Genomic DNA, 72,089 nt, shown 5'->3' on the forward strand with positions numbered 1-72,089 from the left:
GGCTCATCCGAGCCGTACGAGCACAACACGCCCCCGCATGTGCACTACATATATGGCTCGGCCAGTGCAATGTGCGCCGGGCGCTCCCATTACCTTCTCGAGGAACATAGAGAACAATTGATGGGGCTAGTGATGCTTATGTGTTGGTATATCTGGAAGGCAAGAAATTATCAATGCATATATTATCAATGGACTATTTCTATGTTGAGTTTGAAGGTGATGCTCAGGTCTCTTATTCAATTGTTTTCAGCTTAACGGTGGAGCACTAATTGAGATTCAGTTCGTTGTGGAAGATATTAGGGTAATAAATTTCAGTTGTGTAGTTTTTCTTACTATTGGAGAGAAATGAACAAAGTAACCATGCGTTAACAGTGAGCTCCATGGCAGAGAAGGGTCACCATCCCTTCTTCTTTGATATATATATATATATATATATATATATATATATATAGGTCATTAGAGCACCCACATTGAGCTCGCGCAACCCATTTTTGCGATTGCGATCCCAAGCTGCTATTTCCACGATCCAAGCAGGCCCAGAGCACTGTGTAATGGGAAAAAAGCGTAGTTTGCTGTAGCATTTCTTTTATCTTGCAAACACGATCAATCAATAGTGTTCGATGGAGCAATTCTTTTCAATACTTTGGCTTAAGTAGCACTTCTGAAAGAAACATTATTTCGCTCTAAAGTAGTAACTTCATTTAAATATGCAATTGTGTTTCTTGTTATCTCAATTCATGTTAGTCATGTTCTTTCTCATCTCTGGTCTTTAATCCCCACTTTCACACAGTTTTTTTTTCTTTTTTTTTTTTTTTTACTGTTTGCTGGGTTTCCCATCCCGTACTTCGCACTGCAATGCACTTTGTGCGTGGTTCCATGTAAACATTCACTAGTGTCTTGCATCAACCGCCTCTCTTTAACCTCATTACAGTAAAGCACAAACACCCAATACCACCAGTGACGGGATCCTCTCTAGCGGGTATCGCTCTCTCTCTCGTTTCCCGTGAATCTAAATATTAAGTTTAAAAAGAAAAATAATAATAAAATGGGGTATAATAATAATCTAATTGTTATCATTTCTTTTCTCTCATCTAAGTTTTCAAACAAAAATATTATTATTTATTGAAACGAAGCCAAAGTGAATTATTAAGTGACGTGACTTTTTCTCAACCCTTAGTTCTAATTTCACGAAAACAGGAGAGAGATCCTAATAGAGAGGATCTAAGTCCCTCCACCCCACCAGGCAATTTCCCAAAGAGCCAAACACTAGCAATACTATGAAACAATTATCCATCAACAACGTACCAGCATCGTCAACCTGCATGCACCACTTCACCATCATAGAGTAGAGCCATCATCGCCGTTTTCTTAGCACATGTCGGAAAATTTAGGGTTGCAAGGACATTCTCTTTTGTTCATCTTCCAAACAGTGGGCAAACTGCGTGGATACCTAAAAGATTTTCATTTCCAACAACCTTTAAAAATTGCTTTAGGACCATATACTTCAAGAGAAGCAACCATTAAATGCAAAACTTCCTGAGATTGCAGAAAATTGCATGGTAGAACCCTGCATCATTATTTTCTTGTAACTAAGTCATATTCTTACTTTAGCCAGAAACATTTATTAAATGAAATGTTATCCTTGTGATTTAAATTTTAGAACTATGTAAATGAAGTAAACAAGAGTCACCAGTACAATGAAAGAAAATACAATGAACAAAAATAGATGAGACAAGGTGTGTTGGATCTAACTCAAAACTTCTACAACAAACTAATTTGACATTCAAACATCTGCTTAGAGATATTGAAAAATACCAAAAAAAAAAAAGGAACTACATGTTCTCAAAACTAGGTGGGTACAACCCCTGCATTATGGGGTGATAAGCGCAAGAGAAGCAGTACAAAGGCTACAACCAGCAGTATAAACTGTATAATAAGCATCGATGTAACATTACATATCCTCTTCTCCAGATTGAGAACCTCATCGTTCTCTATGATATCTTCACGACAACCTTGCAACTTCTCAGCTTGTCTCTTTAGCAGTGCACCCATGCTTTCTGCATCTTCGAGCGTGTTCAACATTTGGGCTTGCTCTAAAGCTAGAGATTTTTGTTGTTCATACAGTGTGATTTGATCCACTGCCGCAACTCTCAACTTCTGGATTGTTCTTGATATTGCTATATACTCAACCTCAGCTTCAATCTTTTGCTTAAAAAGACCCTCAATCTCGGCCTCCATCTCATGATAGTTCTTCTGCTGCAAATCTATGTTGCTTTCCGTCTTTTCCTTTTGGGTCTTGTTACTCTCTAAAGTGGCTTCAAGTTCAATAACCTTGGCTTCCTTCTCCTTGAGCATGGCCCTCGACTCTTCAAGCTTGCTTTCCAAAAGACTTGCATTCTGTTTTAAGCTAATTACCTGCTTTTCCAAGCAAAGAGTACTTTGTCCAATCTCTTCACAGTGCAACTGATCTGACGAGCTTGCTTCAAGGATATTTGGATCGACAGCAGCAAACTCTGAAGAAACAATACTATTATCTTCCTTTCCAATCTCCATTAGTTTCTGAATTTCTGCAAGAATAACAGCTCCATTAATTGGATCTGTTAATAAACACTTCACAAAAAGACTGCCAATGTCAGGGGTTCATTAATAACACATTTTGCAAAAGCAGACGCACAAAAAAACTTCAACAGAAGCAAATATATATATATATATATTGTAAATCTAGATGTTAAATGTTAGATCTATGTGTAAATGCGTTTTTTATTTATTTGACACAATATGGTTTAAGTAGGAAAAATTAGGAATCAAGTCACATGGCTAGAAAATAATTTTATAATATGCTAACATTTTGAACTATTTCTTCGTTCTTTTTTTCTTTTTACGTTTTCCAAAATCTGTCTATATCCAAAAGATGAATAGTATATTAAACTAACAACTATATTAATAAATATATTATATGTTCAACTACTTCCAAATTAAACCGCATTTTCTTTGACAAATTTTTCAAGAAAAGTTTGTTTCGTGATATATAGACTAGAGACAGTGTTATATATACCAGATGGTGTATTGTTTTATTCAATGGTTTATCCTCTCTCTCTCCAACTTCTCTATGATTTTCTATTTTTTGAGATCTTTAAGCCATGATCTAATGTACTGCAAAATATTGTCTAATCCACCACATGCCACACGGTGTCTAGGAGCCTCTAAGTCAATCACCCATATTGCAACTTAACCATATTTACCCTATATCATGAGGCAAAGAAGCAATGTCCATCATCACATCATAGATTTAGTATTTATCTATTCAGGAAGAAAGAAATATTAGTCTTTATCCAATATTTGGCTATGCTTCTCATGAAGTTTACCTATATCTTAAAATTCTACTGGTGCTTTTGAGAAGTCGCTTAATGCAACTTTCATTGCCCTTATCCCTAAGAAGGGAGGTGCTTCTGACATTAAAGACTTTCGTCCTATCAGCTTAGTAGGTTGTATCTACAAGCTTCTAGCTAAGGTCCTTGCTCTTAGGTTAAGGGGAGTGATGGATGGGATTATTTCAGATTTCCAGAATGCTTTTGTTGGAGGACGACAAATTCTTGATTCAGTTCTTATTGCAGGTGAATGTGTGGATTCCAGATTGAGAAGTGGAGTTCTTGGAGTTTTGTGCAAACTTGACATTGAGAAAACGTATGATCATGTGAATTGGAATTTCCTGCTTTATTTGCTTCAGAGAATGGGGTTTGGAAGTAAATGGAGGAAATGGATTGAGACATGCCTTTCGTCAGTCAAATTCTCTATTCTTGTGAACGGGTCTCTTGCTGGTTGTCATCTTTCCTCTTTCTTATTGTTATTGAGGGATTAAGCAGACTTATGCGAAGAGAAGAGGATCTTGATCTTATCAAGGGCTTTATGGTGGGAAGAGATCCAGTTCATCAGATGGAGGTCTCTCATTTACTTTTTGCAGACGACACCCTAGTTTTTTGTGATGCTAATGTGTCTCAGCTTAGATATTTGAGGTGCATTTTGGCTTGCTTTCAGGCTGTCTCTGGTTTGAAAGTTAATGTGGCTAAAAGTGTGCTTGTGCCGGTTGGAGATGTTTAGGATATTTCTTCTTTAGCGGAAGTCCTTGGGTGTAGGGTGAGTTCTTTTCCAATTCAGTATTTGGGCTTGCCTTTAGGGGTTTCCACTAGAACAATGGGGTGTTGGGACCTTGTGATTGATAGGTATGCAAAGAGATTAACGGGATGGAAAAAGCAACACTTGTCTAAGGGAGGGAAAGTTACGCTTATAAAGAGCACTTTATCGAGCCTTCCTACTTATTTTTTATCTATGTTCCAAATTCCATACTTTGTTGCTGATAAGATCGAAAAAATTCAAAGGGATTACCTTTGGGGTGGAAGAGGTGATGAATTTAAGTATTACCTTGTCAATTGGGAACAAGTTTGCAAGCCAATGAAGTTTGGTGGTCTTGGTATCAAAAGACTGGTCCTTTTAACCAAGCTCTTCTGGGTAAATCGCTGTGGAGGTATGGAAGGGAAAGGCATCGCCCGTGGTGACGGCTAGTTTCATGTCGATATGGGGAAGAGAGTGGTGGTTGGTCTACTCGTCCGGTTTCTCTAGTGGGAGGAGTTGGGGCGTGGAAATTCATAAGGAAGGGACGGGATGCTTTTTCTACTCATATCAGATTCAAAGTTTGTGATGGCAGATGTGTACGCTTTTGGGAGGATCTTTGGTGTGGAGACCAGCCTTTATCTCGTTTATTTCCCAGGTTATACAGTATTGCAGTTGATAGACTTGCCTACGTAGCCAACTGTTATCAACTTGATAGTAGAGGGATTACGTGGGACGTGCAATTTCGACTCTCTTTTCAGGATTGGGAGGTAGACGAGGTATGTGTTTTCATGGATTTGTTGTATCGACAGGAGGCAATTGGCAGAGGTAGTAATGTTTTTTTTTTTTTTTTGATAAGTGGCAGAGGTAGTAATGTTATGACATGGATTCCCTCTTCCCATGGTCGCTTTGAAGTTCGTTCCTTATTCTTATGTCTTTCTGATTTCGATATTGTTGATTTTCCATGGAAGACTATTTGGCGTTCTATGGCTCCAACTAGAGTGGCATTCTTTGTTTGGACCGCTGTTTGGGGTAAGATCCTTACGATTGATAATCTAAGGAAAAGGGACAGTTGTCTTGTTAATTGGTGTTGTTTGTGCAAACAAGATGGTGAGTCAGTTGCTCACATTCTAATACATTGTCCTATAGCGATGGATTGTTGGAATTTTATCTTTTGTCTGTTTGATATGCATTGGGTTATACCTCGTTATCCTAAGGATTTGATTTTTATATGGAGAGGATGCCGTGTGAGTAGCGCTGTTCGAGATTATTGGAAAGTGGTGCCACATTGTGTTTGGTGGTGCATTTGGTAGGAGAGGAATACTAGAATGTTCGAAGGGAAAGAATCGTCCACGGCGAGTCTGAAACTTCACATCATATGCTCTCTTTTCAGTTATGTGAAGAGGAAGTCCTGTTCTTCTTCCGAAGATTTAATTATTTTTTTGGCTTCTTTGGATCTTAATCCCTAGTTTCACTTTTGTATAAGGGATGCGTTCCCCTCTTGAACGCCTTTTTTATTTCAATTATTACATATCAAAAAAAAAAGTTTACCTATATCTTAAAAAGTCAGTGAATCTGGTTGGTTCAACTGGCTGAACCACTTTCAATGGAATCCTATTGAATTTTTAAAAGAATTGATTTCTCAGGCAAACCAGTCCAAGAAATTACGGACTCAAAAAGGAAAATTAGTATTAATATGGGCCTCCTTAACTTAATCCTTATGGATTTTCAGTGGACAACCATTTATATTTTTCTTAAGGGTCTTCAGTCTACCCATAACAAACATAATTCTGTACGGGGACGGAGGCAGCTAATGCCCACAGAGGGCAGCTTACAATAGCACAAAATACCATATATATCTTTTGTAAACAAACCCCCAACCCCCAACCCCCACACCTCCCCCCCCCCAAGTTTTGCTATTAGCCTTTGTATATATAGGTGCATATTCAAGCCAAGAGTTGTATTTTTTAAAGTTAATACTTATCACAGAGGTGCTTTGAAGAAATGGAGAAGAAGCTAACAACTGAGATGGCCACTACAGCAACATTCACATAAAACTGATCCAACTCAGTAGAACCCATATCTGTCTATCTATTGAGAGATTCAACACTGCATCAGGAAAGTTACTTGAGCAATTCCAAGCAGGCAACACAACTGATCAATGTCATTGTATGTGCTTAAAAGATTAATTTAAATAATTTTTAACAGTTTTTGAAGAAATAGAAGTCGTCATCTCCATCATGAAGAGACACATCACAAGGGGTCCAAGTTCTTCAATAATTGTCTTATGTGATTGGTTCAAATGACCACAGCAATAAAGTGTTCTTTCTGCTGTGTTCTAACTACACTTGGGTTGTGCCTGAAGTCCATCTTTTACACAGGCGATCCAAACCCAGAAAAAAAGGGAGTTATGATAGGTGGCTGAGAGTCACATAAAACCTTTTGTGAGACCCTTGTTAACATGAATCCCAGATCATATAAAATGGCTAAACAAGATTCATGTAACTAACCCCAAATAGTCGTGACAGGACTTCTCACCATCTATTCTTAGTAAACCTGGACATTTTAGCCAGCCCTTACCCAAGCCTCAAGTAAAATAGTATCCTTGCTATCTATTTTCAAAGAAAGAAGAGAAGGATAACAGATGCCTCTTTGTGGCTCACAGAATAGAAAGAAACGATCTGTAAATTCTCCCTCATAAATATTGGTTGTCATTTAGAACGTAAAATTTCCTCCTCCACATTTTTGTTTTCCACATAGGCAATGTAATATGGTTGCAAATCTAAATAGAAAGCCAATATAGATGAGGATTGGGAAGATCCTATACGATATTCCAGTAGAACGGCAGTGGAAATGAGTTCACCATTTCACCCATTTCTATCTTGATAACTGATATGCAAGATTAATGTAACCAAACTAACCTTAAATAAATCCCAACCCCAACATACACACACTCAATAGAAGAAGAACAAGTATTATGTTACCAGCCTTAAAAAATATCCACCTTGGCATTGTCAGGAGTGGTTCCAACTATTTTCATAACAGCCTGCTAGATGGGATGCATTAAAAAACTATGATTCCTTGCTGGTAATAAGGATGCTCCAAACATATGTGCCATTAAAATTTTCTCCTTCCATCCATGAAAGCAAACATTACTCCAACTGACTCAACTTACAAAGGAAATCAACCAGTCTTCTCTCTTCTTTAAGCATTTGTTTGCTAACACCAAATACATACAATTAATAATAAATTCCCATATTTCATTTCATTTGTTCTCCAGAATCAATTGTTCTAACATATCAAGAGACCTACAAGGATAAACTTTTCATAGATGAATAAAGAAGAGACTAATTATGGTCTTACTCTATGAAGCATATATACTTCTACAAGGAGGATGCATCTACTTCCTAAATGTATCCATAAGTGAAAATAAATATTTTTCCAATTACCTGGGAAAAAATTCCACTTACTTTATATTTTAACCCATCTTTTTTCGAATTTTATTAAAAATCATCTTTAATTCCACATATCCACTGTGTGTCAACATATTCACCATGTGTCCATGGTGTGTCTATCATGTGTCTAAAAGAAAAAAAATATTTAGACACGTTTTTTTGGTGTGTCCGATGTGTGTCCGTGTCCGACACAAACTTCGTACATTTTAGGTGTGTCCACACTTTCTAGCTTTGTGTGTACTTTGAGACATATGTTTAACAAGTCTACAACAATAACAACAACAAAAAGCCTTTTTCCAACTACTTGGGCAGACTACACAAATCCTATGTTTAACAAGTTTTGAATGCTAAAAAATTTTAACTTTTCCAAATAAAGTATCATATTGCAATTTTTAGGAAAGACTTAGAATTTCATCAAAAAAGAAGTATTGACTAATAATGAGAACATATCATGAGTTCAGGACTGATTTAGTAAAAAATTATGTCCATGCAGAACAACACTTAACTTGTTTGTCATAATTCTTTTATAAGGAAATGTTAATATTTGCTTATAAAAGAATTATGACAGACAATAAGTATAACATGACAAAATAATTAATATTTCAAATTTTATACATAGATACATAAAATATTTTAATTTTAAATCTAAATTACTAGTAATATACATGTATATTTCAATGTTTTCACTGTATTTGTGTATCCTAGTTTTTAAGAATTTGTCAATATTGTAGTATTTGATCTATCCCATATTTGTGTCCATGCTTCATAGATCTTCCCAGAGCAAAATTCAAAAAATCCCTTGAACTATTACGCTTTTTCAAATAACCCCCTTTGATTATTTATTTGGTAAAAGAACCCTTAAAGTTTCTTAAGGAATTGCAATTACCCCTACAGTTTGTCCACCGTTAAAAAAGAAACGGAAATACATTCACGTGCTATGCACTTAACATATATGTAATACTTGATGACCATTATACCATCTTTTATTAGCCAAAATTTCAATCGATCTATTATATTACCCAAAATAAGGGCTTTGGATTCAATTTTTAGATTGACCCACTCATTTAATCTTTTCTAGAAACTCATTTCAACTTTTCTTACTCATTTCCTAATGTATATAAATATGTGTGTGTGTGTGTGTGTAATCGTATATAAGATATAAACTGGCTTGAGCTAGGTTCATACTATCCCCATGTGTGAGCTTATAGGGATGATATATTTTGATGAACCAACTAGACAGTTGTTCAAGAGCTAGAGTAATGCCATGCCCAGAATCTTTTCAACGGAAGTGACCAGAGGAGTAATCCGCTGCTGAGAAGGCCAATAGCGGGGCTTTTGATCGGTCAAATAGGAATGATGGTAAGGAGATGCGAACGGAATCAGTGCGCAAGCGCTCATTCTTTCTTTATGGGGCCCACCATTTTTCTTTTTGTGTGAAATCTCACCTTCTGGAAATCTCAAAAAAAAGGGAAGTGGGAGTATAGGTTTTCTTGAAGACCTCTTCTCCCTTCTCCATTATTCTAATCATTGAATTAGGTAGGAAAATAAAGAGAAATGGATCTTAGAGATGAACCACAACTACCAGCTCTCACCAATCATCACTACCACCGACCAAATCCCCAACCATTTAGGGTTCATCTAATACAATCACCAATAAAGCAACACTTCCCTTGTTCACACCACCCCTTTACAACCATCCATCTTTCATAAAAGATGCCTCACTGCGATAATGATGGCCCTTTCCTCCATTATCAGACATATTTAACTCATTATCATCATCTTTGCCTTTGTCCCATATGAATGGGGTCGGCCACATAAATTTTCTTTTCCCATTCTTTCCTATAATAAACCATGTCTCTTGCAGTATTTAGTTTTTTTAAATCATTTTTAATTACTTCATCACATGTAAGTTTTGGCCGTCCTCATTGTCGCTTACCTTCTAGGCACACAGCCCTTCCTTTCCTAACCGGTGCATCTTCCCCTCTATGTGTATATGAACATTATCCATCACAATTAAAACGCAATCCAATTCCCCCAATTTTGTGAATGGTGAATGTTCTCTAGAGAAGATGGAGGTGTGCGTTTTCCAGCTATGAATTGGCTTTAAGATGTGGCTTACAAGGATGGTTTCAATTCATGGAGATAACAATGATATTTTTGTGTTGGTAGCTAGTTCAAAGCATCCCCCTTCCCCCCCAAACCCCCCAACAAAAGTAATTTGCTTTGCAATTTACAAACTAAATAATTAGTCTTCCTCAAATATTTTGACTTCCTAAATTGCAAGTATGGTATTCACTCTTCAAAGCGTCTTGTCATCCATGGTGGTTGACTTGTGAACTGCCTTCTTTTTCTTCTCATGCTACCCTTTCCACTGGTGTAAATTGCACTGTCCATATATATTAGCTTCTCAACGTTAATTGTGGCGTGATAGGTAGGGCTGTAAATGAGCCAAACTGAGCCGAGCTTGTGGATGTTCAAGCTCGGCTCGGCTTATTTGGATAAGAGTTTGAGCTCGGCTCGAGCTCGATCGAGCCGAGCTCGATCGAGCCTAGCTTAGGCAAGATTGAGGCTCAATCGAGCTCGGCTCGATAGTTTTTGGGCAAATTCGAGCTCGGCTCGTGAGCTCGTTAACGGCTTCAATATTCATCAGCGATTTCATGTTTATATATATACACACACATCCACACAAATTACTAGATCATTTAACTGAGGAACAATTCACCATTGCACTCCATGGATGTCAGATCTGAAACCTTTTCATCTTCTTTACACTATCAAACAAAAATGAAGATTCCACCACTGAAATCACAAGAGAGGAGAGAGCAAGAACCTTGGACTATCAAGTTGCCAACCGGAGGTCCGGTGGATGGCGAGAACTGAAGCATTCCGGTGCGAGTTAGATTGGGTGGTGTTGCTACAGCGGCAGATGTCTGTTTGCTCTTACTCTTTAGCATGAAACGAATGAAAGAGGGATGGTATTAGGTTTAGGTTTAAATAAAAATGGGCTTGGGTCTGGGAAAAGTATTGGGCTTCATATTCTTTAAAGGGTTATGTTATACCGTAATTGTGTTGGATGGAATTCAAAGAATGTGAAAATGGTTATATAGTCAAGTGAGCCTTCTTAGTTTTAATGAGTAAGTGGGCCCTTACACGGATTCAAAAAATTATATATATATGTGTGTGTGTGTGTGTGTGTGTGTGTATATATATGTGTGTATATATATATATATATATATATATATATGTATATATTTCGAGAACTAAACAAGCCTTTAAACGAGCTTGTTCACGAACACGTTCACGAACAAATGAACCGAACAGAGAGGTTTTTGAGATTGGCTCGTTTAATAAACGAGCCTAAAATTTTTGTTTGAGTTTGGTTCGTTTATTAAACAAACGAACACGAATCGAGCCTTTAGTGAGCTGAGCTTGAGCTATTTGTCAAACGCTTGGTTCATTTACAACCTTAGTGATAGGAAGAGAGATAATGGAGAGAAAAGGCGACCAGCCTGTGAGAGTGAACAAATGCGAAGACAGGTTTCTCATTTATTGAATTGGAAGGGGATAGATTTTTTATTTTATATTTTTTTCCTAACCATGGACAAGGGGATGAGTAGGACATGAAAGTGCTACTTATATAAAACTACATCGTTTAGTGAATGAGCAAATTAGTAATTTGTCATCGCAAGTAATGGTGAACAAACGGCATGGACTGATTTGCAATTTTTGATAGTTTAGGGGATTTTTACAATGCCAGAGGGTTTTGCAAGAATGAAATAGTTGAAGGAATTTTTTTGCAGTTTACCCATCTTACCAAAGCATCCATAGTTTCGAAAAACTTAATAGTTATGTGTGACACTGTGATCTAAAGTTCTAAACTAAAACTGCCTAGTTATAAAATGATGATTTTAGAACTTCCAAATTTTTGACTTACTCATCCTGAATGATGGAGATTTTCCCTACACCCATGGTTTATGAACATCCTAAACTTTAACATTTCAGAAAGAAGAAGAATATTGTGTGATCTTTTTGCAAAAAATTCTGACTGTCATAACTAAAGAGACTGTAAAATCCAGAGAAGCACCAAAACCTAAGGAAAACGTATGTATATTATTAGGTGTCGTGTGATTGCAAAAACAATATTAATGTTATGATCGCATATAAGAGAAAAATATGTTATGGAAATAATTCTAAAAGTCGACAATAAAGGAGGGTACACCCACCTTTTTCTAGTGCTCCCTGTGCAGACTGGAGAGTGAGGAGAGACTCAAGCAGTGGATCCTGATCCATCGAGGATCTATTATTCTCACTTTTTTCTTCCTTAACATCCCAAGACAAGTCAGCAGCTAAATCATTTTGAGAGAGAACTTCAAATTCTTGCACACTTTCTTTGCCATAACCACTTTGAAGCTCCTTGCTGAACTGTTGTTCACCAGAATCACCACCATGAGCTTCATCACTGTTTTCACCATTGTAATTCATTGACCTTCCAATTTGTCTTCCATTACTAGTCACAGAATTAGCGCCCTGCATAAAGACAAAGTTGGAGCTTCTCGAGTCAGATTCCATGCTGGAATGAGAGTTTTCCTTCTTAATTTTGACCCCTTCTCCTCTAGGCTTCTTACTGGTTTCAGTGCGACCCTTTACCTGCTGAACCCGTTGAACTGAATTACCAATATTCTTCCCTCTCAGACTCCTCATCCGGTTATTATCGCGTGCAAAACCCACTACAGCAGGGATTTCGGACCTCAACTTTGGGGCACTAGCTGCCGTGGAAGATTTACTACTCCGGTCCTCACTGTTCTCAGAATCGGTCCCAGCAGCAAAAGTGGGTCCGACTTCCAATCCAGTATCCAAATTTCGGCCAAGCATTGAAAAACCATCAACTGTGGTGCCAGGACTTTTGACCACAGCATTCGTGGATGAAACAGATCCCTCGCTCTTTTGCTTCGTCTCAACGGAGAAATTCTTAGGTTTTGTTGAATTCATTACTGCACTTGACAAACCCCGCTTCAGGATTTTATTGGTATCAATATCAGGACTCCCATCCTTACTGAATTCCCTCTTGATCCGCCTCCATTTCTTCAATCCATACCCTTTCCTCGTCGCAGGGGAGGATGACTCCACCGCAACGCCAGGAGACCCAACAGTCAATGGAGGTGAATTCACCGACTCCGAAGCTTCAACATCGTTCGGTTTCATATCACCCAAAAATTCATCACCAACATGTTCATGATAATCACCACCACCACATGACCCATTATTTTCAACCTTGACTTCCTCAACATTCTCCAATCTCTCAGGGTTTATCAACTCATTATCTTCCACAGATTCATGTACCGAACACTCACTTTCCAAATCCATCACTAAATCTACGAATTGTATAGCAAAACAATTGAAGTTTTATGAAGCCACCCAAAATTCAGATCAAGATCGAGAACAACCAACCATCATTCCAGCTCATGGTGGCCAAATTCAGCAAAAATTAGACAGTATCGTCAATCATGCCAGTGGGTATATTCGAATTGAATTCATTTGGAATTAAATTCGAATCAATAATTTATTTTTCAAAATCTGAACAAGATTACAATTGGAAAGCGACGGAAACAGATTCGAAGCACGATAATCAATTAAAGGCAAATTGGACATGAATTGAAAGGAATTGAATGATCAGCGTACCTTTTTCTCCATATATGATGAATTTGGGGGTTGGGGGGAAATGGATACGAATCGAAAGAGGTGGAAACCCTAAATTCAACTTTGGTTTTGGAGTTTTATAGCGATGAAATTATTGAGAAATTTAAAATAATAATAATTATTATAAATAAATTGGGATGAGTTGGAAACATGGAAAACACAGATGGCCACATGGAGGTGGTGGCCCACAGCTTTTGGTACCACATGACATTATACACTCAGGGGTCGGCATTGTCATCATTCAAGCAAGTGAAATTACCAAATTATCAGTTGGTTGTTTGTATCATGGATTAGTTGATTTTGTTTGTTTCAATGTAAAATATTTTTTTTTTAATTTTTTTATTATTTTATCGATATTTGATAAAAGTTTACGTTAAGATTTATTTGACAAAAATTTACATTGAGATTGAAGTCGAGTCCATTAGACAGAACATGTAAAATAATTTATCAAAAATTGATGAATAAGTTATTTTTGTTAAATTTTAATATATTTTTGTTTGTAAATATTTTACAACAATTAAATACCAAAAAATAAAAAAATATTTTACATCCAAACAAATGAACCCTAGATCTACAAATATGCTAATGAATGGGTGATTGTAAATAAACTTGGTTAAGATTTGTAAATACAATCTATTTATTAAGTTGGTTTTAGACTTATAACGAATGGGATAAATTTTTGAGATTTCATTTTATTGTGGAGATGAAACAGGTACTTAAAAAATAAATAAATAAATAAAAATAAAAAGGGACTTATAACTGAATTTCTCTTTTTAATATTTATTTTAATTTTAAACTGACAACACAAAACAAATACATTGAGCTTGAATCAGCTGAGTCATTATTAGACACTTTTGTTCGGACTTGTGTGGGACTCAAGTCCAATTTTACATGTGTGGACTCAAGTCAAATTTTACCTCCTAATGATTTGATTTAATAAAATTCATCTCGTTGCAATTGTAGACCCAATATTTGTGCATAATTACATAAAAGGCCCCATATGTAAAAATGCAACCTCGACCCTACTAGTATTCATTCTTAACTCAAAAAAATCTTTTAAACCTTAATCCTACAATTTTTTTATTTTAATTTTTTGTTAAATTAAGTAGAACATTAGTTTAAAAAAAAAAAAAAAAAGGTTTAGAAAGTATATTTCTTAAAATGTTTCAGTGGATGTGTGTATTGGGTTGGATTTACGACCCACAAGTCGGGCCTTGTGTTAGCCCAAGTTCATACCCGCCCAATAATGAGTACAGTATGAGTTGGATTGGCCCACATAAACTCCCACGGTGTCTTGGCCCACTGGCTCGGGTAGGCGACAGGCCCGATCACGTGTCGCACCATTTGTTTTTACACTAATACCAAATCAACAACCTAACAAAAATTAGTCTCCTGAATTAATCGGGGCAAAGTCGTAGACGCCCAACTTAAAATTTAATGAAGTTAAATGTGGTTCTTTAACTTGAACAGATTTTTTTATGGTGTAAATTTAACATAAATTCGTAAAAAGATTTATACCCAACCGAACAGTTTTCCTACTGTGAAGTCCACACCCCAAAAAAAAAAAAAAGTCAAATAAGTTAAATGCTAATGGGAGAAATTATCTTACAAGATCTTGAAGTCGACTTTTAAGACTTTGGAATAGTAGTTTGGATCTTTAATGGTTTGCTTTTTCCACGTCATCATCCCTGGTTTTCAACTTTTTAACGTACCTCAGTTGTCATGACTCGTGACTCATGAACTTGGCCAATGGCATCCCACTCAACTCTCAACTCCCAACTCCTCACGCCGTCATGCCATATATATATATATAATATACGTCTATACATATATGATATATGCATATATGCTTTGCATTTTTAATTTTCTTCCTAAACCATGGAAAGTACTTCTTTCCTAGTTTTTTTTTTTTTTTGGTTAAATGGGAAGCTTACTTCTTTCCTAGTTCCTACAAAGAGAGACAATAAACCGCAATATGCATTTTTAAATTTAATGGGGCTAAAGGAAAAATGAAATGAAAAGAAAAAAAGAAAATACGTGTCCAAATAAGCTATTTAATTTCCTGAATTTTTTTTTTTTTTTTTGGTTTTTGAGAACATCAAATACTCAACTACCCAATAAAGGGAAGGTTAGTAAATTACCAAAAAGGGTAAAAAAAAATAATAAAGGGTACATTGAATTAAGGGTGTTAAAAGTGTACTACTACAAACATTTTCTTTAACTAAGAAAAAGTCAAAGTATTTTCCATGAGGGAGAGGGAGAGGGAGAGGGAGAGGAGTGAGTAACCTAGTCCTAAGGGGCAATTATGGAATTATCACAAACTCAGGGGGATCATTGGTATTTGAAGACTTTAGGTAGGAGGAAGAATGGAAAATCAGAAAAGATTCCACTTTTCATTATTTTAATGTTTGGGTCTAAGTATTTGAAACTGAAAGGGCAGGCATTAGCATAGCATAATGGTGGTGGATGACATTGAAAGACAAAGAGTGGCCCACATTGGAGCATTCAGTCTCTTTAAGATTTATTAGGCTTGTCCAACTTTCACCATGCAAACTCCACCATACACATTCCATCACCATTACCACAAAATATATATATATATATATATATATATATCACCAGAACATTCACTACTACAAAACAAGACCTTAAGGTCAAAAAAGAACTGCACTTTATAAAATCACCCCCAAGAAAAAGGCTTAGTGCCCATATTGCAGCCCTTAACAATATATATATATATATACACACACACACACATAGTACACACACTGTGGCACACGTATACACATCATTGGGGAAAAGATATTGCCAATCTAACGGCTATTGTGTTAATTTGTATAGTCTTGCAAGTTGCAGCCATCTCTATTTTTTTGACTCTCTCTCTCTCACACACACGCACACACACATTATGTAACGGCTATATTACATGTTCTGGCAAAAAAGCGTGTTCCATGCTTTAAAACCCTCGATTGTCTTGCCATGCATTTATCTGGGATTTAACCAAAAGAAGGGAAAAAGTAAAAGGTAGATGCAAAGAAAAAGAGAGAAATAAGCTAATAGTACAGTGATTTTTGTGTAAGTTTCGAAGTAGCTAGGTCTATGGGTTTGATACTTTGATGTTGGAGGCTCAACTAGTTAGTCACCTTTTATTACATACAATAATACAAAACCTTCACTTGGCATGCAAGAGAGAACCACCATTGGCCTCTAGAGTTGTGTGTTTATATTACTTGTTGATTCATTCACTTCTTGGGATTTCTCCATGCGGTTAATACTAGCAAGAGATGAAGTAATCAATCATGATATATATAGTTCTATTCATTAATGCAATTATGCATGGCTAAACTATAAGAACAGCTAACGCTAAAATTTAAGCCCAGTGCACGAGTATCCTGCCACTACAGAGTATGGGGATCGAGGGTTTTAGGCACATAAACTTGCATGCCTCTTCTAAACAAAAAATCACATAGGCGAAACTTGAAACCATTACTTCATTTGATCTCTTGTCTATAGAAACATCTAGGCCAATATTTCATGCAAATGAAATGTCAAGATGAACACTACAATTCATATATTAAAAGGAAAGGTTCTTCAAGGTGATTTATTAGTCATAGATTGTTTTATACATTACTATCAGGAAGCTTTAACAATGCCCACAGAGGCCTCAGAAACTGCTTAAATCTACATTTGAAGAAAAAGAAAAAAGAAAAAAAAAACTTCATCAAAAACAACTTACTTAAATTAAGTACTCTTCTAAACTTCCGCAGGGTCTCTCGATCAAGCTGCCATACCTCATGGCTTTGAGATCATCAGTTTCAAACGTCAATCTTTCTGGACAATTCCCGATTTCAGCAGAATTTTGATGTGAAACTCAGTGCTGCACGTGCCAAGTGAAAATGTCTACCTCAAGCAAAGCTTGGTGGTTATGAAAAGCTTGGAGAATGATACAACACAGATCTTAGATGGCCTGTTGAGGATGGAGAAGCTGTTAAAGAACCGGGATGCAGTACGCTTGAACCTTCTGAAGTACAATTCCACCGAACAGGACTTGCATTCGCTCTCCTGGAAGGAGGCAGCTGAAAGCTAGTGCTGCGCAACATTTGAGATCCACTATAGTGAGGAGAATCCTGTGGCTGATAACTATAGAAAGGATTCGCATGCCTTGAACTATAATCAACAGCCGCTGGAATTGAAATGCCAGCTGATGTTACCTGATTTCCCTTCATGCCTTCAGTGTTTGTTGCGTCGGAGGAGGAACCAGGTTCACTTTCAGGAGTGTCGTCAATAATTATGATCTCCTTAACAGGATTGGTGGTAGAATTAGCATTCCTGTGTAGGGGATCAGGAGTCGTTAAAACTTTTTCTGTACTATTTGTCAATGTATCTGGTCCGTTTTTGGGTCTACTTTGTTCAGTCGGCAAACTGTATCCACCCTTGTACTCATGCGGCTTCAAGGAAGCTGTAAAACAACTACCCATATTCTTGCTTGTAAACATGGGCACCGAAGCCTGAGGCAGTGCTTGTGTTGCCTTGGCATTAACATGGCTTCTGAAACAGTTCGACAACCTGACATCAAAACCTTGCCCCATTTTGTTATTTTGATTCTGGCCAAAGATAAGAGGACTTTGATGGACCATATGATCAAAGCAACGGAAGTCACCATTTTGAACATTGCCAGAAGAGACCCCAGAAAGTGTCTGAATTTGTGGATTTGGATGGTCATTCAGTTCACCTGACTGCGATTGTCTAAGTTGCGGGCACAAGTCTTCATCTTTGTTTACCACCATTAAATTTTTCCCCATCAGCCTGAGAACGGGATTTGAAGCAGATGGACTAGCAGAATCACAACCACCACGGATTGGGAACTTGAGTGTAGAATCAGCAGAAACATTCACATGGATGGGACCTTCAGGTGACCTTGTGTCAGAGAGAATTAACTTTTCAGATTCTAAACTTGGGAAATTGGTGACAGTAAACATTTCAGCCCTCGAGTTGAAACTAGGTCTTATGTTCGGATCATAACTCATCTGCTTTCCCATGGCAGGAAGTGGCACAGAAGCCATATTCCGTCGCCTTAGAAGTTGTGACTCTTGATAATTTAAAGCAACACCCTCAGAAGTTCCCTCCTTCCTTGAGCAACAACATGGTTGATCATTTTTGAAACCGAGAGGTCCCTTATCAGGGAATATCGCATTGATTTTCAATTCATCAAGAGTCATTCTTTCTGCTCCTGCACTCGCAGCAGGTTGAACTGTAGCATTATTTTCCACTACAGGATCATGGCTGGCACCTGCGAAGCCTGACCTATTTTCTTCTTGAGTGACATGAGGTCCTCCAGAAAAGTTTTCTGAAACTTCCAGATCAGATCTCACCACAGAGGAGTTAGAAATGGCTGATGTTGCAGAAATGGGAGAATCTGACAAATCTCTATCAACCATATCATGGCGATCTTCGGAGGAATGAACTCGGCTGGTAGTTAATGTTGAATTTCCTTGTAGATCTTCCGAACCTAAATGCCCAGGACTTGGCAGAAATGACCCTGGCGGTCCTGGAATAGGTATTGGGTCAACGTCAAGAAAGTAATTTCCTTGCCCAACTTTACAATCAAATTCTGTCCCCATATGAATATTTTGCTCCATCACACCATTACCAACTGCATCTGCACAAAACATCTCTTGTTCATCACCCAGACTTTGCTCGGTAGGACACATTGGTGCTTCAGCTCCACACAAAGATCCCTTAAATACTTCAAGACAATGCATCAAGTCAGATCGGGTGTAGGAAGGATTAGTCTGCTTGTGGAATTCTGGATCTGAAGATCTACTCTTATTCACAACACTCCCCTCCTCCCAACAAGTTCGATCACCTTTTTCGGCATATTCTATGTCATCGAATGTGTCTGTCAAACCACCACGAACTCTAACAGAAAAATCTACATGCTTCCCTGCATCATGAGCATAACAATGAGGTGTTGAACGTGAACTCTTCAAAGCTGCCATGGTTTCCTCACTCTTAGAGATACTCAATGCTCCTCTCTTCTTTCTGATCTTCAGAACATGGCGTCTGCCAATAGACACTTTGTCAGTCATCTCTTCTACTCTGGATTGATTTTCAGCATGATTCTGCATAGAGTCATGATGTTCATCCACTTCAGATGGCCATGTTACTAAGTCTTCATCTAACTCTTCCATCCAAGGCACCCGAGATTTTTTGAGTTCAGAACGCTTTCTACTCAAATTACAGTTGGATTCTGGTGCAGTGGATTGCCTAAGTGACAACACATTCTTCCTCGTGGTTTTTGACAATAATGCATTATGCCTCTGGGACAGTTTTGCGGAAGCATCATGATAACTATTAAAGCTTTTGACCGGGCCTGTGCTGATTTTAACTGCCTGATTGCTAGGAGAAGATACTCGTTTTTCTCTATAATTAGGCAGATCCTTGCAACTATCTGGCATGTCTTTTCTCAACTGTTTCGCATTACGCTTCGGTATTTCCGAAGAACTCTCCACATTGCCGCTGATCTGAGACCCAGATGAGAAAATTCCAACTCTCTTTCTCAGAGAAGGCTGCTCATCACATTCAGTAACTTGAGCTCCATTCGATGAACACTCCATTCTTTTGCTGCTTTCATGAGAGGAAAGTGGATTCTCAGATGATTTTAGATTTTTCAGGAAGCTACCCTCCGCATATGAATCACCTAAACATGATTGATCACTTTCAACTAGCAAGTCCTGTGTCAAATTATACTTCGAACGTTTAACACCTTCCTTTAAGCTGCTTTTCTTGGAGAGACCTGTTCGCTTAGAGCGTACCCATTTTCTTATGGTTCCCCCTTCACTCATTTTGATCTGCTTTTGAACTTTGAAAGACTGTATCAAGTGTTCCTCTTTCTTGTGAAATTCTTCCACTGCATGAGTTCTTTCTTGACAACGATATACCTGTTTACCAATAATTTAATAACAACTAAAGTCTCATACAAGTTGAATTGCAAAAAACAGGCGTTTAACTTTTAGTGCAAATGTAGTACAATAAGCATTAAGCACACTAAATTAAGTTCAAACCCAAAAAACAAAAATAGATAAATTAATAACAAGAACTAAGAAATACCAAAAATGAAGTTGATGGAGCCAATCTAAGTCTACTGGGAGCATGAAAAATAAATTTTATCCCAAGCTGTAGCATACTTAAGCCTTTCAAGGTCTCAAAACACATAAGATAAATCTATTGGCTATATTGCCAATAGATATATATATATAGTAGTGGAGAATTTTGTCAGACTTAAAAGAATAGGAACGAGTGAGAGAAAGAGCGACTATGATCACTACTAGAAGAAGGGAAACACACACACAAAAGAAGCAAGGGCAGTGTACCTCAGATCCGCGACCAGGACTGGGAGAGCAAAAAAATTTGCTCTGGGGGGCAAGTTTCAGGTATTTTTTGTGTTTCTGAGCATGACAATTCTTCTTGTTGGTTGAGAGGAATTTGCTTCTTTTACCTCCTTTCAGAAGTTTACGAGGTCTGAGATCCGCTCCTACTTTTGAAGAAGAAGGTTCACTGAACTTCGATAAAATCCGAACTTTTGTGCCATTGGCGTCAATATACACTGCACCATCATCACCAGTGTCCTCAAAATTAACAGGTGAAACTCTTTCCTTCCTTTCTTCGGCACACACCACAGTCTCTTGAGTAGGCAAGCATGAGTTCATGGCCCAGCATGTCCCATTTCTTCTATCAAGCTCTTCTAGTGTGCACCGTGGGGCTGTTTCGTAGATATCCACCATCAATTTTGTCTTCCTCGGCTTTATTCTATGCTTAACCACCTTAGAATTTGCAGTCCAACCAACAGTTGACTCCGCAGAAAGGCACTGATCAATGTGAGCATTCAAGGTGGTATTAGAAGAGGATGAGAAAGTCTTGCAAACCGGGCACACTTTCGAAGCCATTGTTTCCGAGAATGTCATACAATTCGATGTAATTTCTTCGTTTGAGCTAGGATCAGCAAGACTACCCAATTTCACTATCAATTTGCACCTCTTAATGGAAGGTTGGGTTGTGCTCTCGTTCTTGAGGGATGCCGGAGGGTCTACAGCCTCAGGATTTGCTGCTGCAGCTTCCAACAGAGTATCAGTATCCAATGCCGAGCAAGGGGTCCTATCAGTGGGAACCGAATCAATGTCAGAACGAGATTGACTGGTTGTTGTTGATGGAAATTCTTTATCTCCCTCAAATCCACTTGAATTTATATTTACACAATCTACTGCTAGCTTTTCAATACATCCAGCAATATTGGAATTGTCTGTTTCGAAGTGATCACTCGGCCTAGAAGGCTCCCCATTCGAATTGCTTATGTTTTCCCTATCAAGCAAACCAGCTTCAATCGTGCATCTCCCGACAAAACGATTTCTTACTGAATCAAGTGGCTGAAATGGGGGCAGCAAATCTTTGACTCCATGTTTTAAACATAGTTGCAGGCTTTTCTGAGAAAATGGCCAATTCGTCTGGATGTCCTTGCTCCGGGAACTAACAACATAATCTCTGAAACACAAAACATAAAATTTTCAGATGGGTTCGATCAATCATACCAAATCCTAACTCAACTTAGCTGTATATTGGACAAAACCCAAAGGACATTAAGTTGCTGATGAAGATTAGGAACATATGGGCCATGGAATCAATATCCAAAAAAAAAAAAAAAAAATCAACAATACAGAAACAACTGACACAGATGGCAAATTTGGCAACGGCTACAGAAGTAGCAAAGAGATTACATGATCTAATGAACTCAAAAAGAACCTTAGAGAGGGTTGACTGTATCAACAAGGAGACACATGAAATCAAGGAGAGGTAAACAAATTAATTAAGAGCTTTGACTAGAGATTGAAAGCCATGTGCCACAACTCACTGAGAGTTCGTTTACAAGCAAATATCAGATAAAAGGCAACATGGGTTTCAAGAAACCCTCCTTAGCTTAGCCCCATGGTGGACTGAAATCACAATCAGCAACATGTAACTGTGGATCTGACCCAAGAATGAAACAGATGAGTTGAAAGAATCACATGGGAAAGAGGGCAGTAAGAGAGCCATGACAGAACAAAGTAAAAGCAGAAGAGAGATCAGATGGATTGAAAGGTTAGTAGTATTTATTACCTTATGGAGAATTTGGGAAGTGGGTTTTGGTCATCAAGGCCTGACTTGAGCAGATCTACCTCTTGCAAGGCAACCTTATCAGAAGCCCTCTCATCACCACCACTTTTCAGTTGTGAGATTTCACAAGGACATGAAGGATCTGGTGGTGGGTTTTCAATGGATAACATCTGATGATAAGCTTCTCCCTTCTTGTGCAGTCTTGACTGTTGTCTTCACAACAGTCACAAGAACTAATACTATCTCCACAATTAAGCCTTGTCTTATGCTTTGCCTTCAGCATAACAATATAGCCCTCTCACAAACTCAAAACCCCACCACCATCAACACCAACCAGTAAGATCAAACAAACCCACTTCAGATATGACCCTTATCTTCTTCATTCATCAACCTGCAAAATATGAGAAGATAGAACATGAGTTCAAGACAGATGACCTAGAAAAACAAAGGAAGACAAGTAGATTCTAGACCCCTCTAGAACGTTATTTTATGTGGGTTGGAGTAAATTTAAAGCATGTATTACACATGTTGAATTATCACAGACAATTTGAGAAACTGGTTGAAGAAGGAAAGAACAAAATTTGCCAAAGAATTAATCCCACAAGCAAACATGAGATTGAAGATCCAAGTCCATGAAGCGTTATTTTATGTGGGTAGAACCCAGAAAAAGCACATGAAATTGGAACAGTTCAGAAGATGAAAAACCAATATGGCACTTGCATACTTCATGAAATCAAATCTATAAAAGGAAATCAGAAGATGGTATTAAACCAAGAGGAGTATTATCAAAAGATTTCCAAGATTACCAAGAACCTCACACTTGTGAAACAGAAGATCAAAATCAAACCCAGAGCAAGAGATTTGCATGGGATAAAAAGAATTTATAGAGTAGAAAGAAAACAAAGACGCCCAAAATCAAAGCTTTGGTCGCCTTAGGTGAACAGTAGAAGATGACCACAAAAAAAAAAAAAAAAAAAAAAATTAGAATCAACCCATAGACCAGATTTGTATATATATTTTGAATATATAGAAAATAAAAGTACTTTCAAAGTCGATGGGTCAAGAAATTTGAAGGAGAAGCTCGAGAAACACGGTGAAGAGATCATGAAATCACAAGAAGCTTTGACGTTCAAACTTCAGGACTACCTCAAAACAAATATACACATATACCAGATATGTATCTATATATATACACACACAAAACTCAAGAAGAAGATGATAAGAAGCAAATCTTGGATATAATCCAACTGGGTCTTGAAGAAAACCCAGGGATAAGAAGAAATTTAGAAGAAAACCCCAAAAAGAACCGATTTTGGGGAAGATAAATAGCATCAAAAAACCTGTTTGGAGCTAAAGAAAACAAAACCCAATACTATACCACAAACCTTCTTCTTTTGAAACACTTTTCTGGGGTTGTTTGAACAGAAAATGGGTAAGAAAATGAGGTCAGGAGAGAGAAAAATGGTCATAGCAAACTTGAAAACAAAGAACAAGATATAGATAGAGAGAGATCCATAGTTCAATAAAACTAGAGCACCCAGTGAGAGATGAAAAGGGGCATCAGGTTCTTCTCTCCACCAAGAAGCAGGTTTGTACCATTAACAGCACGATTCACCTCCCATCTGTGAATATGCGTGAGAAAGAAGAGGAGAGAGAAAGTGAGGAAGAGAGAGAGAAAAAAGCAAAGAAGAGAGTGTTACACTACAAAGCTGTCCTATCCTATACCTACCCTACACTCTCTCATTTTTTTCTCCATTCTTTAATCTTGATTTTTATCATGCATGTTACGAAATGTCGGGTTTAGCCCCTTGTTTCTGGGGAATTACACATAGTGGTACTCAATCCTGTGCATAACGACAAGATTGTGTTTGTCTGCAATCATAACCACCGTTGAAATTTGAAGCTATTTTGCATATTTCTGCAATTTATTGCACTCAGGATTACCAAAGAAATTTACAAGAAACTGTTGAGAAATTTTCTTTCCGGAACTAAAAATTGTTATAGTACCAAAAGATTAATCCGGGTAACGACACCACAAAAGAAAAAATGATTAATAAATTCAAACATAATGTCATCTCACTTGTACTTGTTTTATTAGTTATTATCTTTTAGTAGTTTATTATTTGATTTGATTTTTAAATTGCTAAAGGTGTGTTCGGTTGTAAGGGTTATATGAAATTATAATTTTAAAATTAAAATTGTTAAAATTTTAAAAACATAATTAAAAAATTTGAATCAAATTTTTTTCAAATTTTATTAATTTTAATTTCAAAGCGTCAATTCTATACAACTGAACACAATCCAAAACGTATTTAAAAAAATATAAATTGAAATGGAGTAATTTCTACATATTAGAGAGTTTGCAGTATACTTTAATTTTGCTTGATTCAACCCTTTTTTTTTTTTATAATTAAAAATTACAAAATTATACAAAAATTTGTTAATGTTTGACTAGAAATGTTTTACGAAAACTTAATATAAAAAAATTATTTTTAGATAACTATTTTTTATAATTTTTTTAAAATAAATTTTAAAACTATTTTTTAAAATAACAAATCAAGCAAGTTCTTTAACTTTTGTGGTTCAAAATTTCTAATCTAATATAAAAATAAAAATAAAAATAAAAACTTACACATCTTTTATAGTATTAAATTAGCTAGTAGTTAATATAATGAAATCCGGAGTAATCCTACTAAAAAATAAAAAAAAATTAATTAGCTACTAATTAATATAATGAAATCCGAATTATAAAAAATAGTTATCTAAAACAACAGATTGATTAGACCTAGTAACAATGCAAAGGAAATTATCAATGCTTTAGACTTAGTGACACCTCCACTTGTAGAAATATATTTTTTTAAAAAAATAGAGGTTTTAAGTCTGCCCAAAAACATTGTAACAATTTTATTTGTAAAAAATAAAAAATAAATAAATAAATAAAATTCACATACACCCGTACTGAGGTATCAGTAAAGTCATACATCTCATTTGTACTTATTTTATTGGACCTTGCTTTTGATTAGGTTTTTTAATATAGGACTTATATACATGTATGTAGAATTTTTATATTAGAGTAATAATAATACTATTAATTTTATATTATTTTCTAACTAAAAAAACGTACTCTAAAGAAATCTATTTAAACTACTGAACTACGTAGTAATATTTTTCGATTTCTTGATTTCTTCGTAAACAATATCTCTAATGATGGCTAATAAAAAATATATATATCTCTAATGATCCTAATAAGAATTTTCATCTCAAACTCCTTTCTCTTTTGACTGCCGAAAGTACATCAACCTGTAAAAGGTGTCTAGGAGCAATGTTTGGCGGTTGTTGTTAAAAGCTCTTGCTGAAGCTCTCATGCATGTATATTTTTTATTTTTTTTATTTTTTCTGATAAGGTACCAATACTCGCAATGTTTTTATTATTATTATTTTTTTTTTATTTTTAATCATTTTCATTTAGATGCTCACTATTCTTTTTTTTCGTGATCTTCTTAATTTTGTTTTTTCCAGATAAATAAAGGTAATTAATTTGTATTGATACTTAAGATACACATGTACAAAAAGAATGAGAGGAATGTTTTTTTTTCTATAGATGTTCAATTTTGTAGTTTTCTTACTAAAATTAAAAATAGAAAAGTTAAGTTTAATCAAACATTTTTCACTTTAAACTTGATAAAAATCATTCTTTCATAATTTTCCATTGTTATTTAGTTATATAAAAAATTATTAATCTAACAATATAAATTTTGGTAGGTTAGTTTTCATTAGAGAATTGAACTTTAATTGAATTCAAATTCCTAAGTAATTTATAGTTTTATTGTATCTTGTATTTTTGCAACTATATACTTACATTAGCAAGAACCGTTGCGTTGTTCAAATAGTTTTATAATTTAGTATTAAATTTGTTATAATCCAATTATATATATAAAAATATATATATTTTTAAATTAGCTTCATTAGAATTTTCCTTTTGAAATTACCTTAAAAATAATAATTAGAAATTCGCAGGTGCACTTCTACTAATTTTATTGAAAATACAGTCTTTATTAAACCAACAATAAAAGTAATAAACATGGGTTCCATTTTGTTGATTCCTATTGGTGGGGTGTCTCTGGCTTATTTGTGACGTTTCTTATTTTTTACAATTTTTTCATTTTCGGACATTTTTTTGATTTTTCTGAATTTGTTTATTATCACCTTGTTTTGTTTGTCGAGCATCGTTCGGTGTGCCATGTGAGCTTCGAAAGTTAGTTGGGGCATTTCTTCGAGTTCAGGACTCTTAGAAATACATTGTCAGTCGTTTCGGCATTTTACAAATTTTCAAACCGAGAGGTCCCGGACGGGACCCGCACCCAAATTTTTCGTGCATGGGAATATTTTTCGGCATCATTGCACTTCATGTATTATTATTAGATGCATGTTTGTGTGGCTATATGCTTAGATATGTATTATAGCACATCTATATGTGTATGTGAACCCCACCTGTAATACCCCGTAATTTTAAAGAATGTATTTAAATTAATTTTGTGTTAGGTTAATTAATTTTATTTATTTGTGCATACTACATTATTATATTAAGTTCATTTAATTGTGCATGTAAATTAATTGTGTATGTTAAAATAGTAAATTTATTCATTTAATTATGCATGTATTATTATTAATAATTTTATTTGTTGGTTATGCTTATATTAATCATTATTAGTTAATTAAAGTATTATATTTGTGTTATATAGTATTATGATGTTATAATGTATTCTTTTGTAATAATAATAATTATATTAGTTTAATAATAATAATAATAATAATCATATAATAATAAAAAAAATTTATTAATAATAATATTAGTAATAATAATAATAATAGTTATAATAATAATAATATTAAATCAATGTAATGATGGAAAATTAAATATTAGGATAGAATTTCATTTACTATGGTAGAATGGTGGATCAAATATCTTGATTAAGATTGCATTGTCTTAAAGCCATATAGGTAGGGATATGAGAAATGGGTGAGAAGTTAATATAAATTAGATATTTGTATTATATATATTATATAAGTTTGTATATATATATTAGTAGCCAACTTACTCTAAAGGCAACTTACTTAAGTTAGAAAGCTTAAACATTCTAGTGAGCTATTTTATAAGAGTGAAAGGAAAAGAGAAAGAGAAAGAAGCTTGGACCGGTGTAGGCAATTTTACCCGTCTACGCGCAGACCGGCGGATTTATTTTAAATCCAAAAAGGCAAGTTATTATCTACTTTTCCCCTTTGAATCCATAAATTATTCATTTAATTTATTTCGGGTTTTTTTTTTGAGACTAGAAACCATGCTAGAAGTTTCAATAAATTATTTTAGTTTATTAAAATAATGTGTTTTAATTATTAAAGTGGTTAGTTATTTATTTATTTAGCCTATGTAATTAAAATATAGCTGAAAATAATTAAATAAGACTTTAGGGATTTTTCTAGAATTTTCTAGATTTTTCCGGGCATTTTTTGCAATTTCCGGCGACCTTCCGGCGAGTTTTCCGGTCGCCGGCAATGGGGGAGACGACCGGAGTGATCCGGTGTGATGCGGCGCACCATAGGAGGGTATGCGTGCGCATCTGGACCATTAAATAGCAGCGATTGATCCGGTGCACCGCGGTCCATGTTACCGCGGTACACCCGGATCCGTGAACGTTGGATGGAGGAGATGTAGGTGGATTGATCCGGTGTGGCGCGCATGTAGGAAAGCTGATGCAGCCAACCAACCGGAGGACGCCACGTCAGCAGGAAGCCATCAACGCGCGCGTGGGAGCGCGTGCACGCGCGTGGAACGCTCCAGACGCGCGTGGGAGCGCGTGTGCGCGCGTGGCTGACGCCAGACGCGCGTTGAGGCACGTGGGAGAGTGGGAAAGCTTGGCGGCGCGTGTGGGGAGCTCTGGGAGGCGCGTGGGGGCGCGTGAAGGGCCTCTGCGGCTGCTGGAAAAGTCCAGAATACCCCTAGGGACTGTTTTGTCATTACCAGGACCTTCACTATACATTTTGGGGCCTCGGGTTGGCATTTTTGGAATTAACGGGACATTATATTATTATTTTATTTCTCGTTAATTATTATAATTGTCCGATTAATATTTCTAAATATTAATTGTATCAGTTAAAGTGCGAATCGCTAGTAAACATATGTAATTGATTTAACGACTATTAATGGTATTATTTTAGTAAACTGTAATAACCATTAATGTTAAATTAATTAGTGCTTGGTTTTATTCATATAAATAACCCATTATATATTATGGAATATTTATACTGTTAATCGTATATAAACCATGATGATTATGCTGTGTGCATTTCAGGGAATAAATGGACTGTTTATTATGTCGCATTTATATTATATGGATGTGTTGCCATATAGAACCATGTGAGCTGACTAATAAGTTTAGACTCATTTATACCTTATGCATTCGTTGCGATAGACAGATGTGTGGCTGTCGGGGTATGTGGTTTAATATTATTGGCATGTGTTGCCTAATTGACATACTCGGTATATTTCTTAATATTGTTGGCATGTGTTGCCTAATTTATATGCTCAGTATATTTATTAGTACTTTGCGAGGTGTTATCACTGTGTAGTTCGTTATAGTCTGTGTTGTCAGTACCGTGCACCATGTATAATAGCTGATTTCCCGGGTAGGGAAAGGCGACACTTAACCACCTAGTGTGAGTCTAAGTGATCACCGTCTATTCTGGTTGAGGTCATGTTATACATCGGATAGTTCCCGTAGGATGTATACAGATATAGTACTCATCCGATTCATAATGATTAATTTATTTGATTCTCTGATTTGGGTCATAGTAGAGAGGACTTGCTCGTGGGGTTGACCCACCATTGTTGTTATTTCAGGATACGGTCAGTATCCGTTTCAAGGCTGAGGTTAGCAGTGTGGGACCATCATCCGAACTCATCTACTCTTACGATCCAGTGCAGGGTAGAAGTTTTATGTAATACTTCAGTTTCAGTTTTTATTTACTTTTGACGTTGAACTCTCAGGGTTATATTTAGAGATCCCTGACGTAGGATTTCCAAGTTGTAATGAAGTACTGTATTAAATAAAGGATGGATGGATGTTGTATTATTTAATGTTTCTTTCCCGTCTAAATTCTTTTATTTCCATCATTTTGTATTCCATGCTTGTATATTGCCAATTGTTTTTGATATCCCTCGTTTTTCGTGTACAAGCCTGATCAACTTATGCGTGGAAAATGTGGGGGTGTCACAGTTGGTATCAGAGCATTCCAGGTTCGAGTGTCTTAGGGATCTGTGATTACTATACTTCCGCGTTGTGTATTCTGATAATTAGAGCCTAAGTATTAGGGTTCTTTGTATTCTTTTAGTCGGTCCATTATAATGTACTGACGTTAGATTTTTCTGAATTTAAAACAAGGATGTCTCGGCGTGGGACAAGGAATGCGAACCGTCATCGCAGTATTTCCCCAACTCAAAATGAGAATCAGGAATTTTCTCCTCAAGTTGTTGATATCATTGCACGAGCTGTGGCAGTAGGAGTAGCATCTGCTCTACGAAACCAACAACCTCCTCCGATAGTACCTGTTCCTGAACCAGTGGCACAGCCAATGTCATGGGACAAAGTTCGTCACTCGTTCATCCGGGGAAATCCACCGACATTTGCAGGGTCCACAGATGTCCTGTTAGCATATCAGTGGAAACAGGAGAGCGAGCGTCATCTTCGGATGGTAATCTGTACCGAAGTGCAGAAACAGATGCTGGCTACGTTTATGCTGATAGGCAATGCATTGCAGTGGTGGGAGTCTATTACTACTGTCGATGAGAGGACCAGATTGACGTATGCTGAATTTCAGACTCGCTTTGACGACAAGTATTTTCCTATGTCAGTAAGATCAGCGATGAAGACTGAATTTCTGGATCTGCAACAGGAAGATATGACTGTGGCTGAGTATGAACAGAAGTTCATTAATTTGTCATTATTTGCACCAGAGGAGGTCAATACGGAAGAAAAGAAGCGAGACCGCTTTGTGAAGGGGTTGATATGGCCGATTAAAGTGGTGATCTTAGGTAGTCCGGCATATACTACTTATATCCAGGTGGTTAATGCCGCCTTACAGCACTGCCAGATGAGGAGTGATTACCGGAAGTCCAAGGGAGATAAGCGGACTAACCGAGACTACCAGACAGTGGAGAAAGGAAGCAGCAGTGGTGCCAAGTCCAATGATCGGGGCAGATTTCAAGGACATCAACCTTGGAAGAAAAACAAAGGAAACCCAGATGTGCAGAGGGATGGAGTCCCTAATCAGGGTAGACAAGGTGGGATACCTCAGACCGGACAGGAACAGTGGTCGGGAAATCAACAGAGAAGGCAGGCATGTCCTTTTACGGGACGTTGTTATCACTGTAGAGAGATTGGGCATCCGGCCAAGATGTGTCCCAAAGCTAAGCAGGGACAGTATGGGCAGCCGAGACCTAATCAGCCGTTTCCTCTACCGGCCCCACCGATGCCACGTGGGCAAGTTCAAAATGTTCCGGCACTTCCAGCACCACCATTTCCTCCGGGGCAACCTCCACAGCAGTTGCATCATGGCAGAGTTTATAACTTCATGCCACATAATGCGCAGGCTCCTCAGGCTATTGAGGGTATGTTTTCTATACATGGTAGAACTGCTCGTATACTGTTTGACACTGGTGCATCACATTCTTTTGTGTCTAGATCTTTTGTTATCTTATCTGGTATGACGACTCAGTTATGTGACCAACCTCTTAATATTTATACACCATTGGGAGTTGGCGCAATTTTACGAGAGTATAGCGGTGATATCCTTATAGATATGGGCCGGCTTCGATTTCTTGCAAATTTGTTAGTGTTAGATATGCATTCGTATGATGTTATACTTGGGATGGACTGGTTATCTCAGTACCATGCTCAGGTTAACTGTTACGAAAAGTCTATTGTATTTTCCATACCAGGACAGGAGATGTATCTTCTTGTTATACCACAACCTGATAGAGGGCCTAGCACTTATTTATTCGTTCTTGAGGAGGACTCACAGGAAGCGACTGCGGTATCTCTTGACAGCATCCCGGTAGTACAGGAATTCCAGGATGTATTCCAGGAAATTCCAGGCTTGCCACCGAGTCGAGAGATAGATTTCGTTATTGATTTAGCTCCAGGCACTACGCCTATTGCTAAGGCGCCGTACCGAATGGCACCAGTGGAGATGCGAGAGTTGAAAGATCAAATTCAACAGTTGCTCAGCCAGGGATTTATTCGTAGGAGTACTTCACCATGGGGAGCACCAGTACTGTTTGTCAAGAAGAATGATGGATCTCTTCGTCTTTGTATTGATTACAGAGAACTGAACAAGGTCACTATTCGCAACAAGTACCCGTTACCCAGAATTGATGACCTGTTTGATCAGTTGAAGGGAGCTACTTACTTCTCAAAGATCGATTTGAGGTCTGGTTATCATCAGCTACGAGTCAGAGAACAAGATGTTCCAAAGACAGCATTCCTCACAAGGTACGGATCTTATGAGTTTCGTGTTATGCCTTTCGGTTTAACGAACGCTCCAGCTGTCTTTATGGACTTGATGAATAGAGTATTCAGAGAATACTTAGATCAGTTTGTCATTGTTTTCATTGATGATATTCTGGTTTACTCTAAGTCGGAGAAGGACCATGCCAGACATTTACGCACAGTATTGCAGACACTTCGAGAACATCAGTTGTTTGCGAAGTTTGAGAAGTGTGAATTTTGGCAGAAAGAGGTCAAATTTCTGGGTCATGTAGTGTCAGAAGAAGGGTTAGCAGTAGATCCAGCCAAGGTTGCGGCCGTTATGGAGTGGGGACAGCCTACCTCACCGACAGAGATTCGCAGTTTTCTGGGATTGGCGGGGTATTATCGCAGGTTCATCCAGGGATTTTCCAAAATTGCGGGTCCACTTACTCAACTGACTAAGAAGAATGTACCGTATTTAGTATTTACCGACGCTTCTCTGAAGGGTTTGGGTTGTGTGTTGATGCAAGACGAGCGACCAGTTTCTTATGGGTCTAGGAAGCTTAAGCCTCATGAGCTTAATTACCCGACTCACGATCTAGAACTCGCAGCAGTGGTTTTTGCCTTGCGTATTTGGAGACATTATCTTTTGGGGGAGACTTTTCGATTGTTTAGCGATCATAAGAGTCTACAGTATTTGTTCACACAGAGGGAACTGAATATGAGACAGCGTAGATGGTTGGAGTTCGTGAAAGACTATCATTTCTCTATTCAGTATCATCTAGGGAAGGCGAATGTTGTAGCAGACGCACTCAGTCGCCGACCCTATGTCAGCCTTTCAGCTTTGTTTGCAACAGAGTGGGATGCTTTGAAGACTGTTGATGAGTTAGCAGACGCTTTTATGGCATGTGTGGTAGTAACTCCTTCTATCATTCATCAGGTCATTCAAGCGCAACTCTCAGATCAACAGTGTATTGATCGGGTTTCGGAGTTAGCCTCCGGAGATGTTCCTTTTTACTCTATAGGGACTGATGGAGGATTGAGGTACAAGGGACGTTTAATTGTGCCTTCAGCTGATACTTTGAGAAATGTTGTGATGAGAGAGACACACACTTCTCAGTTCTCTGTACATCCAGGGGGAGACAAGATGTATCAGGACATGAAACGCCAGTTTTGGTGGGCCGGCATGAAAAGAGATATAGCTATCTTTGTCTCTAAATGTAGCACCTGTCAGATGATTAAGATTGATCATCAGAGACCGCCAGGATCGTTACAGCCACTTCCCATACCAGAATGGAAATGGGAAAGTATTTCCATGGACTTTATAGAGGGATTACCTACTTCACAGCATAATCACAACTCTATTTGGGTCATTGTTGATAGATTGACCAAGTCCGCTCACTTTCTGCCTGTTCGGTCAAACTTTACGTCAGAACAGTATGCTAAGCTGTATATTGCAGAAATGGTGAAACTTCATGGTGTACCATTGTCCATCGTATCAGATAGAGATCCGAAGTTTGTATCAGGATTTTGGAGGAGCTTTCAGCAGGCTTTGGGTACAGAACTTTATCTTAGCACTGCTTATCATCCTCAAACAGATGGACAGACTGAGCGAGTTAATCAGATTTTAGAAGACATGTTGCGGGCAAGTGTTCTTGATTTTAAGGGCAATTGGGAGGAATATTTGCCGCTTTCAGAGTTTGCTTATAACAATAGTTATCAGAAAACTATTGGTATGGCACCATTTGAGGCTTTGTACGGTAGACCGTGTAGGTCTCCTGTCTGTTGGCTTGGAGTTGGTGAGAACAGCTTTTTGGGTCCTGAATTTATTAAGGACACGTCAGAAAAGATCGCTATCATTAGGGATCGGATGCGTACAGCTCAAAGCAGACAGAAAAGTTATGCTGACCGTCGAACTCGTGCTTTGGAGTTTAAGGTTGGTGATCAGGTTTTGCTTAAGGTTTCTCCTATGAAGGGAGTAATGCGGTTTGGGTCAAAGGGTAAGTTATCACCTCGGTTTGTGGGTCCTTTTATGATTACAGATCGGATTGGGGCAGTAGCTTATCGTCTGGCTCTACCAGATAATCTTCATAGGGTACATAATGTTTTTCATGTATCTATGCTGCGAAAATTTCTACGGGAAGAAGATCGATATCAACACATTGATGTGGGTGAGATTGAGTTGCAACCCGATGCAACCTATTTGGAACAACCTTACTGTATTCTCGATCGTAGGAATCAGATACTGCGCACGAAGACTATTCCATTAGTACGTGTACAGTGGAGTCATCATAATGCTACAGAGTCTACTTGGGAACGGGAAGATATTATCCGTGCCAAGTATCCAGAACTTTTTAATACAGGTATGTAGTGAATTTCGGGGACGAAATTCCTTTATTAGGGGGGGAGAATGTAATACCCCGTAATTTTAAAGAATGTATTTAAATTAATTTTGTGTTAGGTTAATTAATTTTATTTATTTGTGCATACTACATTATTATATTAAGTTCATTTAATTGTGCATGTAAATTAATTGTGTATGTTAAAATAGTAAATTTATTCATTTAATTATGCATGTATTATTATTAATAATTTTATTTGTTGGTTATGCTTATATTAATCATTATTAGTTAATTAAAGTATTATATTTGTGTTATATAGTATTATGATGTTATAATGTATTCTTTTGTAATAATAATAATTATATTAGTTTAATAATAATAATAATAATAATCATATAATAATAAAAAAAATTTATTAATAATAATATTAGTAATAATAATAATAATAGTTATAATAATAATAATATTAAATCAATGTAATGATGGAAAATTAAATATTAGGATAGAATTTCATTTACTATGGTAGAATGGTGGATCAAATATCTTGATTAAGATTGCATTGTCTTATAGCCATATAGGTAGGGATATGAGAAATGGGTGAGAAGTTAATATAAATTAGATATTTGTATTATATATATTATATAAGTTTGTATATATATATTAGTAGTCAACTTACTCTAAAGGCAACTTACTTAAGTTAGAAAGCTTAAACATTCTAGTGAGCTATTTTATAAGAGTGAAAGGAAAAGAGAAAGAGAAAGAAGCTTGGACCGGTGTAGGCAATTTTACCCGTCTACGCGCAGACCGGCGGATTTATTTTAAATCCAAAAAGGCAAGTTATTATCTACTTTTCCCCTTTGAATCCATAAATTATTCATTTAATTTATTTCGGGTTTTTTTTTTGAGACTAGAAACCATGCTAGAAGTTTCAATAAATTATTTTAGTTTATTAAAATAATGTGTTTTAATTATTAAAGTGGTTAGTTATTTATTTATTTAGCCTATGTAATTAAAATATAGCTGAAAATAATTAAATAAGACTTTAGGGATTTTTCTAGAATTTTCTAGATTTTTCCAGGCATTTTCTGCAATTTCCGGCGACCTTCCGGCGAGTTTTCCGGTCGCCGGCAATGGGGGAGACGACCGGAGTGATCCGGTGTGATGCGGCGCACCATAGGAGGGTATGCGCGCGCATCTGGACCATTAAATAGCAGCGATTGATCCGGTGCACCGCGGTCCATGTTACCGCGGTACACCCGGATCCGTGAACGTTGGATGGAGGAGATGTAGGTGGATTGATCCGGTGTGGCGCGCATGTAGGAAAGCTGATGCAGCCAACCAACCGGAGGACGCCACGTCAGCAGGAAGCCATCAACGCGCGCGTGGGAGCGCGTGTGCGCGCGTGGCTGACGCCAGACGCGCGTGGAGGCGCGTGGGAGAGTGGGAAAGCTTGGCGGCGCGTGTGGGGAGCTCTGGGAGGCGCGTGGGGGCGCGTGAAGGGCCTCTGCGGCTGCTGGAAAAGTCCAGAATACCCGAGGGACTGTTTTGTCATTACCAGGACCTTCACTATACATTTTGGGGCCTCGGGTTGGCATTTTTGGAATTAACGGGACATTATATTATTATTTTATTTCTCGTTAATTATTATAATTGTCCGATTAATATTTCTAAATATTAATTGTATCAGTTAAAGTGCGAATCGCTAGTAAACATATGTAATTGATTTAACGACTATTAATGGTATTATTTTAGTAAACTGTAATAACCATTAATGTTAAATTAATTAGTGCTTGGTTTTATTCATATAAATAACCCATTATATATTATGGAATATTTATACTGTTAATCGTATATAAACCATGATGATTATGCTGTGTGCATTTCAGGGAATAAATGGACTGTTTATTATGTCGCATTTATATTATATGGATGTGTTGCCATATAGAACCATGTGAGCTGACTAATAAGTTTAGACTCATTTATACCTTATGCATTCGTTGCGATAGACAGATGTGTGGCTGTCAGGGTATGTGGTTTAATATTATTGGCATGTGTTGCCTAATTGACATACTCGGTATATTTCTTAATATTGTTGGCATGTGTTGCCTAATTTATATGCTCAGTATATTTATTAGTACTTTGCGAGGTGTTATCACTGTGTAGTTCGTTATAGTCTGTGTTGTCAGTACCGTGCACCATGTATAATAGCTGATTTCCCGGGTAGGGAAAGGCGACACTTAACCACCTAGTGTGAGTCTAAGTGATCACCGTCTATTCTGGTTGAGGTCATGTTATACATCGGATAGTTCCCGTAGGATGTATACAGATATAGTACTCATCCGATGCATAATGATTAATTTATTTGATTCTCTGATTTGGGTCATAGTAGAGAGGACTTGCTCGTGGGGTTGACCCACCATTGTTGTTATTTCAGGATACGGTCAGTATCCGTTTCAAGGCTGAGGTTAGCAGTGTGGGACCATCATCCGAACTCATCTACTCTTACGATCCAGTGCAGGGTAGAAGTTTTATGTAATACTTCAGTTTCAGTTTTTATTTACTTTTGACGTTGAACTCTCAGGGTTATATTTAGGGATCCCTGACGTAGGATTTCCAAGTTGTAATGAAGTACTGTATTAAATAAAGGATGGATGGATGTTGTATTATTTAATGTTTCTTTCCCGTCTAAATTCTTTTATTTCCATCATTTTGTATTCCATGCTTGTATATTGCCAATTGTTTTTGATATCCCTCGTTTTTCGTGTACAATCCTGATCAACTTATGCGTGGAAAATGTGGGGGTGTCACACCACCCATTGACCAAGCCTTATGATATATGGACTAAAGAGATCATTTTTCCATTTTCCTCCTTGTTTCTACCTAGAGTTATTTCTCTTTTCAAAATCATCTTTCTCTCTCTAAAATCTTTACTTTTAAGCCAAGATCTCTTTATTTTCTAGTTGGATTCAAGCTTTGCCATTGAAGGCAAAATTGTAGAGCTCAGTAAGAGCTATGAAGCGATCGGAGCAGATTTTCAATTGAGTGATCTTAAGGATTCCAAAAATTAGGGGCTTTTTGTATCTAAAGAGGTAGAGTTGTCAAATTGTCAAATTCCTTGGATTTGGTAGTTAATTGGATGTTTTTCCCTCTTTTAGCATGTCAATTTGATGTTAATTGATTAATGCAATTCTAGGGTTTGGTTTATGCATGAGTTTTATCTACTTGATGTATTTGATGTGATTATATGTTTATCTTGTGTATGAATTTCAAATGACATGCTATGAAGTGGCTATGTGATGGATTAAATATATTATTCTTTATATGGTTGTTGTGATGTCTTTGACTACTCACATGCTAAATGATATTTTAATGTTTGAAACATGCTATAAATGTGAATTAATCTTGTTGTAGCCATATAATTGTCTATTGTATTATGGAGGCATAATGAGTAGTGATTCATTGTAATTGAAGTATTTTTATATGCATGATATAAGGGTATTAATGGGCATAAAAGTTGTATGGGTGTGAGACTTGTGCTTGGATATGCGAGGGTGTGGATGTGATGTGTGGACATGTGAGGGTGTGGGTGTAACCTGTGGTTGCATTGGGCATTTCATGTATTGCATTGTACGTGGATGGTGATGATGATTAATTGAAAGTGGAAGTGTTGTATGTAAAATTCCTTGCATGATCCCTTACTTTTTTTCCTATTTATTGTATGTCAGGCATGCGATTACTTACTTTGTTTGAGGAAATGCCACTTAAGAAATCTCTACTGGGCCTTGTGCTCATTCCTCTACATTTTTCAGGTCACGGGGAATAATTGGTGAATGTTAATCCTCCACGGGCATGGACGGGACTAGAAAGGATTTCCATTTGCCACTTTGTATTAGAAGATGTATTTTGTAAAATCCCTGCAAAATTTATGTAATTGCCTTATAGTTGTAATCTTATTCTCTGGGGATGTTAAGCTATGTAATTCGGGTTATGTAGGTAGTGGTGATGGACTTATTTGGTTTAATGTAAAGCATGTATGATAATTATATGAATTTAAATTCTCTTAAGTCACTATGTAGTTTGATATTATATCTTGGGTTATCTTGTGTATTTTAAACTGTTTGTGAATGTTGTCGAGACAGACTTACACCATTATTGAGCTCATGAATGAGCCCGGTTGCATACAAGGCCTCAGACACCAAAAATCTGCAGAATTCAATAACTTCTAGGGTCTGTTAGCCGGCTGGTGATACATGACAGCCGATCGATAGTGCATTTTATGCGCAGATAGAGAGTTGGATTCTCAAAATCAACATTTCGGCCGGTTAACCCTCTTTGTCAGCTGACCAACCCTTTTCTTTCAGCCGGCTGACAGCCGACCGACAACCCATTTTGGGGAGAAGTCGAGACAATAGAATTTTTTTTATCATCGTTTCGATCAGCTGACCCTCTCTATCAACTAATCGACCCCTTGTCTTTCAGCCGGCCAACAAAGGGCAGTTAGCCGACCGACGCTGCTTAGCTCTTTGTCCTTGTTACCCTATTCACCATTATGCCATAGTACACTATCTGTATATAAAAATGACATACTCCTTATGTATTGACATTAAAAAGGACCTTAATACCCTTAGATAACCTCGGATTCGAGTAAAGACCCGGATGATAATTCGGACCCTGGGTTTGGATCGTTACATTATCATTCCATTTGAAGTGCTATATGTATATGTCAATATATTTTATCCTCCGAGATAAATAGTTTTTAAATTATTGTAAGTTGAATTTTATCTCAATGTAACATGTTCATATCAAAGGTGAGTATATGTCACGACACTCTATGAATAAAAAAATGTTAAAAATGACTATTTTAAATGGAAAAACACATGGACATGTCAAGAAACAATAGCGTTCCACCATTAATAAGGTTTCAAACTATTTTTTCTTTGTTAATTAATATTAGGAAGGCATTGGTAAAGCAACATCTAATCACTCTCTTGCAATGGAGTGATTTAAGCTTTCTAAGAGAAAGAAAATAGAAAATAGAGAGATCTTTGAGCAAACAAAGTTAACCAACTAATACATTAATGCGGTATTCATGCAATGCCATCATACTTCAACAAATTCAAAGGGAAAGCAATTTTTGGCTTGTCTGATTTTTTTGCACCCCATAAGTTATTTTATTGTAACTCACTTATTAAAGATTAAATAATACTATTATCATGACTCTTTAATTGCAAATTGTTTTCATTGCAAATTTGTTGAACTACAGCATTTTCGACAAACGTCCAAATCATGTGCCCCTTAAAAAGTAGTCCTCGTCCCAAAAGTCATAAGATATTATTTCAAGTACATTAAAAACCTTGAAGAGATCAAGTTACAAAGCCTTAAAAACATCCCTCGCCCCAAATGATGACCACCGAGACCTTGAGAATCGCATTCCAGTTGCTCGAGTTTACTAAAAACCTCGAGGAATGATCAACAAGAAATAAACGGCTAGTAGAAACAAGAAAAAATATGGACAAGACTAACTGATATCTTTACAGGCCATGCCATGAGACATTTCGAAGGACTTTAGATTGAAAGAAAGGTAAGTCAGAGCACATACAAATACTTAGTATCGGACCCGACCAGAAAGAAAGGTGACAACATGTGGTGACAGAGAAACTCATCACGCCCCTTACATTTAATGTTCAACCACTCTATTAATTGTTAACTAACAAAAATATTTAATATCTGAGGTGCAAACTTTGATAGAAAAAATAATGATTTGATGGAGTGGCTAGTGCAATAACGGCTAGTATAATCATAGCATATCTTTCCGATCGAGGTAATGTCCTAGAAAATATTGACCAATTGGATATTACTCAAGTCTTTGAATTATATAAAATTGACACTTTTGAATGGCAATACAAGTGTTATTTGGAAACTCCCTAATTCCTAAGTTATTATTCTCTGTCATCACACACAAAACGTTTTTGCTTCCACCATTATTTACTTCTTTTCCTTATTTTATTTTAAGTAAACTTTTATTAACAAAACAAAAAATTACAAAACTAAATGAAGGCATCCCCTCACAGAAAAACAAATTGAGAAGTCCCATTTCTAAAAATCAGCAGAAAGAAAAGAAAAAATCAACACACATCACTTCTAGGAGATCAAATACAAACAAAACCAAGCATTGTCAACCAGAAGGAAATCCACAAACTGACAAAATGTCTGGGAACAATAAAAAAGACCACATTTAACCAACAGAAAAAGCAAGAAAAAAAATTACTAATAATAGCAAGGGTTGACTATACAATCATTGAGAAAACAAATAACATTTATCATCGAATACAAAATCCCATCCTAGATTATAGGATCATAATTCCTGCATAATAACCATTAAACAAGCATGAAAAGTTTACCTCTATAGATCAGTCATCTTTAATCTCAAAACATCATAAACCTCCAGAATAGTTAACCTGAAAACTTTATCTAATCTGTAAGGAGATCTATTATATAATTTTTTATTTCAAGATCTTCAAATATTCCACAATATAATGATAAGATTTGCGTGCAAATTCATGTTTGAGTTTTTTTTTTTTTTTTTTTTTTTTTAATTTTTTAACTAGACTGAAAAACAAACCAGTGATCCACTTACTTAAAGAACTGAATATTGCACTAGTTTCAATGCAAAATTTTCATTATCTTCAATCAAATCTCTTGAGCATATTTGCAAGCGTAACAAAATAATCCCTTGCATCTCTACTATGGACAGGGGCGGAGCCAAGATTTTAATTCAGAGGAGGTGCAGTGTAAAAAAAAAAAAAAATTATAATTTAAATAAGAAGAACAAAATAAAAAAATTACATACTATATACATCATTCTTAAGTTAAAAAGTAGGGGGCCAAAAAAAATTAATAAGAAGAAAAAGAAAAAAAAAAAAAAGAAAAAGGGAAGAAAAATGAGAAATTTGAAAGGAAAAAAAAAATAGAGTTTGAATAAAGAAATAAAATTTAACTTTTTTTAAGGAAATCAAAAGAATATTAAGAGTAAAAGAAAAAGGAAAGAAAAATTTAGAAGACAATTTTAGAAATTTAAAATTCTAGGGGGGGGGCATTATATGAAAATTTTCTTATAAATATACAAATTATAATAAAAATTACTATATTTTATAGTGGGCGGGTCCAAGCCAAAGGGGGCATGTGCCCCTCTGGGCATACACTAACTTCGCCCTTGACTATGGACACAAGTAAAATTTGAAATTGTTTACATATTTCTACAATTTATTGAACTTAAATAACAAAATTATTATTCAAATCGAAAGACTAGACGAATCAAACAACATGAAAGAAAAATGATCAATTAGTATATTCATACAGTACTCATGTGATACCATCCTACTTCAACAAGATCTAAAGGGTTAGCAATTTTCGGCTCCTCCATTTCGTTGAAACATATTGGCTAGTCTATTATGACTCACACTTAATAAAGATAAAATAATATTGTTACCATCATAGTATTTTTTTTTTCACATGTGCAAACCATGTGCAACATTTAATCAAATTGAAATATGACACATTAGCAAAAAGTCAAAGATGAAACTTCGAAGAACACTTATGGAGTCTCAAAACCCTAACACACTCTCAAGACTGCCAAAACCACACGGGAGTAATCGTCGTATCCCAAAACCCTAAAACATTCTATAAAGTCCTTTAAAACATTAAGGAGCAATCATCGACTCTCGAAACCTTAAGACACTCTCTCAAGTCCGTCAAAAATCTCAAGGAGCAATCATTGGTTCCCAAAACCCCGAGACACTATCAAGTCTGTTAAAAACTTAAAATTCTCAAGGAGTAATCCTCAAGTCCCATAAAACCCTGAAGAGTAGTCCTTGAGTCCTAAAAACCATGAGGCATTCTTTTAGGTCCATCAAGAACCTTGAAAAGCATTCCTTAAGTCACAAAGTCTTAGAAACATCCCTCATCCGAAATAATGACTACCGAGAGCTTGAGAAACGTTCCCAAAATGCTCGAGTTTACTGAAAATTTCGATGAATGATTATCAAGAAATAAGCAGCTAGAGAGACAAGAAGTATGAGCAAGACTAACTAATGTATTTGCAGACCATGCTATAGGATACTTAGAAAAAAATTTGGATTGAATGATGGGTCACTCAGAGTATCGGACTTGACCAACAGAAAGGTACCCCATGATGTGACAGATAAACTCGTCATCACACCACCCACATTTAATGCTTAATGATCCCATTAAATGACCATGTAATTGTTAGCCCAAAATATTTAATGTCTGAGGCTCAAACTCTGATAAAAGAAAGAACAATTTGATTAGGCGGCTAGTGTTGTTTTGGCTAGTATAATCATGGTATAGTTGTTTAATTGGGGATAATGTTCAAGGAAATCTTGACTTGTTGGATATTACTAAAATCATCAAATGGCTAGTGCAGTGACGGTTGGTATAATCACGGTATAACTATCCAATCAAGGATAAAGTCTAAAGAAATCTTGACCTATTATTACTCAAATCCTTGAATTATATAAATACTGACACTTTTGAGCATAAAGGCAAGACTAGTTTAATTTGAAAACTCATAACTCCTGAGTTCATCTATTCTTTGTCATCACAGGCCAAAATTTAAAGGTGTTCAAATAATCCGTCAATCCGCCAAACCGATCCGATCCGTACGGTTCGGTTTGGTTTTCTAGTTTCGTGGTTCGGTAATGATTTGAAAAATTAGTAATCCGTAGTGGCCGGATCGGTTAATGGATTGAATGCTGAAAAAACTAAATCGATCCGTAAACCGATCCGTGGCCAATCCGTTTAATTAATATATATACATATATATATAGAGCATTGAATACAAAAGAAAATCTAGGAAAATTCAAAGCCATATGACAGGCGATGTGCAAAAAGCCTCTTATAACTTTTTTTTTTTCTTTTTTTTACAAAGCTATTAGTCATGTGCAAAAGTTTAAAATCATACATAAAAGTAATATGAACAATATGCCCCACCCACTAGTCAAGCAGGCATACACCTTCAACAAATGTTCTTCTCCTACTGCCTTAAGCTTGGTATTGGGTAGCGAAGATTGCAGCGAAATTTTCACAACTTCATATTAGTTTCTTTCATTTCATAGTACACATTCTCACATAGGAGAGTCGTCTCTGATTAGCCAAAGCTAGAGCATAACAGATCTCCTTTATTCTCTGGCAAATCTTCTTTCTTCTCTAGTTTTCTCCGAAAAATCTACTTTATTCTCTTGTAAATCAACTTCACAATAGGGCAAATCTTCTTTCTTCTTCGACAAATCTTCTTCCTTCTTTACTCACGGCAGCATCGTCGACCTCCATCTATTGAAAACGTGCAATCCATAAAATCTAACCGATCCAATCCGTTATTTCACGGATTAGTTTGGTTCGGTTTGAGTATTCACACAGATCGGTTCGGTTTCGCAATTTACCAATCCATTGAGACCGGATTAGATTACTTTTGACCCCTGAACCGAACCGATCCGATTCGAACCGTGATCAGCCCTAGGCAAAATATTCATGCCTTCACCATTAATTCCTCTGTTTTGTTTACTTTTTCTCTTTTCAAATAATCATTTTGGCTCCCTCATCTTGCATGTGATATATTTCATTTATTACCACTAGTAAACTACACGTGCAATGCACGTGGTTAAATTAAAAAATTATTTTGAATGTAAAATTACATGATTTGAACAACTGAATCATGACCAAACTCCTTATTCCATACCATTATTATAGAGTTTCTCGTCTTGTATGCGATATATCCCATTTATTATCACTAGTAAACTAAACATGTATTTCACTTAATTAATTGAAAAATTATTTTAAATATAAAATTACAAATTTTGAATAACTAAATAGTGATAAAATAATAATTTTACAAACCTAAATCCAAAAAGAATATAGTACCCAAAGAAAAGAAGAATAATTCCTAAATCATGTAAATGCATGAAACTTTTTAAAAGTCAAAAGAAATAATTTCAAAAAAATCAACAGCATCCAGATAATTATGATGGCTAAAATCTTTCTAACTTAAAGTAATGAAATACCAAAAGTGGTGATGTGTAAGTTTGATGCTTTCAAATTCCATTCTCGGTGCTCATATAAACTTGTATTGTTGTACATTTATAAACACGTATTGAAATTTCTGAAATGATCACTTGAGTGGAATATTATCACATATAACCACTTTTAAGACATTACATCCCCTCGTTATCTGGACGAAGTATAGATATATAGCATAAACGTACAAAACAAATGGGTGCAATTTAAAAAATATAAGAAAAAACATATAAATCAAATAAAATTTCAAAAGAATATACATACATACATATATATATATATACATATATATATATACATACATACATATATATATATATATATATATATATATGCATATCAAAGGATTTAATTTTATTTTTAGAAAATTGTCATTCTCTTTGTATATATGTGCATAAGTTCTCTCCCTTCTGTATGTTCTATGACTTATGTCCAATGATAAACGTCACCAACACAAAAAAATAAGGAAAAACACATACAGTTTCTAGCATTTTAATTTTATATGGTTATGCGGGGATCATTTGCTACAAAATGTGAGCATGAAAATGGTTGACAGAGAGAAGAACAAGACTAATATATTTAGAGGGTAACTCAAGATGTGTAAGTGGTATATCCATTTCATTCAGTGGTAATTCAAGAGGTGCGACTTTTAAAATGAATAAAAAGCTAATATGTGTAAAAACACAGGTCAAGTGCAAAAAATACCTCTAATATATACTTTGTCCGGCCCTTTCACCCCTATTTTAAAAAGTGTGCTAAAAACACCAATGTTCTTTTAAAATTGTGAGAAAACACCCATCAATCATAAATCTGACACAAAGTAATGATGTCATATCCATTTTGCTTTTTTACTCTTCCAAAAATACTCAAGGGGGTGTGTGTGCTAATAAGTTCATAGTATAGGAGTATTATGTGCATATTAACTATATTTAACCTACTTTTAAGGATTTTCTCTAGCTTTTTTGGGAAAAAAAAAAAAAAAAAAAAATCTCTCTGTATATTTTCGCTAACAGTGTATTATCCCTCTTTATAAAAAAAATTTGTTACAATTGTCAGATTAATGTACAGTATATCACATGGAATGAAAACATTAATCCATTTTATAATTATAAAAAGAAAAAAATTATTCCAAATTAAATTTTAATATAATTATCAGTTTTCATTAAATATATAATTAAAAAATAAATTAAAGATATTTATTCATTATATATAAACAATATACATTTAATATTTTAAACTTTTGAATTTGCAATAAACTTTCACAAATATATATATATATACATATATATATGTATATATATAGCAATAAATGGGAAAAAAATAAACAAATGGGTGTTCAATCACCTATCGTCATCATATTACTCAAATTGCAATAAATTAAATTACATTCTCAGTTAAATTTAACTATTAAGATCAAAATTAAGATTCAAAACAATAGTTTATAAAGTACCAAAAACATCTCTATAATATATTTACAGTGCGTATCACACTTTTCATCTACTAAATGACCATTTTCGTCATTTCATAAAATGATGTATTTTTAAATAATATATAAAATGTGTATATAAGAGCAATTTAGTCAAAATATAACTTAAATGTGTCATGAATGATCTATTTGCACAAAAATAAAAGTTTAGAGGTATTTTTTGTGTGAGTTGTGCAGCGGAATACGATGTGAAAGTTTGTATTAAAAATAACCTAGATGGATGGTGAATATGTTTTACTTACTCCTTTATCCAGTTTTTACTTATATTAATTTTACTGAAATAAAACTAAAATAAAACCCACAAAAGAAAAATAAAGTGCAAGTAAAGTAAATAAAGTTTGAGAGATAACACCAGGATTTTTAGTTAGGAAACCCCGACTAGTGAAAATCAACCAATCGTTATGGGAAAAACCTCGTGGACTATGTCATTTAGAGCAAAACGATCCACTATGTTTAAAGCAAAGTACACAGGCTCGCACTCTATCGTTCTACCAAAAATCAATTGATGACAATCCCTAACTTTGCGAGTCCCCCGTCCAACAACTCTCAACTTCAGGCTTACTCTTGATCTCTGTAGAAGGGTTGCAGGTAAATCAAATAATACTCCATGAATGCTTTGACCCCTTCAAAGTGTGATCGAATCGCCCTTTTTCTTCAAGTCTGAATTTGATGAAGAACAACTAAAACCCTGCTCTCGGAATCTTTGAATCTTCAATTATGTTCCAATTCCGATCAAATAGAGAACACCACTACTAAATAACTCGTGTGTATGTGCTCTTAAAAATAAAAAATAAAAAATAAAATTGATTTTTTGAATAAAAATCTCTCTAAAACAATTCTCTCAATTAGAAAAATATATATTTTCAAGCCCTGAAAATTTAAGATAGAAAACATATATTTATAGACTTTTGAAAAACCTAATTGTACTTAGAAAACAAGTCAATTTCGTTCATATTCATTTCAGAAGAAGTCTACCCAAAATAGAAAGCCAAAACATACCAAGAAACAGAGTTACCAAAATGGTCTGCAGGATTTGAACTGGTTCAGGTAGGCTAAAATTAATTTTCAACTTTACACCTGAACTTGTTTCAAGAAAACTTGACCCAGTTCAAGTTAGAATGTAAAATCTTCCAAAAGCCTGATTTTGAACCACCAAAGTATTCTCATCATCACGGACCGTATCAAAACATGAACTTGATCACTTCTTCAATTCCGCTTCCGGATCTTGACTCTTGACAAATCGAATTGAAAATTTACAACTCGATCGGACTCGTTTTGACAATAAAATTTGCCAATTTATAAATTTATATTTCACATTTTATACATGAGGGATGTGATACGCACCGTAAGCATACTATAGGGGCATTTTCTACACTTGACCCGTAAAAACACACATACAAAAAGAAAAAAACTATAAAAATTAAAAAGTCTATACACTTTTAATATTTGTATAAATATAGATATTGATTTATCATTTACTCATAAAAGTTTTTGATTTATGTAACGGATTTTTCTTACCGTTAGGCGCGATTAATGTCAGCAGCAAAAATTTATAGAAGGGTCAGTTTTGCCTTCTAATACCTGAAATAACAACAAATATTTTATTAATAAAGCAATAAAATAACACATTATAGTTACTAAGTTTTGATATTTGTCTCACATGTCTCATTCAAATACTTGATCTTTTATGTTTTTATTTATTTCGATCTATAAGCTTTGGTTGTGATTCAAGGCGGTTAGTCGTGCTGGTAGATAATGAGGGAATAATTTCCTTCAAAAATTGCCAAAAACTCTCTCTAACATGACGAAAATCAACCAGATCTCACGGTTTAAAGAAATTTTGGGGGCTACACTTGCCCAGGGGATTTAAATTATAGACGCAAAAAATTATTAGTTATGCTGAAGGTTAAAAAAGAAAAGAAAAATTATATATATATATATATATATATATATATACCAATTGCTATTTATCAATCTCTGTACTCCCTGTTTGTTATATTTGTGTTGTTAGTCAGTCTATTCATTTTATTTTCTTTTATATTAATCTTTTATCAAGCAATCAGTATGAATAAAGTAATCAATAAGAATTTGCATATAATAAACTAGATACGATCAAATTTCTTTTTTTTTTTTTTCACTCATGGAGAGCAGATGAACATTTTAACTGAACTAACCACTCTTATTTAACTTTTTTTTTTTCTAAATATTTTCTATGCAAAAAATATCTATTCTTGTATGTGTGAATTTCACATTTATTTTTTTTTTGCAATTCATTGCATTTACTATGCATTTTACTTTACCACTTAATAATTATTCATTGGTTATTTTAAATTAGATGGCAACCCAGGAAAAAAGAAAAGATAAAACAAAAATGAGGATTATAACCCAATCAAGAAATAGAATGATTTATTTGTATGGTGTTTAAGAAATAGTTGTTCACTCCATCTAAGGGCAAAATAAGTATTTCAATAGGAGAAGAGATTCCATAAATGTTTTTCCAAACATACATAAATATTGTTGTGATATAAAAAAAACTATTCATCTTCTAAACACTAAATCATAAGTCAAGTGGAAGTGATAGTCGAAAAAAAAAAAAAAAAGAAAAGAAAAAGAAAAAGCTGAAGCTATGCCTAACAAACCCTAAATTTAAAGAGAAATAAGAACCCTAAATTTAAAGAGAAATTAATGTTGATGTATCTTAAGAACCTTAAATTACAAAAGTATGGAAAATATTACTCCGGCTTTTACCAAAAAAAAAACGTCAAATAGTCAAGCACATGGAAAACACTGTAGCTGGTATATACTATGTATAACAATAATATCATTTCACCTCATATAGTCTATGCCTAACAATAATATCATTTCACTTCATATATCTTAAGCGTTTTTTTTTTTTTTCCTTGCTTGGTGTCTAAAGCTTAACTCACCACAATTATTGATGTTCAATTTTTCATCTGATTAGTTTTCATATTAACTTTGTGACTTATGAGAGGCATACTAACCAATGTTAACCTATTAACCTATTTTAATAATAAATTAAGAATAAAAATTAAGCTCACAATTAGTGTCACTTTTTTTTTTTTTTTGGGGTGAAGATCCAAGTAGCTGGTATATACTATATATAATTTCGGTTTTTGGATCTAAGTGCAAAAGGCCTATGAAGTTAAAGGATGAGATTATAAATTGAGAAAGAGAAGGGGATCTTTGCAAATAGTATAAAAGAAAGGATTACTTTTACAAAATAAAAAAGAAAAATATTTTCCACCACCTCCTTTTCCTAAGTTATATATATTTTATATATAATATTAGGCTTAAAAATTTTGGTTGCATGAAGTCCATGTGATGTTGAAGTTCACAAATAAAAAATATAGGGTAAATTATACCGAACTTTCTTGAGGTTGGCAAATTATACATAGATAGAGGATTAGATCTTTATTATTTTAACCTCCTGAGATTTGGGGTATGTGCTTAATGACATCCCCTGCCGTTTATGAAAATTTAAAAATTGACTAAGTTAGTCTTTTCATTGTGTTAAAAGACCTCATAAATGACAAAAATAACATGAAATGCCATTGAAATGCAAAAGTATTAATTTTTATATTATTATATTTTATGAATATATATATATATATTTTAATGACATTTGATTAGGTTTCTTTTTATGGTTTGATTATTTTTTTTTTTAAAAATAAAATAGTAGGGTAAATATAGCGTTTACACAAAAAGAAAATAAAATGGTTATAGTCTTTTTGTCTAACATATATTTTTTACTAAATTATTATTAAATTAGATAAGGGTATTAAAGACATTTCACACTTTTTGGAAGGTCAAAGGAATAAAAGTCAAACACTCCATCCATTATAATTTGTCTAAATCTCATAAATCAATGTAATTTATTCAAAAATATATTACTAATAAAATAAAGAGTCCATATAAAAATTATTGAGCATATATTGTTTTTTTCCTTTTTATTTTATTTTAGTTTTTATTTTGAGCATTGTTTGTACCTCGGCTTATACATAATAAACTAGGGCTTCATGGACAGACCCCACCACCAGCCATTAAAGCAGCTAAAGGAATGATCACTTTCGAGAAAATCAAGAAAGAAAAACAATGCATTATCATAACATATTAATCAATTATTTCCATCACTTCATAAAAATATTAAAATAATAATATTTTACTTTTGCCCATCCATTGTGAATTCTAAACATTATGAATAAATAAATATTATTATTATTGGTGGTACGGATAAAAAAGTAATTGTATGAATTTCGAATAAACATAATTTTTCCTCACTTTTCATTACTAGGTAAAACCAAAAGTTAATCTCCAATTGTTTACTTTAACTTTGACTACGTTAATATCATGGAATATGATGAGGTATGAGTTTTGAAATTTAACATAGTTATAATAATTATTTAAGTTATAATAACCAATTTTTTGCTATTAGTTCTAGTTATGAACAACACTGTTTGCACTAGTCGACTAGATATATATATAAGTTATATTCTTTTTTTATTATTTTTTTATTTTTTATGTCCATGGGATGACCACACGCATAAAATAATATCAAGAATTATATGATTTTTCATGAGAATATACTTGAGCAAAAAATATTAATTTTAGTATATGATTATTTTGTTTGTTTTTGTATTTATTTATTGACAAACACTGATTTAATACAAAAAAAATTTAGACATATTTTTAATAGAAACACTCAGGTTTATGGCTTGACATGTGTACATAATGATAAAAAATTAGTTATTATGGAAAGAAAAAAAAAAAACTTTTTAATTTCTTGACAATTTTTCATGCTAATCAAAATTTTCTGCTTCATTTTTTTTCACTCTCACTTTTTACTACTATTAATTTTTATTTAATCAAACAGAGTCTTAATAATTATATTTTCTGAAATAAAAAATATATGTATATATGTATATGTTTAATATGTTAGACAAGCTATGCAACGTGGCAGCATGGCAGCCACTAATAATGGTAATGAGATGGGTTAATCAACAGTTACAAGAGGGCCATAAACTGTGAGACAGATAGATATGCAGAATAAGAGACCAATTTGCCCTTTTTATTGGCAACATGAATACTAGAACTTAGGCTCTCATTGTTTTTGCGTAATTTACATAAAAAATATTTGCATAAAAATTTTATTTTCTTCTTATTTTGCTAATTTTTACAATATGCATAACAAACGTTTATATGACCATATATTTATAAGCGAATCTGTGTATACATAAAAAATATGTGTATTTAGGTGTATATATTATATATACTTATTATATTAATATATATGCATACATATGTGTATTTACATACACATACTAGCTTGATCATATTATTTTTGAATGTGGTCTCGAGAAATGACTTTTGAAAAAAATAAAATAACGAAGATCCACAAGCACCAATGTATTCATGTTCTCAGTCTTTACATTAAAAAAAATCGTATTCACGAATCAAACAAGATATATATATATATGAACTAACTCTACACTAAACCTAGTGATCCAAGGGTAATGAAAATAATTATCAAAAAAACATATTAATCATATCTAACAATCACTAACCTTTCTGTGAAATAGGTTTATTGTTCATTGGTGTACAAAATATTATTTCAATATATATATATATAGATATATATATTTGGTATAATTCATGTAAGATTTTATCGTTCATATGACTTGGACACATAATACATTTCCATTACATAAATTCAAGTAAAATAGTAAATTTATACTCTCTTTTTTTTTCCTCATAGTATATATATACTTGGCTAATGAGAAGAGTTTATTATCTCTTCTACTCTACTAATATATATATAAACATATATACTTTTAAGTTGTTGATCAAACAAAAAATGGTACTATAATTTTTGAAAAATTATATATATATATATATATATAATTTGTGTATAAAAATTTAGCCAAATATTATTGTTTACGGAGTAAAATTCAAAATCATTAATCATTATAAATTATTTGTCAAAAAGATTTAATACTTGTTAATTGGAAGAGTTAAGAGTAGGTAGTAATTACTTACTATTTTGGTCAATGATGGAGAGGAAACACAAACAAGACACAAACATTACTAGTAGATCAAAGGAGGAAAGGGACCTGACGCTTGGATGTCTCCGTTACAAGGTCCCACATTCGCTGGAATCTGGCGTCAGATCGGACACGTATACGGACGTTAACGTGGTCTGACTGTTCCACCACATGATGACCCGTGTGTGTTGAAATCTTGCTCCAGTCTCTGCTCTCCGGATCCTTTGCCCTTCTTTCTCTCCATATATACACCACACACATATATATAACATGCTTTGCCCGGATACCGTGGATACGTGATCTGGATAGATATTACTCTAGCTTTGTATTTGGGTGGGAAGTTGAAGTGTGTTTAAATAGTTGGGTATGTAATATTATTTAATAATTTAAATTTTTGAATAAATAAGTAAGCGCTCATTTGTTACAATTAATATTAAAATTAGGCCTAATTCTTAATCCGATATCATGCCAAACGGCTCAGCCCGATAATATATATACACTATTAGTATTATATGTATATCATATTATCATTGAAAATCTTCAGGTGCTATCAACTAATTATATTTTATAATATAAAAAAATATATGTATTTAATAATTATCATTATTAATAATGAGTAATTAATTAGTTACTGATACCATGTTAACACTAAAATGTTTCCCCCACTTCGAAGAAGTATCGTACATAATCAATAATGATGGCACCATCAAGTAAAATCTATTGTAGTGGATATTCGAATTGACAGGAGTGTTATGTCATTAGTGTACTCACCCAATAATAATATCTTATTTTAAAAAAAGTTGACTTATTTATTCATAAAATTACTGATAATAACAAGATAATATGTTATATTTTAACGAATTGATACACTTTTGACGTAACCCATGTGTAACACTAAATATCTACTCATACTCCATGGAATGGAACTCAGGTGGTGCCCATCATTGATTAGGCATCAAACCTCTCTGGTTTAAGAGAAAATTTTAATTTCCATACTACATGGCATTACGCGGTGCACTAAAGATGACCAGCACCAATCCAAGTAATTGGTGGTAGAGGTGCATAAAAAATCGATGGAAGCTATATGTTAGACTGGATCAAACCATGTCGATTGGTTTGGTTTAATTTGATTTTTTTTTTTTTTTTTTTTTAGCAGTTTGATCCGTTTTCTATTCTAATGTGTTATCGTCCTCTTTCTATTCTAATGTGTTATTGGAATTAAATTTTGAATTTGTTTTTTTTTTTTCCACTTATTATGAAACAAATTGAGTATTATATATGTATATGTTTACATATAAGTCCTACTATTCATACCGACTAACGTGGACTCCACACACTCTTGTGCGTATCACCCCTAGTGTGAAAAGTACCTTTTTTTTTTTTTTTTTTTGGCCATATAATATCCGTGTGAGAGTAATGGTCCTGAGTTGTTTTGTCATTTGACTCAACCCAACAGAAGAAGGTTACGGAAAATGTTTGGGGGTGAGAAAACACCACATGGTAATTTGGTAAATGCCATCACCAATTAACCAAATGTACGAAAACCCATTTTCACCCAAAACAATATCTTATGTTTGCCTCCCAAATATCTATTCCTTTTCTACTTTTACCCATCAAATCCTACCCATTTTACATTCAATTTGCTTTTTAAAAAATCAATAGGATAATCATAATTATTATTGATTTTTTATTATTATTTTTTCACATTTTTTGGCCGACATAATCTTTTGGCTCCAATTACATTTCTTTTAAAATGATTGTTTTAATTACCACCTCTCAAGTTTCAAGCAATTTTTTTTTTTTTTTTTTTTTTGATATATATATATATATATATATCCATAAAATTTTACTATTGCCATGCTAAAATTAATTCCACTATTACCCTCAGGGACAGATCTATGTACAAGTCAGTGGGCGCAATTGCCCTCACTGAATTTTTTTTACTTTTAGTAATATACCCTATTATTTTATTTATTTTGATATATATATTTATAAAATTACACAACCGTCCCTATTAAAAGTACTAAAAAATTATACCGTAGCTCCCTCTCACACAATTTCCTGACTCTGTACCTGATTACCCCCTGCCATAATTTTGTGTATCTACCTCTTACTCGATTATTTAACTGAAAAATTGAAAAATGAGAACCTACTATTAAGCTACAACCTTTGGTTATAGCCGCACTCAAATTCGTACCCATACCTACATGCTTATCGGTACCAACCTCTGGCATGACTTCAATGGACCCAAAGAAAAAAAAAGTGAAAAATTTAGTAACAATTACAATGATGATGTTGACCACAAAGACTCAATGAGATACACGTGAAATGAATTGGGGAAAAGGAGATGCATACATGAAATGTTGTGTGTGTGAGTGAGTGTGTGTCATGGGGCCATGGGCATTACAATTCTAATTAGCAAATGGGATACAATAAGAACCATTCTGCGGACGCGACACATGCACCAACACGTCGCTCTCATTTTGCTTGCTTAAACGTAATCCGCAGTAGTTTCTATGTAAAACTTCAAACCACGCATTCGGCAGCCGACAATGACATCCAACTGTAACTACCAAAAATCACAAACACTCTCTCTCTATATATATATACATATACATAGACACATATACAAAGCATTGCTCACTCTGAAGTCTCATGGTCACAAAAAAAAAAGGCACAAAATGTTCAAATTTTGCTATGTAAGGCAAAATACAGAGGTCGACAAGGCGATCGCTATCGGACCCCAATGAGCTTGGCTCACCTGTATTCTGAGTGTAAAACTAAAAGCCACAACCTAATGTTGGTCCATCCATGCTGCCATGCATGATTATACTAAATAGGCAAGACTTGCAGCAACCAATGGCCCTCGTGGGACATCGAGCAAGCTGTTCGAATGCGACTACGAGGAAATGCAACCATGAGATTGAGGTTCGAATGCGACTAGGAGGAAATCCAACCACGACCGAAATGTTCCGATGTTGATAGACTCTGAAGGAGACAGAGGTTGATGAGAATGGCTATCGTAGGGTAATCCATCAATGTATAACAGAACAAAGTTTTTTGGCACCCAAATTATTAGCCATACGTTTTTAGACATTTTCAAAGCCAATTTTCACAATTGGTGCACAATTTAAGGGCTATTTTAAATTCTATGATATAACACAATTTTTGAAAAATTACTGAAAACTAAAACACTAGTAACTGAACACAAGTAAAATTACAATATAGCAAGTATTACTACATACAATTAAAATTTTGACCGTGTACAGCCATCAGTTTTATCTGCAAATCATTGTTATCTCAAGCCCAGTTTCATCTACACATCATTGTCTTGTATCTAAAGCCTAGTTAGTAATTTCCATAAGCATTTTATTTCTTTAATGCTCCAATTTAAAGGAAGTTAAAAAAAAATGAATGAAACATTCTAGAGAAAGAGATTGTAGATTTCCGTCTTTTTGTTTGGTTGAATGGAAGAGAAAAGAATGAGGTAATACCTTACTTTGTTACAAGACAAGAGAATTGAGGATATTAATTTATAAGAAAAGTTTTGTAATTTAAATTTTTTTATGAAAGCATTGTCTCATTGTCTATATTTGGAGGAATAAAAATTTGTGAAGGAATGAGAAGGACTTATCCTCTACCAAATCAAGAAAATTTATTTCTTCCCTCCTACCAAACAGAGCATAAATGTAGAAAACAAGCTGTTTGGCTCGATAGAAATTCCAACTACTCACTTATAAAACATCCCGCCCTATCTCATTGTTACCCACTCCTAAAAACACGTCACCCTAGTTGCTTGTTATAAATGTGAATCAACATCCTCCTCCCTAGTCGAAGGGTTAGAATGCATTACAATCAATGCTCCCTATTCTTCTACAATTTCTAGAATCCTCATTTCTCTACAACACTCCATACATCCTTATTATTTATACTCTTTTATATTATTAAAATGAAAATATACAAGGCATTAGAGAAGTCAAATAATGTATGTGGGGATAACTATATATATTCTACGTTTATAACTACTTATATTCCCACCATGTTATACTATGACCTTGAGATGCCTATTTGAGAACCTTCTGAGAGTGAAAAAAAGAAGCAGCAGTATATTCATAACCATTACCAAATAGTTGCTCTCATCACCCATTCTTTAATGCATTTCTTCAAACAGCATGTCTTCATAAATTTTCATCATTTTACATGATCTTCTGTTGTCATTTCTTCCCAAATATACATGTTTGGTAAGGGCAGACAGGAAGGAAAGGAATTATTTAACCACTGCAGAATACTTCCTCCAGTCAACTTACTTGACGTATTTCTCATATAACAATTAGACGCAGAGGAGGCTAAAGAGGAAAGAGAATTCAAATTATTTAAACTCCTATAAAGGAAGGAAGGGCACTTATAACATAATCCACCACAAGTGAAATCAAACTAAAAACATTTAAAAATACAAAAAAGATAAAACAGAGTTACACTAGCACAGAGCTAATGACTGGAACTAAACATCATATCCACCTTACAGATTTGAGCAATGGCTGGATAAACAAAGGGTGTTCAAAAAGGCTTGTCATATTCCTGCGATGGCTGCTCCCATACCCGCAAAAAGCCTACAACAGAGAATCAAAAAGCATTTAGCCTAGAGAAAAAGAAGATGGACAAAGACTTCAACAAAATTTTAATCACCAACTGAACAAACTCATTTATTGGTTTACATCAAGCAACTACACCTAAGTGGACAGTATAGAGAAAGGTCAAAATTACTTGATAGTTATGCTTGCATAATCTAACAATTGGAAAGATGCACAACCCTAAACTACATTACAAATGCAATATCAATTCGCCATAAAAAAATTAGCTTGTGCCAAGTGACCTCAACCTCAACCTCCATACATCATAATCAATCGCATAGTATTTATGGTAACTAATGTTCCCCTTGAAGATATTTTATGGTTTCTCTACCCAGAGTTTAAATCTCCTTCCGTTTATTAAATGGTTACTTTTTACTCTTTTCAAATCACAAAACAACAAATCATTTGCTGCTAACAATCATAATTCACAATATCTTACCATACATCATTAGATACAGGTGTTATATATTAAGGAGGTAAATCAATAAGCATCTCTTACATGTCCGATATCAACAATATCTTACGATAAAAAAATGCACACTTTGATTGTTTTTGGCCTTCCAAAAAAATCATTTAAGGTACATTAAGATTAAAAAGAGCATTTAATTTTTGCTTTCTTTTGCAGATTCAACAAAGCAACATATTTTTCTATATTAGTGGGAGCCAGTTATAATACTTTGTGTTTTTCTGAAGGAACATGCGAATTTGTCATTATTGGGGAAAATTGAAGAACTTATAATTTAATAACTTAAAATCTAAATGATATATCGGCAGAACTTTAAATCCATACTTCTTCTCCCCCCACCAATCCCCACTCCCCCTCTCATTCATTTTTCAAGATAATCACCGGAAACATCAAAGTTTAAACTTCAAACAGAATACTGTCTGCTTCTTATTCAACAGAATGGAATGTCATATTCCAAAAATATAATTTATCCAATACCCTAACCTTCACTGTTTGATATCAATACATTAATGGTTGAGTTTGATGCTTTGTTTGTCATGTTCGTTAGCATTCGTTGGTTACTATTTTGTAATCTTACAATTTATAGTCAGAATTAAAATGTATCTCACAATATACAAGAAACTAAGACACAAGATATGAAAAATATAGAAATCAATCATAATAAATAACATTTTTTGTCAGTTTATCAGTAAAAGGGAAAAATATGAAAATAAGAATCTTAAATGTCTTCTTGAATATGATTCGATGTTGAAAAGCAGATTGGAAAGGGCATGCAGTACAAAACTTAATCTAAGTGTGGTATGGTGAGAATATATTCCAATAGATCTTTCTATTAGAAGTTAAAATCTGATAAACCAGTCTTGAATATATTATGTAAGGCTAGTTTTGTTCCTTATAAAGAGAAAAGGATTGATCGATCCTTATCTCATAATTTTAGATAATTTAATCATTTGAGGGAAAAAGTATAATATCTCATACTTCTCAGCTAGGAAGCACATACACTCCACTTAGGGGTGCCGTGACAGTGTCGGACACGGCACAGACACGTGTTGGCCACGGCTAGAAGTGTCCTAAAATTCGAATATTTTATTTTCTGGTTGGATACGACTGAGACACGGCATGGACACGACAAGGACACGTTTTGGAAACTTCCAGGACACGAGGCTTACCATGTTCCATCAATAGCACCTAACCTATGCCGATTTTGGCGGAACGTGCTCCACCCCGGTGAACTAATGCAGAAATGTAATGCAATCTAAAATATAAAATGAACTAATTCGAAAAATAATATAAAATTTAAAATAACAAACATTTAATTCTAAACTCCAAAGTAGTACTTTTATTCACAATTATGTGGATAAAATAAATAAATATGATTGTTTTTCTATATATAATAAATTATTATATTATTATTTTCTGATGTATGCATGACGTATCTGTGTCCTATGATTTGTTGTATCGCTGTATCCGTTTCGTGTCGTACCTGTGTCCCATGTCCGTATCCGTGCTTACAAGCTTCTTAGTCTCCTGATGTTAGGTGGACAGTGTCCATTCAAATGATTTTCCCCAAAGTTGTATATATTCTACTAGGCTAGTAGGCTTGAATTAATTCTTTTTGTAATTGCTCCAGAAAAGGAAGATAAGAGAAGAAATAAGAAAACTTTTTCTCAATAGTACGCAATAATGGAAGTGATGTTCTTGTTTTCTTAGTTTTGAAGTTTTAGAACCCCACAACTAGTCCAGATAACCTCTTAATTCATATTTCACAACCCCAACACTTTGCTTACTTTGATTACTCAACCTAGCACCAAAAATAAACCCAACAAATACCTAATCATCATTAATTAGTTACCATTCAAAGTGCTGGAGAAAGCCCCAAAAACCTTTCTCATTTATATTCCCAAAACTCTAGTCAACAAAGCCCTAATCAATCCTAACCCTTCCCTATACCTTTTGGCCTTCAATCTAGCACCTAAAACAACAAAACAATTCTGAATTTCTAACAACCAAACGCCCTTAAAAATAGCCAATTCCAGCCCCTTAAGATATATATGTGCATTATCAGAATCTTCCATTTCCACATAGCATCAAATGAGTCACTGCCACAAAGTCCAAATCCTCTCTCAAATCAAATAACATGCAATGAGTAAAAGGAAGATCACATGTTACCAATGTTTCAATTAGTAAGATTGCCTGTTAGTTGTTGATGATGTGAACCACCAAAGAATTTAAAGAGAAACAATGAGGAGATTTAGTCACGAAAGAGAATGAAGGAGTGGTGCAAGGGCTGGAGAAGAGAAGTAACGGCGAAGCTGATTGGAGTAGACATTCGGAAAGTATTGACTACCGGCACTGGCAGAGCTGATCAGAAAAGCGTGGGGTAGGTGGCAGCTGAGAAATCGCTAGAAATTGGAAAAACCCTAGGAAGTGAGATTATATTTATGTCAGAGTTTTAGACATTCAATCCAGGCAAAGAAATCCTAAAAGGGAAAAAAAATAATAATAAAAAAATAAAAAATAACTATCACCAACTCATAAAAAGGAACAAATATAATGCATTCTTATATTATATACATATATCTATGACATATGTATATATATACACAATTTTCATCAAAGAAGCATACTTATAATCTTTAAGGTATATATATAAATATAAACACATGTACTTGTTAGATTTTATGTTTTCTTTGAATCCGCTACGAGGAGCTCTCTATTATGCCTATTGATCCAGTAACGTTATTATTATTATTGTTTTTTTTTTTTCCTTCTTGTCCAAACTCCGAATTGCATTATATAAAAGGAAAAACATTATGTGATTGATTCGGCTATTGTGGATTTTCTCACATATGAGGTGAGGGCCCCACCACAAATGATATATCCTGCACCCGTTATGTGGGAGAGTCAGTTGATCCACTCCATTTGAATAGATGACTCGGACAATGAAATGTCATCTTTTACTTTAAATATTTTAGATATCCAATCCAACCAATGAAGACCTAAAAGGAAAAAATTGAAAGAAACCTATCACCACAATTCATAAAAGGAACAAAAGATAATGCATACTTATCTTTTTTATAAATATAGATATATATGTAAAAATACACACTTCTCATCAAATGAAACATTACTTATAATCTTTCTGATATATAAATAAATATAAACAAATGTGTATAAACATCATAACCAGGATCTTCTAAGGTCTAGTGTGGACCAATACATTAAAATTGACAATGCAACATCCCCACAACAGCTTTAAATTGACAACGGAACAACTACAGAAATGTTTACAGATAAGTATGCATACCCGCCCCTAACCCGTTCAAAGAATTACCATACCCTTCTCATTAGGGGGGGAGGGCAAATTGCCACCCATACTCGGGGCTAATAGGAGCGTCCATGAACATCCTAAATCATTAAGTGAACCACATTTCAGATCATTTGAGTTGGAGGACCAACCAATTAGGTAATGATGTTCAATGATAAAATTGTATGTGGTTATCTTATTTACCTTTCCAGTTCTTTCCCATGATTTAACATACTAACATTGTTCAAATCAATCAATTACAACAAATCAAGTCTTCTCCAAGAATTCATTTCAGATAAATCAAGTTTGAATAATGTTTATCTATATCAATTCATTACTGTTAGTGAACCCTGATTATAGCTTGAATTTATAAGGAAAACCATAAACCAACTGGTTCAAATTAGACTTGTAAAAAATAAAACGCAACTGTACTACAAACATAATGACAATAGAGGAGGCCATAATTTTATTTCTGAGTAATTTCCATTTTGGAACGCATGCTTTAAAACATGGTACACTTCTACTCATGTTTTAAAGGAAAAAAGGAAGGAGTGGGGAGAGGAACCATTTCTGCTATGAAACAACCATTTTAGGAAAACTATTTAAGCCATAACACATTAATTGTTCAGCTTATATAGGAAACACTACATTTTTGCTTAACTAATTTAAATATTACAACGTATGAGAAGTTTAAAAGGAAAAAAAAAAAAAAATTATGCATTTCAAATATAATGAGCCTCATTAAAATCTTATAACAGGAAAATTAGTGAATTATTCTCATACTTAGAATACCTCACACATATTTCAACTATGTGATCTATATAAGACTCTTTCCTATTGTAGCACATTCTAGAGTTGTAGCATACCACATTATTGTTCCCATTCTCATAGAGATCCATGTTTTAGTTATCATAGGACACATCCCAAAAAAGATAACGACATTGTTGATAACTAATAAAAGCAGTTTCGCATTCTTAATGCCCGTCTTTGATGAGTTAGTGTGGAAAGTATTTTCTTGATACATCTATTAGGAGTGGCATTTGGGTGGGTCTAACACGAGCAACCCGAGTCCCGCCCGAGAATTTTACGGAAGTGGGCAAGGTACTCGAGACCATGGGACTGGGACCGGGTTTACATTTTAGATCCCAAATTTATTTGGAAGGGATGTGGACAAATGTTTTACTAACCCGAGCAACCCGAAGAACTCAAAATACAAGAAAAGTTTATGATTTTTATATTTTTAAGGCTATACGTTATTTATGTAAAATAAAATTATTTATATAATAGGGCATTAACCCAACTTTAACACACTTGCTTTAAAAATATTAAAGTAAAAAATTATAATAGTTGAATTTTTTTGTTAAAGAAACAAAATAATAAATAATATAAGATATTGAGTCCTTTCCACATTCTAGTAGGAAGGAATATTATTAAGTCTCAAAAGTTTAAATCACTCAAAGTTCATGTCACATGATAAGAGTGATTTTATTTCATATCAAGTGTATATACTTTTAACAAAAAAAAAAAAAAAAAATTATTGTTTATTTATTAGTAGGTTTATTAAAATTTGGGACGACCCGAAGAACCCGAAAACCCATGAAACCTGTATGGTATGGCGTGGGTTGAGATGCAATGGGTTTCTCAAGACTTGGGCTTGGCATGGGCTAACCCCTCGGCCGGCCAAGTTCCACCCCTAACATCTATGTGTACGAAAATGTGACTACTTCCTGAATGTTGTTTGATCACGTTCAAGCTAAGCTTAGCACATTTCACAGGCCACAAGATATTATTGGACTATGGAGGAAGAAAACGTTTTCAAAAAGTATAACCATAAAAAATTAAATTAATTGTATTCTAATCAAATACGATTTTTGCACCCAAAAAAAACATTGTAATATTCTTCATTTTGAATTTGAAGTGTAAACCACGGTTAAAAATGCATGAAAACTTCAAAAGGAAAGAAACTAATTTAGCCAATAGTCAACTTAACTAGTAAGGCATCTTGGCAATAATACCAAATGCTTGGTTCGAGTCTCCAAAGGAGCTCGAAAACCATCTTCACCTCCTACCCCTGCTCACCCTCCAAAAACTATGTTAAGCTGACAGGATATAAATAGATACGTAAGAGGTTATGCAACATCTTTTGACCAATAAAGATATTCCACCTATGTATACACTTAGCATTGAGGACTATATTGACACTTAATCTAATGCATATAATGCGTTGATTCACATGTTAACCAGCCGCCCAAGCATCACCTAAGTCAAATCAACCACAAACTGTAGATTTAAAGAAAACAATAATACCATTAAATTAAATTTCTGGCATACTTATTGGTATTTCTCCAAGGGACATATAGATTGATTCATCATCACCAAGAATTCCCTGAAATAATCAGAACAAAAGTTAGTTATTCATCAGTTTTAAGAAAGGCAAACAAGAAATGCATAGAAAACTTAGTCATATAAGAAGATCAGTAAGTTAAAAAAACATAAAAGCGTCAAATGCACAAAGATAGATACTAAGATCACTGAATAGGAATATGCAGTTAATAAATCTATAGAACACACATTAATCAAACCAAATGACCACTAAGCCACCAAGTGAGCACATTGAAAGGATTCCTGTTAAACAAATAACCAAATTTCAGCAGTATATGGTGGTACCTCTCCATTATGCAGGGCCATCTCATTATGCAGAGAATTAATGTCGGGTGGTACAGAGGGACAATTTGAGATATCAGTTCCAAGCAACTCCGAGATCATAAGCCCATAACCATCCTGAGCATCAGCAATATCACTGGTATTCTGTGTATGGTTAGGAAAGCTCTCCAGATCTGTAAATACGGGTTCTGCCCTGCATAATTGAACAATTCTCATTTTAGGAGAGAACTTCCAGGTAGGAATGAAAAAATATAATTTACAGAAATGATCAGATGCAGTCAGCACCTAAGGAAGAGCTTAAGGACAAAAACCTACGTAGCACAGACGTAGACGTTATACAACACGACGACGCAGATACAATATGGCACGTCGACACTCGAGACGTAAAATCCTAGAAAAAGTATGATATGGACACAGTATCGACATGGCAATATATAAATATAATATTTTTATTTATATACATCTATTGAATATAGACAATTATCGAATTTTTATTATCCTCTAATTTCTATAATGAGAACTAATAAAGATTTTTATTTTTTACATATCATTACTAATGTACCCATTATATATATATATATATATTCAGATTTATCCTCTTGTCCTAAATTACCAAGTGTCCATTCCATGCTTCTCTAGTGATGGTCATGCGTTTAATGTCAATTTCTTTAACAGAAATAAAGGTCGGACACTTTTGGGTGTGTTCATCGTGGTTCCTTCTAAAATGTATTTGTGCTACATAAGGCTTGTGTCAAAAGTGTCTGAAATGTGTTAGCTGAGTGGAGAAAATGAAATTCTTTTTGAATTACCGTGGGTGATTGTCTAGGAGAGTTCACAAAGTGTCGGTGTGTTAAAAGTGTCCACGACACCTTCATAGAAGTTTCCATACTTCTTAGAGAAGGAAAAAACTAATTAAACTTGAAATAATAGTCTCAACAAGCGACTATTGCTTGTAAGCAAATGATTTTTAAATGAACAAATTAATATGGAAAGCATATTAATGAAGTGCACTTCCTCTCCAAAGTATTAATGGGGTGTGTCAGCCAAGTGTCAAAAATAAATTATATTTTTGAATTAAGGAGATGTCCGTGAGTTGCTGGATACATGCTTAAGAGTAACCGTACAGTGTTGATGTCTAACAAATATCCGTCACAAACATGACACCTTCATAGAACTGTTTACACTTCCAAGAAAGAACAGAACTAACTAAACTAGAAATGATAGTCTCAACAGACTACCATTGTTTGTAAGCATATGAATGTTAAACAGATAAATAACATGGAAAACATATTAATGAGATAACCTACTTTCTCTCTGAATTATTTGAGAGAGAGAGTAAGCATATGAATGTTAAACAGATAAATAACATGGAAAGCATATTAATGAGATAACCTACTTTCTCTCTGAATTATTTGAGGCCTTGTGTTCATGTACTGAGTCATTTTCCAAATCAATCACCTCAACCTCTTTTCCAGCAGCTCCACGTCTACCGTATTTATCAGATGAATTGCTGTTACTTATGGACAAATCAATATCAACTGGTGCTGCTTCTTTTTTGATTTCTGGAATAGATGGAAAAATAAGAAGTGGATCAGCATCATGATTCTCATTCATATCAGAAGTTTCCATAAGATTAAGGTCACAGATCTTGAATGAACCCGGAAAAAGCTGCTTCTCTTCTGCAAACTCAATGCACGGTTCAGCGCCACATGCGGGAAACAGAGAAATATCCATTGACCTCTCTTGATCGGCAGCCAATATCACTTTCTCATGGGGTGAAGTCCTTCCCTGTTCTGAAGTCGCCTGCTTTTCCCTCAAGTTAGAGAGGTGTGAGTTCTCATCAGTCTGAGTAACTTTTGAGGGGACCCATTCTCTAGGTTTCTTGGTTCCCTCCCTGCCATCGCTGTGTTGTCCTGCTCGTTTCTCACCTCTCTCCATAACCACAGAGCTGGACCGTCCAAACCCAGGCAGCCCTTCACTTGTTTCTTGTTCAACCATGAAAGGTCTCTCTGGGAAAGATCTGGACCTTGTGCATCTTCCTTGCTCAATAGTGTAAGCAGAACCCAGTTCTCCTGCATCCTCCATAGATGTGAAAGACACCGCTTTTAACATGTCCGAGTCGAGGCAGTTTGGACTTATAATTTTTTTTGATTGCACATCACCTGACGAGCCATCAATAGAAACATCTTCAATGGGGATTCCAGATCCTCCAGGAAGTTTAATGTCAGAATCCTTTTCAGTACTAGGAACTGAATCAACTTTTAAACCTTTAAGTGCCAATGAAGATCTGGTTTTTGTGGGCACTTTGGCAAATCTGCAGAGGCTTAGTAAATTATTGCCATTTTTGCTCCCTTGATCACCCTCGGCTGTACAATGCTGGACAGGTAGGTTCTCCGTGGCACCGTGTTGCTTGCTTTCATCATTACAAGTGTCATCTTTCACCTCACCGGTCCCCGCATCCATGATTTCCAAATCATCAGGCCTCTTGGCAAGTTCTATATCGTTCTCAGGTGGGATATCTTTCCCAGTACTAGAAGAACTTGCCTTTGAAGCCACATCATCTGGTACACAATATTTCTCTGATGCGGACTCTAAATCACCAGCACCATCACTTTGAGGTGCTAACTCACTTGAACGGGATTTCTGCACTACAGTACCAGCGTCTTTACCATATTGTCGCTCTTCTTGGTATACAGAAAAAGAGTCATCATCGCCCTCCATATCTGGAGAAGCCCTAGCTTTATCCGACCATGACCCACTCCTTCCAATTTCTTGACTCCAGTCCGAACCATAATTTTTAAAGGATCCCATTCTTCTCTTTCCTCTCATATAATTCCTCGACCCTGGCGAATTATAGTCATCAGGAAACCTTCTCCTACCAGACCCTGCATTGGGAACAACATTTCCCAAACGAGCAAGAACCGAGGTTCGGCCCTCTGGAGGAAGTTGGTTCTCCCCTTCTTGTGGCCTAAAACCTTGAAAATCTCCTGCCTGGTTCTTCAAACTACCATTCTGCCATTTCCCGGGGAGTACGTTTGGTGGCAGTAGCCCCTTGGATACCAAATACTCAGTCGCTAATCGACCGGCTTCCACAAAAATATCTCCTCTCTGTGGTGGATTCTGCGGCTGCTGAAATGGTTTTGGCTGGCCACGCCCAAAACCTCGATTATAGCTGCGATACTCTGAATTATACATCCCATGACCTCTAACTGAACCTTCGGATGAAATCCTAGAGGCGGCAGTTACACCACCCATTCCAAAGGAATTAGACCTATATCCATTTCCAGGACTACGATGCCTCGCATGCATGTTTCAATAGAATTTAAACAATGTACTGAAGAAGATGAAAACCCAAGAGATGGAACTACGCAGTACCAAACAACCACCTTAATTTCAAACTCCTACCACTCAAGATCAGCTCCCCACAATAAGCAACTTGCTCTTTCACAAAATAACCCAAAATTTTCAATCAAAGTTCGCCACAGAAATTACAATCCACAGGACCTGTGCATTATATTATTATAATTATTATTAAGCTGAAATCAGCAGTGAAATCTTCAACATAAACCCTAAATCGACGGTTCTTTAGGTCAAATCAAGTCCAAACACAAGACAAGTCTCAAAAAGACTGAAAAAATCAAGGTTTTGTGATACAGATTTGGGGATCTTGTAATCAAAATCAGAACTACGAACAGTTACCTTCAACTGATGCTTCTCGATTTCCAAGCTGATGTTTTAGGGTTCCAGATCCAGAAGAACTGCACCTCCCTTTAATCAACACCACAAAACACCCTCACCTCCATTTCACAACATACATACATAGATATATAAATGGATATATAATCAAAGGTTTTGATCAATCTTTTGCAATCATCGTCTGGTCCAAAAGTGGATTGATTAGGTCCGATGATTTCCAATCCAAGATACGATCAGCATCTATGCGTACATGATGCGTATATGTGTGTGAGAGATCAGGAGATAAAGATTTTGCTTTTCTGGTGAAGAAATTCGTAAAATTGTTTTAGGGTTTTGATTTTGCTTTTTTCCTTTTTCTCTTTTGCAGCAGAAAGATGCGATGAGTCTCCACCTTTAGCCCTCAGATGATACGAGTCTCTGTCTCTCTCTCCTCTCTCTCTTCTCTATCTATGGTCCCCATTTCAGAAAGTAGCAGTAGATGGGAGACATACAACGACAAACTCTAAAAAAATTAATAAAAATAAAAAATCATGAGTTTACACGTCAATGCGTTAGCTATGCCATGTTTACTTGCGGTAGGGCACTCACGCCCTCCTGCTGCTTTGGGAGTAATCTATAATTATTAAACAAAAATGTTTTAGAATCCGAATAATTAATTATCACCGTCTCTCTTCTATTGTATTTAGGTTAAGTGTAAAAAATTCTCCTATACTATTGATATAGTGCCTATCAATTTCTGTGTAATAAAAAATCCCACTATACTATCAATTTGGTGCAAATAGGTCCTTAATAGTGTAAAATGACGATAATACCCTCACTTCAGTTGAATAAATTAATAATTATAAATACAGGCCATGTAAAATGACCCTTTTGTCCAAATTTGTATAAAATGGAATTTGTTTGGCAGAAGGATAATATAAACCTCAAATTATATAAAATTGGGATAACCTAAACTTGAATATAATTAGATCTAAAACCAAACATGCCATTTCATATTTTAAAATATAAATACATTTGTTATATGTGTGTGTGTGCGCGCGCGCGCGCCATATATCATTAGGGCAAATCTATAGGTTTTAGGGCAAATCATTTCAGCCTCCGCCTCCATGGCTATTCTCGTTCTCAACTCTAAACTTGCCCCTCTCTCTATCTCTCTGCAACTGCAAACTACAAGAATGAGAAGTTCAAAACCCATATATTTTAGTTTATCTATCTGCTGCAAGAATCAAAAGTTCAAAACCCATATCGGCATCCACAATCGCCCTTTGTAAACAACACCATTAGCAGACCCAAGATCCAATTGAAAAAAAAAAAAGAAACCGTGTAGTTGCAAGTTCTGTTTGGGAGAGCATAATGAAAATTGATGAAGTCGAAGGAGGTATCTAAGTCTTCAACCCAAAATCTAAATCTTATGAGGAGGTTGTATCGGTAGCAACAAGATCGGACCTGATGGCGATAAACGTATCAGCAACAAGATCGACGGCGAAAGATACCGGTCATCTCTAAAACCTCTCCACGCCTATGCAAGAATGAAATCATGGCCAAGCTTGATATATATATATATATATATATACACACAGATCACCGTCGCCGTCATTTAGATACTCCATCGATGGCGAAACCACCATTAAAGCCGGCAAAAACAAACAGAAAGCTCCAAACTATAACAAACAGTTCAAGCAAATGAGACCCACTTCGGTGATCATCCAGCGAGCTACACTTCCATGCATGTGTATTTAGTGAGCTTCAAAGCAGCAACTGAACGCCGGTGAACTCCATAACCGACGACGAGCTCCACGACTCACATGCTCTGATGAAGATAACAAATCATTGAGCTTCGATGTACTTCTGGTCCCATGACCTGCATGCAAAAAGCGTGACACACAGCGTGTTTCTTGAAATTCAAGGAAAGAATATGAGAATCAAAACTCAATTCAATTATTATTTACGATGGTGCTACATTCAATTTATAGAGTAATATCTACCTAAAATAGGTAACTAAATATACAATAATCAGGAAACTAATTATCTACTAATTAGCCCTAAATTAAGGAGAAAATAATGCAATCCTACAGCTGTACAATCTATATAATCTTAGATTACAAAAAATAAAATCTCAACACTCCCCCTCAAGTTGGTGCATAGATGTTACACATGCCCAACTTGTCTAAAAATTTTGAAAACACTTGATTTGAGACTGCTTTGGTGAGAATGTCGGCTAGTTGATCCTCCGATCGAATCTTAGACAACTCCACAATTTTTCCATCCAACTTTTCCTTAATGAAGAATCTGTCTATTTCGACATGTTTTGTACGATCATGTTGAACTGGATTATGAGCGATATCACATGCTGCTTTGTTGTCACAATATAGTCTAATCGGTTGCCTAGGTAGATAACCCAAATCCCGCAAGAGAAGTCTTAACCACAAAGTTTCACAAAGTCTAAGGGCCATACCTCTGAATTCAGCTTCGGCATTCGAGCGAGTAACAACATTTTGTTGCTTGCTTCTCCATATAACAAGATTACCTCCTACAAAAGTGAAGTATCCAGAAGTAGATCGCCTATCATCTATAGCTCCAGCCCAGTCAGCATCAGTATATGCATCTATGTTTTGATAACCAGCATTTTTAGTGAACAAAATTCCTTTTCCAGGAGCAGATTTCAGATACCTCAAAATGCGCATAACTACATTCATATGTTGCTCTCCCGAATCATGCATAAACTAGCTAACAATGCTCAATGCATAAGCCAGATCCGGTCTCGTGTGTACTAAATACATCAATCTCCCTACAAGTCTTTGGTATCTTTCTTTATTAGCAGGTACTTGGTTGGACTCAACACATAACTTCAGTCCTTCTTCCACTGGTGTCTCAGCTGGTGCCAGTCTCTTGTAATAGATCTAAAGCATATTTTCTTTGAGATAGAAAGATTCCTTTATTAGATCGAGATACTTCGATTCCAAGAAAATATCTTAAAGGACCTAGATCTTTCATTTCGAATTCTCTGAACAAATACTTCTTGAGAGCCTTCATTTCTTCTGGATCATTCCCTGTAACTACCATGTCATCTACATATACAATGAGTGCAGTGATCTTACCCTGTTGTTTCTTCAGGAATAACGTATGGTCTGAATTGCTCTGACGGTAGCCAAAGGTTATTATTGACTTTGTGAATCTTCCAAACCATGCTCTCGGAGATTGTTTCAACCCATATAATGATTTCTTTAACCTGCAGACTTTCTGACTATACTTTTCGGGTATCATGCATCCTGGTGGGAGATCCATGTAAACTTCTTCAGATAATTCACCATGCAGAAAGGCATTCTTCACATCGAATTGTTGCAATGGCTAATCCAAGTTCGCAGCTAAAGACAACAAGACATGAACTATGTTGATTTTGGCTAAAGGTGCGAATGTCTCTGTGTAATCGATTCCATAGGTTTGGGTGTAACCTTTTGCCACCAATCTTGCTTTAAAGCGTTCAACTGTGCCATCGGCTTTATACTTCACAGTGTAAATCCATCGATATCCTACTGGTTTCTTTCCTAGTGGAGGATCAATGAGTTCCCAAGTTTTATTTTTCTGTAAGGATATCATCTCCTTGTTCATAACTGCTTTCCACCTAGGGTCAGTTAAGGCTTCCTGCACGCTGTTAGGAATAGATACAGTAGATAATTGATTTACAAATGACAAATTTAATTCTAACAAACGATGGTTTGACACATAATGACTCATGGGATACTTAACTTTACTAGAAAGTTCGGGTTCATATGTGGGTTTAGGAATACCTCTAATGTGACGTTGTGGTAATTGTGTTTTGGAGTGGCTCAGGCACTAAATCAGGAACAACCTCAGCAGGTGATTGGTTTGATATATCAGTTGCGAGGGACTCAAACTCGGACGACGGTGAGGTTGGCATACTTTCTATTTCTTCTATTTCTGGGCGTTCATCACCACTTTGATCCAAACTTAGACCACTTGAATCCAATTCGCCCGATTCCTGATTAGCTGGTCCAACCTGTGAGTCATCACCACTAGAATCGCCATCCTCAAAAGTGTGATAATCATAATCTAGAGTTTGATTTCTTTCTGGTACTCCCCCTGAAGTTCAGACGCAGAGGAAAAATACATCGAATCTTCATGAAAGACAACATCCATGGTGATAAACATTCATCGGGTTGGAGGGTGATAACAGCGATATCCCTTTTGATGAGTAGCATATCCGAGAAAAACACAGCATAACGCTTGAGGAGTTAGCTTGTTGCATTAATGTTTATGGAGGTGTACAAATGCTACACGACCAAAGACATGAGGAGGTAGATTTGGAACGGTTGGGGCAACAACTGCGTCAGAGAGAGCATGCAATAGTGTCTGGAAGTCAATAGAGCTGGAAGGTACTTGATTGATTAGATATGCTGCAGAGGTAAGTGTTTCTCCCTAATACGATAATGGCATATGAGCTTCTATCAATGAAGCACGAACAACCTCTAACAAGTGGCGATTTTTTCGCTCTGCAACCCCGTTCTGCTGGGGTGTATTGGAACAAGTGGTTTGATGAATAGTTCCATGTACTTCCAAATATTGTTGAAGGTCAAAACTTTGATATTCTCCACCATTGTCACTACGGAGAACCTAAACATGTGCATTGTAGTGAGTTTTAACCATTTAATGAAAATTTTGAAACAATAAATTCACTTCACTTTTGGATTTCATCAAGCACAACCAGGTCATCCTGGTACAGTCATCAATAAAAGTAACAAACCAACGTGATCCACCTAAAGTAAGGACTTTGGACGGACCCCAAACATCAGAATGTATAACCATAAAAGGAAGTGGACTTTTATTCAAACATAATGGAAACGAAGCACGATGGCTCTTTGCTAGTTCACAAATATCACAGCGGAAACTAGAACCATCAAATTTTTTAAATAAACTAGGAAATAATCTTTTCAGATAACCAAATGAAGCATGCCCCAAACGTCGATGCCACAACCATATTTCAGATTTCTTTTTCTCCCCCTCAGAACCATCCACTGTCAACGCCTGTCGTAGCTTGTCGAAACTTTTTGACACCAAGTCCAAGTAATACAGCTTCCCTCGCCTAATACCATAACCAATTGTCTGCTTTGTTTGGATGTCCTTAAACACACAAAAATTAGGCCAAAAAATTACAACACAAGATAAAGATGTGGTTATTTGGGAAACTGACAAAAGATTATAAGCTAAAGATGGAACAATTAAAACATAATCTAAATGCATATTATCAGTGAGTGTCAAAGAGCCTTCCCCAATAACTGGGGTCGAAGTACCATTGGCAGTAGAAACAAATTTTTGAGAGGAAGAATTAAGAGGGGAGACTTGTCTAGAATCAAATGTCATATGATCTGTAGCACCAGAATCAATTATCCAGGCACTATTA

At 35.2% G+C, this 72,089-nt stretch overlaps 3 protein-coding genes across 9 annotated transcripts; all 3 read right to left on the minus strand.

Moving 5' to 3' along the window:
- Nucleotides 1-1,693: 1,693 nt before the first annotated feature.
- Nucleotides 1,694-13,351, minus strand: LOC132312307 (WPP domain-interacting protein 1-like). The gene is made up of 2 exons (XM_059810627.1): nucleotides 11,786-13,351; nucleotides 1,694-2,567 (listed from the first exon to the last, which is right to left on the minus strand). The coding sequence occupies exons 1-2, from the start codon at nucleotides 12,924-12,926 to the stop codon at nucleotides 1,849-1,851; spliced, it is 1,860 nt and encodes a 619-aa protein (XP_059666610.1). The 5' UTR covers nucleotides 12,927-13,351; the 3' UTR covers nucleotides 1,694-1,848.
- Nucleotides 13,352-16,807: 3,456 nt separating this feature from the next.
- On the minus strand, nucleotides 16,808-24,135 carry LOC132312308 (uncharacterized). Of its 4 annotated transcripts, XM_059810631.1 has the most exons (5): nucleotides 23,792-24,135; nucleotides 22,410-22,797; nucleotides 20,633-21,797; nucleotides 17,471-20,200; nucleotides 17,216-17,348 (listed from the first exon to the last, which is right to left on the minus strand). In XM_059810631.1, the coding sequence occupies exons 2-5, from the start codon at nucleotides 22,574-22,576 to the stop codon at nucleotides 17,343-17,345; spliced, it is 4,068 nt and encodes a 1,355-aa protein (XP_059666614.1). In that variant the 5' UTR covers nucleotides 22,577-22,797; nucleotides 23,792-24,135; the 3' UTR covers nucleotides 17,216-17,342. The 4 variants fall into 4 exon arrangements, with proteins under 4 accessions (XP_059666612.1, XP_059666611.1, XP_059666613.1 ...); XM_059810629.1 differs by having other exon boundaries at nucleotides 16,808-20,200; nucleotides 24,003-24,135; XM_059810628.1 differs by having other exon boundaries at nucleotides 16,808-20,200.
- Nucleotides 24,136-56,253: 32,118 nt separating this feature from the next.
- On the minus strand, nucleotides 56,254-67,133 carry LOC132312310 (uncharacterized protein At4g26450). 4 transcript variants are annotated; one of them, XM_059810634.1, is made up of 5 exons: nucleotides 66,674-67,133; nucleotides 64,371-66,478; nucleotides 62,978-63,167; nucleotides 62,642-62,696; nucleotides 56,254-56,516 (listed from the first exon to the last, which is right to left on the minus strand). In XM_059810634.1, exons 2-5 carry the CDS (start codon nucleotides 66,281-66,283, stop codon nucleotides 56,464-56,466), a joined length of 2,211 nt encoding a protein of 736 aa, XP_059666617.1. In that variant the 5' UTR covers nucleotides 66,284-66,478; nucleotides 66,674-67,133; the 3' UTR covers nucleotides 56,254-56,463. The 4 variants fall into 4 exon arrangements, with proteins under 4 accessions (XP_059666617.1, XP_059666619.1, XP_059666616.1 ...); XM_059810636.1 differs by having other exon boundaries at nucleotides 64,371-64,536; nucleotides 64,633-67,133; XM_059810633.1 differs by having other exon boundaries at nucleotides 64,371-67,133.
- Nucleotides 67,134-72,089: the final 4,956 nt, after the last annotated feature.

The sequence above is a fragment of the Cornus florida genome, unplaced genomic scaffold (assembly GCF_030987335.1).
Source record: "Cornus florida cultivar Cherokee Brave unplaced genomic scaffold, ASM3098733v1 CherokeeBrave_3.0.0_Hap2_Chr06, whole genome shotgun sequence".
NCBI lineage: Eukaryota > Viridiplantae > Streptophyta > Magnoliopsida > Cornales > Cornaceae > Cornus > Cornus florida.

Coding starts and splice junctions, on each gene's coding strand:
- LOC132312307 (XM_059810627.1), bottom strand. CDS start 12,926: ATGGATTTGGAAAGTGAGTGTTCGGTACATGAATCTGTGGAAGATAAT. Junction 2,568..11,785: donor ACAGGGAGCACTAGAAAAAG/GTGGGTGTACCC, acceptor TTATTCTTGCAG/AAATTCAGAAACTAATGGAG.
- LOC132312308 (XM_059810629.1), bottom strand. CDS start 22,576: ATGTTATCCATTGAAAACCCACCACCAGATCCTTCATGTCCTTGTGAA. Junction 21,798..22,409: donor CTTCCCAAATTCTCCATAAG/GTAATAAATACT, acceptor TTTGTGTTTCAG/AGATTATGTTGTTAGTTCCC. Junction 20,201..20,632: donor GTCCTGGTCGCGGATCTGAG/GTACACTGCCCT, acceptor ATTGGTAAACAG/GTATATCGTTGTCAAGAAAG.
- LOC132312310 (XM_059810634.1), bottom strand. CDS start 66,283: ATGCATGCGAGGCATCGTAGTCCTGGAAATGGATATAGGTCTAATTCC. Junction 63,168..64,370: donor TCAAATAATTCAGAGAGAAA/GTAGGTTATCTC, acceptor TCAATTATGCAG/GGCAGAACCCGTATTTACAG. Junction 56,517..62,641: donor CCTTGGAGAAATACCAATAA/GTATGCCAGAAA, acceptor TCTCTGTTGTAG/GCTTTTTGCGGGTATGGGAG.